This window comes from Helianthus annuus, chromosome 4 (genome assembly GCF_002127325.2).
Source record: "Helianthus annuus cultivar XRQ/B chromosome 4, HanXRQr2.0-SUNRISE, whole genome shotgun sequence".
Classification (NCBI taxonomy): domain Eukaryota; kingdom Viridiplantae; phylum Streptophyta; class Magnoliopsida; order Asterales; family Asteraceae; genus Helianthus; species Helianthus annuus.
The window spans coordinates 99,736,585-99,808,673 of NC_035436.2; positions in this window are offsets into that span (position 1 = coordinate 99,736,585).

The following is a 72,089-nucleotide window of genomic DNA, read 5'->3' on the forward strand; positions in this document are numbered from 1 at the left end:
CTGAGAAACTTGAATCAAATCTCCATTGCTTGGACCTCTTGTAAGTTTATTTCGTTCTTTTATGCATTTTTAAGCACGAAAGTCAAACAATGTTTAACTTTCTGCTTTGACTAGTCAATGGTCAACACGAAGTTCGTTTGAACTTCGCAACGTGAGCGTAATCACGATGGTCATAGTCCTTTGTGACTATACCTACTGATTACCACGTTATTTAGGCATAGTGACGAGTCATAGTTTCGGTCAAAATACGCGTTTATGTGTATTTTGCAACCAAACTATTCTTGGGTATCAAAACCCTTTGTTTTGATATCAAACTTGTTTTCTAACCTCGTTAAACATGTTTAACTCGTCACTTTTAGTTTAGTGCTTATATAGGGTCGTAAGATAAGCGGTCTAAACAACCGCTTAGACTTTCGAACCCGACCCGTTTGGTCGATCATTAGGATTCGACCAAACACATTTTGTGACCATAGTTGTATAGGGAATAACCTTCCAAGGTTATACCTTATGGTCACTTCTTTTAGTTAGTTGTATGATAGGTAGTTTATGTGCCTTAGGAAAATGATCAAAATGCCCTTTTTACGCATAAATTCATTTTAAGCATATGTAACCTAAATTTTGAAGATTAACGCTAGGGTTTAAAGGACTAGGGTTTTCTTTTGTGGCTGCATGTTCTTGTCATTTGGTTGAGAGCGCTGGTCTTGTCGTGCATGGAGAGGAATAGGGATTCGGGTTTGGAGGATTTAGGGTTTCAGTCGTTCACTGAAAAGTTGCATGGGGATATCTTCGTGTCCACGAGTAGTGCGAAGCCGTCGATCTTTCAAGAGATGCGATCCAGTTTACATTCGTTGGGTAACAGTTTTGATGCAAAGTCGCTGAAAATCGATGGAAATCCTTTATTGCCGAGACGGGGTGTGGTCCAAAACGAGCCGAAAATGACAAACATCATTGATGAACTGGAAAAGGTGACTGTTCCAGTCCAAGAAACAAAGGGTGCGGCTGATCTTAATAAGGAGGAGGATACCGGTAAGGGTGTAACCATGCTGTCTTATGCTGATAAAGTGAAGAATACGAACACAAGGAAAAGGGAAGTAAACTTCAGAAAGATGGAATCGGGAGAGACATGTCACACCCCCAAAATCCACACGCGGAGTACCACCGCTTGGAGACGTGACATGACCAGGATCAAGCCACCAATTATATCAAACATAGCATTTAATAATAATCATAGACATATTTGATGTTCAAAACCAAACATTGTATATGTAGCGGAAGCATTAAATGTAAAACCCAAAACATAAGTATCAATGTGTGAATGTAAAAGTGTTTAATAAGCATTCACATGTTCTTGTCCACAACGACCCGCTTCTCCTCTGGTGCAAGCTCCAAGTATACCTAAGGTCCTGCAAGGCATGCAGCAAATAATCGACAAACTAGTTGAGCGAGTTCACAGAAAGTAAGTTCGTATTAATAATGCGTATGTTCATCTAGTGGGGGCTTCCCATACAAGTATATACTATTGGTGAGGGATTCTCACATTTATCCTTAACAATGGGGGATTCCCATTATGGTACCTACTAGACTAGTGCAACCATGTGTTCTTCTTAAACCGAGAACAGGAATACGTACTGGGTCACGTAGGATTTACGAGACGTGCCCTTCCCCGAGGACAGTGGTACGCGTGGGGGCTACGTAGGCTTTACGCAGCGTGTCCTTCCGACCCGGAAGACAGTAGATGGTATTGGGTTACGTAGGCTTTACGTAACGTGTCCTCCCGACCCGGGAGACAAATGGAAATTACTGGGTTACGTAGGCTTTACGTAACGTGTCCTGACTATCCTGAGGACGATGGTCTATAGTCTAGTGATTGCGTAAGTACGAGTAATCATCCATATCAAATATCCTTCCAACCCAATTCCCACTCGGGAATCCCATGCCTTGGCTGTGTGAACTCACCTTGGTTTGCTCGGCAGATACACAAAGAGAAAGGGTTCTTGAATTAACAGTGGTCAACCACGTCCTAACAGGGTTACCATGCAAGTCAGGTTTTGTGTTCAAGTATTGCACGTATACATCATGACAAACACGTATGCACGCAAACAGTCAACACATTAAATACACTACTTGTGCGATTCGGATGGTTGGGCCAAAGAGCTTGTGCGAGCCCAACCATCTTGTGCGATTACATGACTAAGCCCAATCTATACCCGGCCCATCATACACATAAACAGTTTAACCATTCAAGGCCCAAATAATTAGCATACGGATAACATTGTGCGATCCAGTTCGTGTTGTGCGATCTAAAGTAGCCCAGCCCAACATTTCATCCGGCCCAAACAATCAAATAACACATGTATGGCCCAAATAAAGAAACAGTCAACTTGTGCGGCTAGGGTTACATTGTGCGATCATGTTCCTTTGTGCGACTGGTAACCTTTTGTGCGAGTGAACTAGGTTGTGCGACTAGCCTTTGGGCTTGTCCGGCCCAAACAGCATAGCAGCTCAACTTGTGCGAATGGACAATTGGACTGCCCGGCCCAACAGGTAGGCCCAGATTAACTTGTGCGACCAGGCCAGTCTTGTGCGACCGAGAGCTTGTGTGTTTCTTTTGTGCGATTGGACTTCTTGTTCAACCAAGAAGTCTTGTGCGATTCATTAACCAATTTCCATGATTTAAGCAAATCAGTTACACTCATTCAAAGTTTCCATACTTATCATATCCATTAACACAATTCCAACCAATTAGTTAACACCAAATCGATCAATAAGGTAATTACATCATGAATTTGTATGAACTCTAAAATCATAACATAAACTATTATCTAATGATTCATATGAACATGCGGCCGAGAAACATCAATTAACCCGATTCACTTAGCACATTTACCAGCTACAAACTGATTAAATCACATATACATATGGCCGATTACAATCATACAATCACATGGACATTAACCTGATTCGGTGAACAATCAATCAAATCGCAAACAAGGCATAACAACATAATAACATCGGATCGGTTCTTAGCTTAATATCACATACACAAGCCTAATCGGTATAGTCTAGCATGGAATCATATCATCGATCAATAAGAAGGTAAATAACAACACACTAACCGTAGTGTAAAGGGTGATCCGATTCAAGAATGATATCCGAGAGGAAGAGAAGTGATGGCCGTCGAGTTCCAAAGCAAACGAGAGAGAGAAAGGTCTAGGGTTCTTGGTGTGTGTTTTTGTGTTTTGTAACAAATGAGAAAAACCAAGTCCCTAAGGTGTTTACACGGTATAGAGGGGTGGGCCGGCCCTTACATGGGCTGCCCTAATGGTCCGCGTACAAGGTGTAAAGCCCAAATGGCTTTGTGCGACAGTGTTGTGCGGTTCGGGTTATGTAGAGTTGTGCGTTCGGGCCAATAACATACATACATATAATATACACAATGCACATAACACATCATTCATTCAATTATATAATCAAGTTCACATAAGTACGTAACATCATAATATTCATTAACTCAAAGTGTCATGGGTACGTAACGTTACATCAAAGCAAGTCTAAAGTTCGAGTTGTCACATTATCCCCAACTAATTGGAAATTTCGTCCCGAAATTTGGTATGCACTCACTGAGGAAGCTAGGTAAACTGTATTGTTCACTGATTTTCCTGGGGTGTCACATCCTCCCCCCGTTGATCTGGAATTTCGTCCCGAAATTCCGAAGTAGTAGCTACAGCCTCAGTAGTGGTTGCATTGGTTTCGAATAACTGGGGGTACTTTTCTGTCATCCTATCTTCGCGTTCCCAGGTGTACTCTGGGCCACGTTTGGAGTTCCAACGTACTCGAACAAGAGGGATTCTCTTGTTTTGAGGACCTTTACATCCCGGGCCGTGATTTCGACTGGTTCTTCGACGAACTGCAACCGCTCGTCGATAGTGAGTTCTTTGAAAGGAATGATGAGGTTTTCATCTGATAGGCACTTCTTTAGGTTTGACACATGAAAGACATTGTGAACTGCCCCGAGTTCAGCTGGTAGGTTCAACTTGTAGGCTACTTTGCCAATCTTTTCTATGATTTCGAATGGTCCGACGTATCGCGGATTCAGTTTGCCCCGTTTGCCAAAACGAACCACACCCTTCCAGGGTGAGACTTTTAGTAAAACCCGGTCCCCGACCTGAAATTCCAATGGCTTTCTACGCTTGTCCGCGTAGGCTTTCTGACGGTCGCGTGCTGCCGCCATGCGTTGTCGTATCTGTGCTATCTTTTCTGTGGCGTCCACTACAATCTCTGGACCCGTGATCTGACTATCCCCCACCTCTGCCCAACAGAGAGGTGACCGGCATTTACGCCCGTACAATGCCTCGAATGGGGCGGCTTGAATGCTGGTGTGATAACTATTATTATACGAGAACTCCACTAAAGGGAGATGCTTTTCCCAGCCGTTGCCGAAATCGATAACGCATGCCCGAAGCATGTCTTCTAGTGTTTGAATCGTTCGCTCAGACTGCCCATCCGTCTGAGGATGATATGCTGTGCTCATGTCTAATCGTGAGCTGAAAGATTTGTGCATTGCTTGCCAAAGTTCAGACGTGAATCGTGCATCGCGATCCAAAATGAAGGATGTGGGCACCCCGTGCCTCGAAACAACTTCTTTAAGGTAGATGTCTGCGAGAGTGGAGAACTTATCCGTTTCCTTTATAGCTAGGAAGTGTGCAGACTTGGTGAGTCGATCCACGATCACCCATATGGTATCATTCCCACGCTGGGATCTAGGTAAGCCTGTAACGAAATCCATGGAAATTTCTTCCCATTTCCATTGAGGTATCTTAGGCTGCTGAAGTAGACCCGCTGGTTTCTGGTATTCGACCTTGACTCTCGCACAGGTCAAACATTTTCCAACATATGTAGCGATGTGGGCCTTCATACTAGGCCACCAATAAGTAGTTTTGATGTCGTGGTACATTTTGTCCGACCCTGGATGTACCGAATAGCGAGACTTGTGAGCTTCATCCATTACAAGTTCGCGTAGACCGCCATAAAGTGGGACCCAAATACGCCCCGTTACATAGTAGGCGCCGTCTGCCTTCTGTTCCATTTGCTGTCGTGAGCCGCGTAAGGCTTCAGCCTTGACGTTTTCGGGCTTCAATGCCTCTACCTGAGCGTTTCGTATTTGTGCAGGAAGGCTAGACTGAATCGTAAGCTGTAGCGCTCGCACGCGCCGTGGTAGAGTGTCTTTCCGGCTGAGGGCATCGGCCACAACGTTGGCCTTTCCTGGATGGTACTTGATAGCGCATTCGTAATCGTTCAGTAATTCAACCCATCGCCGTTGACGCATGTTCAAATCCTTCTGCTTAAGGATATGCTCGAGACTCCTGTGATCGGTGTAAATCGTGCACCTGGTACCGTACAGGTAGTGTCGCCATATCTTAAGCGCGAAAACAACAGCTCCCAGCTCTAAATCGTGCGTCGTGTAGTTCCGTTCATGAACCTTGAGTTGACGAGAGGCGTAAGCAATAACCTTGTCGCGCTGCATTAACACACATCCAAGTCCCCGAATGGATGCATCACAATAAACCACGAAGTCATCTGTGCCCTCTAGCAGAGAGAGGATAGGTGCACTGCAAAGCCTATCCTTTAGGTGCTGAAAAGCAGTCTCCTGGGGGTCTCCCCAACGGTAGGTGACACCCTTCTGTGTCAGTAGCGTAAGCGGCTGCGCAATCTTCGAGAAATCCTTGATAAACCGTCTGTAGTAACCTGCCAAACCCAAGAATTGGCGTATTTCCGTTGGCGTTCGTGGTGCAGGCCAGTTCCTGATCGAGTCTACCTTGGATGGATCGACATGGATCCCATCCTTGTTCACTACGTGGCCTAGAAAATGGACTTCACGAAGCCAGAAGTCGCATTTCGAAAACTTAGCGTATAGCTGTTCCTTCCGAAGGAGTTCCAAAATAAGACGGAGATGCTGCTCGTGTTCCTCCTGACTCTTGGAGTAAATCAGAATGTCGTCGATAAAACAATGACGAACTTGTCAAGATAAGGTTTGCACACCCTCTTCATAAGATCCATAAATACGGCAGGCGCGTTCGTTAACCCGAATGGCATGACAAGAAACTCGTAGTGACCATAACGAGTTCTGAAGGTTGTCTTGGAGACGTCCTCATCCCGGACTCTCAGCTGATGGTACCCCGACCTCAAATCTATCTTCGAATAGTAACACGACCCTTGCAACTAGTCGAATAAGTCGTCTATGCGTGGAAGAGGATAACGGTTCTTCACCGTCACCTTGTTGAGTTCACGGTAGTCGATGCACATCCTGAACGTACCGTCTTTCTTTTTCACGAAAAGTACTGGAGCTCCCCAAGGCGAAGAGCTTGGACGAATGAAGCCCTTTTCCAAGAGCTCTTGTAGCTGCTTTGACAATTCTTCCAATTCTGATGGGGCTAGACGATATGGTGCGCGAGCTATGGGTGCTGCTCCGGGAGCGAGCTCGATTTGAAATTCGACTTGACGATGAGGCGGTAAGCCAGGTAAGTCTTCAGGAAACACCTGAGGGTAATCGCGTACAATTGGAATATCCTCCAATTTCTTTTCTTTTGCTGATGCGTCTGTAACTAGTGCCAGAATGGCAATGTGCCCCTTTCGTAAGAATTTCTGAGCCTTCAAGAAAGAGATGATGCTAACCACAGCACCACTCTTGTCGCCTTGAACTTCGAGAGGTTCTTGACCAGAACGTGGAATGCGAACAATCTTCTCGCTGCATAAGATCTCTGCCTGATGTTGGGACAACCAATCCATCCCAATCACGACGTCGAAGCTACCCAAAACTATGGGAATGAGATCGATAGAGAAAGCTTGACCAGCTAGGATAAGATTACAACCCTGAACTACATGCGTGGCTTCTAGACTTTTACCGTTAGCTAACTCTACTACATGTTTGGTGGGTAAAAGTGTTGGTGTACGTTTTAGCAGTTGACACATTTTCACAGTCATATAGCTTGTATCCGCACCCGAATCAAACAAAACAGTAACGTAAATATTGTCGAGGAGAAACTTACCCATAACTACGTTGGGATCGTTCACTGCGTCACCTCGACCTAGCACAAAAGCGCGTCCCCTAGCCTCGTTGCCATTATTGTTGTTGTTCCCACCGTTGTTGTTCCCGTTGCCCTGGTTGTTGTTGCGGTTCTGGTTCTGGTTCAATTGAGGGCAATCACGCTTGAAGTGACCTTCAGCCCCACAATGGAAACATCCCCGGTTTCCACGCTGTGACTGCTGCTGCTGGTTCTGTGGAGCTGGTTGTTGTGGTTGCTGGTTCTGATTTGCAAGACGAGGGCTCCTACAGTCTTTAGCCTCGTGCCCCATCTTGAGGCATCTTTGGCAATGACCCTTGCTGCATGGGCCGCTATGGTGCCTGTTGCAATTGTGACACTTGGGGTGAAAACCCTGATATCTTCCCCGTCTATGACCACCAGAGGATTGTTGACCTGGACTCTGGTAGTGATCTGTCTTCTGTTGCTGAGCTTGAGACTGAACAGATGCTGAACCTTTACTGGAATCTCCATCCCACTTTCTTTTGCTGTCGCTAGTAGTAGCAGGAGTAGCTGAAGGAGTGACTGTAGCAGTAGCGCTGACATGCTTAGGCAGTTTATTCTGATCCACTGCCTGGTCGGTGATACGATGAGCGAGACGCTGAATATCCTGGATGTTGTCGAGATTAGCCGAGGTAACATGGCTCTGGATCTCTGGCGCCAATCCCTTGAGATACATCTCAATGCGCTTGTATGGAGGGTCTACCATAGTTGGGCACAGTACGGCCAGCTCATTCGACCGCTTAGTATACGCTTCAATCTCTAACCCAACCATTTTCAGATTATACAGTTCGTCTTCCAACTTGTGAATATCTTCACGCGTGCAATATTCCCTCTTGATAAGTTCCTTAAAATCGTTCCAGGGTGTGGCGTTAGCAGCTGCCAACCCCAGAATTTGCACCTGCGCGTTCCACCAGGTTAGCGCGATTCCTTCCAAGGTGCCAGTTGCATACTTGACCTTGCGAGCCTCAGGGCACTCGCACATCTCGAATACTGACTCTAGCTTCTCAAACCAATGGAGGAGTCCCACTGCCCCCTCGGTGCCACTGAAAGAATTTGGACGACAGTCCATGAAGTTCTTGAATGTGCAGACAGGCTGCTGCGCGTGTTGACCTATTGTGTGCGAATAGGGCAAAGTTTAAATACAAGGGCTAGTTTAGGAATGTAGGATCTAAAGATCCTAGCGTAAGTTATAACTACAGGATATACTACCTGCTTGAGCAGCTGCAAGTGCCGCAGCAACTTGAGCTTGGACGAGAGCCTCTAGCTGGGCTTGTGTCATGTTAATTCTTCCAGACATGATCTTCATAGTAAAAAGTAACGTGAGTGAGAGTGGTTCGCGAGTAGAGCGATGACAGAAAAGTGTAAGCACGTAGGGATTCTCATGCTATAGTGTCATGTGTATCTAAACGTAATGCGAGCAAAGTTCTAAGCAGTTCTAGCAAACAGGCAATAAACATAAACCTTAATACCTAGAATGTCGAGTCTTGCACGTGGAGCGAAGCGTCGTTGTGGATCGTTGAGAGCACTGTTCTGGTTATAGTCTGGTTTTAATAAAAACGTTTTCCCATATTAAAACCAAGTTCTCTATAACCAATGGCTCTGATACCAATCTGTCACACCCCCAAAATCCACACGCGGAGTACCACCGCTTGGAGACGTGACATGACCAGGATCAAGCCACCAATTATATCAAACATAGCATTTAATAATAATCATAGACATATTTGATGTTCAAAACCAAATATTGTATATGTAGCGGAAGCATTAAATGTAAAACCCAAAACATAAGTATCAATGTGTGAATGTAAAAGTGTTTAATAAGCATTCACATGTTCTTTTCCACAACGACCCGCTTCTCCTCTGGTGCAAGCTCCAAGTATACCTAAGGTCCTGCAAGGCATGCAGCAAATAATCAACAAACTAGTTGAGCGAGTTCACAGAAAGTAAGTTCGTATTAATAATGCGTATGTTCATCTAGTGGGGGCTTCCCATACAAGTATATACTATTGGTGAGGGATTCTCACATTTATCCTTAACAATGGGGGATTCCCATTATGGTACCTACTAGACTAGTGCAACCATGTGTTCTTCTTAAACCGAGAACAGGAATACGTACTGGGTCACGTAGGATTTACGAGACGTGCCCTTCCCCGAGGACAGTGGTACGCGTGGGGGCTACGTAGGCTTTACGCAGCGTGTCCTTCCGACCCGGAAGACAGTAGATGGTATTGGGTTACGTAGGCTTTACGTAACGTGTCCTCCCGACCCGGGAGACAAATGGAAATTACTGGGTTACGTAGGCTTTACGTAACGTGTCCTGACTATCCTGAGGACGATGGTCTATAGTCTAGTGATTGCGTAAGTACGAGTAATCATCCATATCAAATATCCTTCCAACCCAATTCCCACCCGGGAATCCCATGCCTTGGCTGTGTGAACTCACCTTGGTTTGCTCGGCAGATACACAAAGAGAAAGGGTTCTTGAATTAACAGTGGTCAACCACGTCCTAACAGGGTTACCATGCAAGTCAGGTTTTGTGTTCAAGTATTGCACGTATACATCATGACAAACACGTATGCACGCAAACAGTCAACACATTAAATACACTACTTGTGCGATTCGGATGGTTGGGCCAAAGAGCTTGTGCGAGCCCAACCATCTTGTGCGATTACATGACTAAGCCCAATCTATACCCGGCCCATCATACACATAAACAGTTTAACCATTCAAGGCCCAAATAATTAGCATACGGATAACATTGTGCGATCCAGTTCGTGTTGTGCGATCTAAAGTAGCCCAGCCCAACATTTCATCCGGCCCAAACAATCAAATAACACATGTACGGCCCAAATAAAGAAACAGTCAACTTGTGCGGCTAGGGTTACATTGTGCGATCATGTTCCTTTGTGCGACTGGTAACCTTTTGTGCGAGTGAACTGGGTTGTGCGACTAGCCTTTGGGCTTGTCCGGCCCAAACAGCATAGCAGCTCAACTTGTGCGAATGGACAATTGGACTGCCCGGCCCAACAGGTAGGCCCAGATTAACTTGTGCGACCAGGCCAGTCTTGTACGACCGAGAGCTTGTGTGTTTCTTTTGTGCGATTAGACTTCTTGTTCAACCAAGAAGTCTTGTGCGATTCATTAACCAATTTCCATGATTTAAGCAAATCAGTTACACTCATTCAAAGTTTCCATACTTATCATATCCATTAACACAATTCCAACCAATTAGTTAACACCAAATCGATCAATAAGGCAATTACATCATGAATTTGTATGAACTCTAAAATCATAACATAAACTATTATCTAATGATTCATATGAACATGCAGCCGAGAAACATCAATTAACCCGATTCACTTAGCACATTTACCAGCTACAAACTGATTAAATCACATATACATATGGCCGATTACAATCATACAATCACATGGACATTAACCTGATTCGGTGAACAATCAATCAAATCGCAAACAAGGCATAACAACATAATAACATCGGATCGGTTCTTAGCTTAATATCACATACACAAGCCTAATCGGTATAGTCTAGCATGGAATCATATCATCGATCAATAAGAAGGTAAATAACAACACACTAACCGTAGTGTAAAGGGTGATCCGATTCAAGAATGATATCCGAGAGGAAGAGAAGTGATGGCCGTCGAGTTCCAAAGCAAACGAGAGAGAGAAAGGTCTAGGGTTCTTGGTGTGTGTTCTTGTGTTTTGTAACAAATGAGAAAAACCAAGTCCCTAAGGTGTTTACACGGTATAGAGGGGTGGGCCGGCCCTTACATGGGCTGCCCTAATGGTCCGCGTACAAGGTGTAAAGCCCAAATGGCTTTGTGCGACAGTGTTGTGCGGTTCGGGTTATGTAGTGTTGTGCGTTCGGGCCAATAACATACATACATATAATATACACAATGCACATAACACATCATTCATTCAATTATATAATCAAGTTCACATAAGTACGTAACATCATAATATTCATTAACTCAAAGTGTCATGGGTACGTAACGTTACATCAAAGCAAGTCTAAAGTTCGAGTTGTCACAAGACAAATCCGGATGCTGATGTTGTAATTCCTCGTGAGGTAATTCGTAAAGTCCAAGAGAAATTTGTGAATGTTCTATATGGATATTTTCTGGGGAACCGGTTACCATTTCCTGTTGTCGAATACTATGCTAAGAATGTTTGGGCGAAGTTTGGGTTTGCTAAACTTATGATGAATTCAGATGGGTTCTTCTTCTTTAAATTTGATTCAAAGGAGGGTATGACTAAAGTGCTGGAGGGAGGGCCATGGCTGATCAGGAAGGTTCCGTTGTTCTTAAATGTTTGGTCCCCGTCAATTAGTCTCAAGAAGGAAGGTATTAAGTCTGTTCCCGTGTGGGTTAAACTTCATAATGTTCCTGTTTCGGTCTACACCGATGATGGATTAAGCTTACTAGCATCCAAGTTAGGTGAACCAAAACGCCTTGATGGCTACACAGCTGACATGTGCTCGGAAAACTGGGGCAGGACTAGTTTTGCTCGGGCTTTGATTGAAATAAATGCGGATAAGGAACTTAAAAATCAGATTATCGTTGCTATTCCAAAGCTTGAGGAGGAGGGGTATCTTAATGAGGTTGTGAAGGTGGAGTATGAGTGGAAGCCGCAAAGGTGTTCCTTGTGTTGCGTTTTTGGTCATAATGAACAAACGTGTGCTAAAAATGAAGCTAATAAAAAAGAAAAACAAGTGATTGTGGATGATGAGGGGTTTGTTACGGATAAGAGGAAGACGGCTCGGATAGGGGTGATGCAAAAGAAACAAAAGGCAAAGCTTGTGTATAAACCAAAACCTACTAAGTCGGATCCAAGTACGTCTGGAACGAAAGAGGCAACTATCGACAAGACAGCTCACGAAAAGGTTAAAACTCAGAACTCGTTTGAGGCTTTATCAAAGATAGATGGTCAGGAGTGGAATGATGAAAAGGGGGCGAGGAAAGATAGGAACAAGGGTAATGGGAACCACAATGGGTTTGATGAGGAGGTGGTGGAGACGGTACCAACGGAAACATCGAAGTTTATGTCGAATGATAATCAGTATGAGAAAGCTGAGGGGGCAAGCACTCCCGGTATCAATGGTCTTAATGGATAGTATTCTAACTTGGAATATAAGGGGATTGAACCGCCCCTTGAAACAGAATGAGGTTCGTGTTATGCTCTCGGAAAATAAAGTTTCGGTTTGTGCTATCTTAGAATCCCATGTGGAGGTTGCTAATTTGGCTAGAGTTTGTAAAAATGTTTTTAGGCAATGGAGTTGGACGTCCAACGGGGGGTTATGTCAACGGGGTACCATAATTATTCTAGGATGGAATAGCGATTTGGTAGACGTTATGATATTGTCTCAATCTGATCAGGTTATCCACGCTCAAGTCTGGTCCAAAGCTGATAACAAGAGTGTTTTTTGTTCGTTTGTGTATGCGAAGAACAAGTATCAAGAGCGGAGGAGTTTGTGGGAGGATTTATGTAGGCACAAGTTGCTGTGTACGAACAACCCGTGGTTTGTCATGGGCGACTTTAATTCAGCCCTCCATGGTGATGATTCTCTATTTGGTACGTCTAGTCTTTCTATTGGAATGAGGGAGTTTTATGAATGTGTCCAAACCACGGAACTGGTTGATGTAAAGGGGCATGGTCTTCATTACACTAGGAACCAGAAACCAAAAGAAGGGGTGGGTTTACTTAGGAAAATTGATCGGGTTATGTGTAATCTTAAATGCTTGGAGGTAATTCCTGATGCTTATGTCATATATCACCCGCATCGCGTATCTGATCATACTCCATGTATTTTGAAGTTTCCTAATACTTCTAAATCCTATCGGCTAAAGCCTTTCAAGTTTGCAAATTTTATCACCTCTAAACCTGAGTTCAAAGATTGTGTGGAGGGTGAATGGGCGAAAAGAATAGAGGGCTACACTATGATCTCGGTTACTACTAAGTTGAAAAACCTAAAACCAGGTCTTCGAAAGATCCTCTTCCAGCAAGGAAATTTATATACCAAAGTTGTGGAGCTGCGAAAGAAGCTGGATGAAGTTCAAAAAATGGTGGATGCAAACCCTATGGATGCGGAGATTCGTAAAAAGGAGGTAGAGACGCTTCGGGAATTCCAGGTTGCAGCACATGATGAGGAATGCTTTTTGAAACAAAAATCGAAGGTGGAATGGCTTTGTTCTGGGGACTCCAATACGGCGTTCTTTCATAATAGTGTGAAGTGTAAGAATAATAGAAGCAAAATCCAGTGCATTCGTGATGTGAATGGTAATCGTTTTGAGGGGGATGGCGTGGCGGCTGCCCTTGTCAACCATTATTCCGCGTTTTTGGGCAAGGAAGACACGCTCTCTAGTGTTGACTTGACCGAAGTGTTTGACAATGTCATTAATCCTGAAGCAGCTGAAAATATGGTTAGACAGGTTACGAATGAGGAAGTTAAGAATGCCATGTTCAGCATATGTGAGAACAAAGCGCCTGGTCCGGATGGCTATACGTCGGCGTTTTTTAAGCATGCTTGGGAAATTGTGGGTAATGAGGTCACGGGTGCAATCTTGGAATTTTTTGATACGGGTAAAATGCTGAAACAGTTAAACCATACAATTTTAGCTCTTGTTCCAAAAGTGGACACCCCTGATTCGGTTCTGGATTATCGTCCTATTTCTTGCTGCAATGTTCTCTACAAATGCATTAGCAAGATTATTACGGATAGGCTGAAAGGGAGCTTGGATTATCTGGTTAGTATTAATCAGTTGGCGTTTGTGCCAGGCAGGCGGATTTCTGATAATATTTTATTAACCCAGGAGCTTATGCACAACTACCACTTGAATAAAGGTCCCCCCAGATGCGCGTTCAAAATTGATATTCAAAAGGCTTACGACACGGTCAGTTGGGCTTTTCTTGAGAAAATTCTTTATCAGTTTGGCTTTCAGAGGAAAATGGTGAAGTGGATAATGGCTTGTGTTTCTACGGCTACGTATTCGTTGAGTATTAATGGGAATCTTCACGGTTTTTTCAAAGGGAGAAGGGGTCTTCGACAAGGGGACCCGATGTCCCCTTATCTGTTCACGCTTGTTATGGAGGTGCTTACACTTCTTCTGCAAAAATCAGCACGGTCTGCACCAGGTTTCAAGTATCATGCTCATTGTATGAAACAAAAAATAATAAATGTCTCATTCGCTAATGACCTCTTTATTTTTGTTCATGGGAGTGCCGTTTCGGTTAGCAAGATCAAAGTGGCGTTGGAGCAATTTTCGAGTATATCGGGTTTGGTTCCGAGTCCTGCTAAAAGCACGGTATTTTTTTGTAATGTTCCGCATCAGGTCAAGCAGGATATCCTCAATATCATGCCGTTTCAGCAGGGTTCTCTTCCTGTTCGTTATCTAGGTGTGCCGTTGATCACATCCAGGTTAACCGCAGGGGATTGCAAGGCTTTAGTGGACCGAATGGATAATAAAATTAACAACTGGATGACAAAAACGCTGTCCTTTGCGGGCAGATTGCAGCTTATTAGTTCGGTACTATCCGCAATGCATATATACTGGGCTTCTATTTTCGTTATTCCAGCCCGAGTCATTAGTGATTTAGAAAAGCGGATGAGGCGATTTCTGTGGAATGCTGGCAATGTTGGTACGGTTAAAGCAAAGGTGGCGTGGAATGACATCTGTCTTCCTAAGTCGGAGGGTGGTTTAGGTATACGGCGTGTTGGGGATGTAAACAGAGCTCTCATTACTAATCATATATGGAGTATCCTAACCAAAAGAAAGTCCCTGTGGGTGCAATGGATTTATGCTCATAAATTGAAGCTTCAAAGTTTCTGGGAGGTCCAAAGTAGGGGTAGCATGAGCTGGGGATGGAGGAAAATCCTCTCTATTCGAAATATTGTCCGGCCTTTCTTTTGGAAGATTATCCGAAGTGGGTTGCAAACGAATGCGTGGAGTGATAACTGGTGTCACCTTAGCCCCCTTAGAGCTTTTATAACCCCGAGACACATTGCTAATGCGGGATTCAATCTTCAATCTTCTGTTGCGGATTTGGTAGATGAGCATGGGCAATGGAAATGGCCTCAAGCTTGGTATGATACTTATCCTGTCTTAATTGGGTTGACTCTTTATCAGCCGTTTTTGCAGCTTCATGACCGTTTGGTTTGGAAGGATTTGGAGGGTAATATTCGGCACTACAGTTCTTTAGAAGTGTGGCATACCATTCGCTTGCGGAATGAACCTATTAATTGGAGTGGCATGGTTTGGTTTAGCCAATGTATTCCAAGACATTCCTTCTTATTATGGCTGGTTATAAAAAATAAGTTGAAGACCCAAGATCGGTTGAAAGTTTGGGAAGCGGGTAGTGAAACGAACTTAAGGTTGATGTGTTGTCCTTTATGTCAGCATGATCGCGATTCGCGAGATCACTTGTTCTTCTTGTGTAACTTTGCTTCACAAGTATGGAATAACATTAAAACAATGGTGGACATGGATATTGGTAGTCTTTCTTGGAGCTCGGTTACGGATTGGATGAATCAGTACTCAAATTCTAGGAAGTTGGAGCATGTGGTAGGAAAATTGGTTCTTGCTGCGTCGGCCTACTTTATATGGCAAGAGCGAAATAATCGGCTATTCGCCCGTCCTCAGAGTTCGGCTACTCAGGTGTACGAGAAGATTAAAAGCTCAGTTAGACTTCGGTTGATGGGGTTCAAGTTTCAAGGTCAACCTGATCACAAGAAAGTTATGGAAACGTGGCAGATCCCGTCAAGGGCGCTGGATGAAGACCCGGGATAGCTTAGATCCTATGTAGTTTGTTTAGTGTTTTTTTTAGTTGGTGAGGGCTGTTTTTTTTGGTTGTGTTTTTGTAACGAGTCGTTTTGTTGGTTGGTTGTGTTCGTCGGGTTTTACTAGTCCTGGTTTGTCAGGGCTAGCTGAGTGTGCTATATCAGGTACACCTGTGTACTTATTGGTTTATTTATAAAATTTTACCGGGGTAACCCTTTACCCAAAAAAAACCTAAATTTTGACATCTAAACTGATTAGGCAACATTATTAGACATGTTAAGGCATATATTACCTTTCATAGGACTAGTTAGGCGGTCCAAACGCATTTTACGCGAACGACGCGTTAAAGTAGCGTAAGCTACCTAAACGAGTCGTAATGGGTCGTAAGCACTTAGGATCAGTTTCGATATAGAATGTAGGCTTTGTTAAACCATATTACATGAGTTCCTATACTCATTTGATTTACAAAACCTCATTTTATCCAATCTACCGATTTAGGTCCGGTTTATTAACGTAGTTACCAATATTAGGTGTCGATTGATTCAGTGATCTTTCTAGCATTGCTTGGTTGTTATCCAAAGACTATTGAGCAATCTTAAGTGAGTACATAGACCCCTCATTTACCGTTTTCAAACATTTTGGGGTAAAACACATGTGCCTACTTGTTACTTTCGTGCTTTTTCATGTTTTTATATCATATGCTTGCTATGTTCATATAGTACGTGTATAGTACATGATTTCATCCATGTTTTTGCTATGTATGTTTTATTAACATGCTAGTACTTTGATTTCATAAACACATTTGTTTCCTATGTTCATTTCAGCGTATGTACACATTGATTTACATCATATTCATGCTATGTATGTTCATTTTTGCATACTTAGTGCATTGTTTTCACATAACATGCTTACATTTGGTATGACATTTGGTTTGTTTAACGGGACAAAATTACGTTCATTAACATTGGCCATGCCGCTCGGTAGTAAGTAGTGGTACCATAGGAATTGACAACTCCCATTTCTGGCTTCCTAGGTTTGTTTGGAAGTAGGAAATGACTGAATCTAATATACATAATTTAGATAAACCTTTAATTTGTTTAAGGGTTGTCGCCACAGTCGCAAGGCTTGAATGTATGCGTTTTAACAATACCACATAGATGTTTCTATCAGTAAAGCATGCATTTATTTTACAAAGCATAACTTTTGAATTAAACTTTGATTTATTCAAATACATTGTTTTGTGCATTTTACCTATGGTTTTGCGTGACATTTTTCGCTTGCCATACATAACATTTGATTATACATTACATGATTCACATTTGACATTAGACATTGTTTATACATAAACATTTTGACGTTGGTTTAAACAAGGCATTTTGGTGGTTTGTTTGGGTAAGTGATTTAAATAATGAGGCGTGTGTAGTTTGATTAAAGCATGGTGGATACCCCGCTGGTACTTCCTATATATAAGTGCTTTTATGATATTACATATCGTAGCGTTATTTAAACCATTTCAATTTAGACATATTACATTTTACACAAATAACATATCTTCACAAGACATTGTTTTATAAAGAGTTTATTTTATACAAACTCATTTTACTTGGTTATTTATTTAACCATACACCTTTCTTTTATATCATCCGATTTCTTATCGAATTTTCGTATGATTTATAAAAGAAAACATTTTACAAGATTCATGACTAACTTTTATTAAACATTTCTTTAAACTTAAGTCATGAATCCTAAAACTAACAAAACCTATCTTACAGGCATTTTTATGCTGACGTACCTATTTTCACATGTGTTTTCAGGAGCTGGTGCATAGGAATGATCAAGATACACTTAGGCGGACTTGTGCCTTAGTGACATAAAATGTAGCTAGAATAGTTTAACTATGTTATGTACTCTTGTTTCCTTTGTTTTAAGACAATGTAACTCCTTTTGGTAATAAATAAAACAAAACTTTAATTACCATGGTTGTGAAACAATAATTCTGTTGCTCGACTCCCCGACGTTTTCGCCGTGGTTTGTTGTTTTACGCAGTCGGGGTGTGACAGAAGAGTTGGTATCAGAGCCAATGGTTATAGGGAATTAGGTTATTAGTAATGCTTTGACCTAGACTATAACTTTTCTAGGACCCTAACACAAGTTATCTTGTGTCTAGATCTTAAAACATTACCGTCACCTATCCTTAGGTGATAACCAAAACAAGAACACAATTTTCCAAAACGATTTTTGAAAATCAATCATCTGTTTTTAAATGATTTGTTATAAGATTTTCAACCCTCCAATTTTTCAAAATGATTTTGAAAATTCAATCATCCGTTTTTGAATGATTCATTTGGCTTTGTGCCTTCTAAGTTTTCAAAATCTTGTCAAAGTTTTGGGTCTAAATAATGTGAACACGTGCAATCTGGAAGGGTGGATGCCTGTATCTTGAGTTTTCTGTCTAGGCTAGAGTGTTTGTACAAATCCACATAATCGGACTAGTCACTCTTACCTGGGAACTCTTGGGGTGAGTGTCCACTTATAGGCTAAAGCATGTCTTCGCGATACGTTATTTTTGACCCATTTACTTTGATTAGTCACTGTGTGTCGTTTATTTGCTTTGTATGAACAAATGACCACGATCCATGCTTTTTGTTGATATTTGTATCATCTCATTTTCCATCTAATCATCTCATTCATTTTCTCTCATGTTTCCTCTTTTAGAATGCCTCCTCGACGCGAAAATCAGTTGCCAAATGCCGAACTGGCAGCGATCATTTCGCAGCAAATGGCTATTGTACTCCCAGACATTGTTGCTCAAGTTAACCAAGCCAACAACAACAATAATGCTCCATGAAACTTCAAAAGTTTCAATTCGGCTAAACCACTCAAGTTTAGTGGTTCCGAGGGAGCAACTAGGCTCCTACAGTGGTTTGAGAGCATCGAGAGTACTTTTTGTCGTGTTCAGTGTCCTGATAATCGCAAAGTCGAGTTTGCTTCTAGCGTGTTTCAAAAGAGGTCTCTTACTTGGTGGAATTGAGTCATGAGGGATCGTGGTGCTAATGTCGCTTTGGATCAGACTTGGGAAGAGCTTAGGGCTCTTATGATGAGGGAATTCTGTCCTCGTCATGAACAGAGGGTGTTAGAAAGGGAGTTTGATGATTTGAAGCAGGACAGTGGTGAACGTCGGGCTTATACCGAAAGATACGAAGAGTTGAGTTTGTTATGCCCTACAATGGTTACCCCACTCGAGAAAACTATCGAGAGGTATGCTGATGGTTTACCTGACTCCGTATAAGACATCGTCACTGGTAGCAACCCTACCACAGTTCGTCAGGCAATCGAGTTAGCTGCAACTTTGACTGAGTCGCAAATCAGAAAGGGTAAGCTTCACAGGAAAGGTGACAAGGATAAGAAACAGTCGTCTGAAAAGAGTGAGGGTAAGAAGGGTAAGAAAGCTGGGTCTTCAAGGAGGTCTAAGAAGCTCAAGGCTTCTCAGAATTTCGCTGTTACTGCTCAAGTCTACCAGGCAGCTCCTAACCAACCCGCACAACCACCAGTAAAGAAACAGTATGCGGGGAATGCACCGTTGTGCAACAGATGCAATAGTCACCATCAACCGCAAGTTCAGTGTCATTTCTATGCTAACTGTGGAAAATCGAGTCATCTTGCCAATGTTTGTCGTTTTGCTCCAAATCAAGCTGCACAGTACCCAGCTCAGCAAACTGCTCAACCGCCTGCGCCACAACAGGCTCAAGCTACATGACCTCACTATCCTCCTGGTTCGTGCTACAATTGTGGGGATCTAACCCACTACAGAAATTAGTGTCCAAGATTGGGGAATGCAAATGAGGCCCAGGCTCGTGGTCGAGTCTTTAACATGAATGCCAATGAAGCACGTGCAGACAACGAGGTGGTCAATGGTAAGTTATTTGTTAACAATCAGCCTGCATCTGTTCTTTTTAATTCGGGTGCCGATAAGAGTTTTGTGTCATTATATTTTGAACCTTTGCTTCGCATGACTAGAACGAAACTAGGAAAGCCCTTGACAGTAGAGGTAGCTAGTGGTGAACCCGTTGTTCTCGATTCTGTTCTTCAAAACTGCCAGTTGAACCTTAATAACCATCTTTTTCCTATCGACCTCACACCGATGCAACTTGGAAGTCTCGACATTATAGTGGGAATGGATTGGTTAGCCAAGTATCACGCAGAGGTAGTATGTTTTGAGAAGATCGTTCGTGTGCCGCTTTCGACTGGTATGGTCTTAGAGGTTCGTGGTGAGAAACCTGTTAGCAGTCTTAAACTCATGTCTTGTACTCAAGCTCAGAAGTATTTGCGAAAGAACTATGTGGCCTTTTTGGCACACGTTGTAGCAGATAAAGGCAAAGGTAAGTCTATTCAAGATATCCCTGTTGTTCGGGATTATCCTGAAGTGTTTCCTGAAGAATTACCTGGTTTACCCCAGCACGCCAAGTCGAGTTTCGTATTGATCTTGTACCTGGTGCAAATCTCATTGCCAGATCTCCGTATCGTCTTGCACCGTCTAAGATGCAAGAGTTATCTAAGCAGCTTCAGGAACTCTCTGATAAAGGTTTTATCCGTCCTAGCTTTTCACCTTGGGGTGCTCCCGTTCTTTTTGTCAAGAAGAAGGATGGATCCTTCAGGATGTGCATCGATTATCGTGAGCTTAACAAGCTTACCATCAAGAATCGATATCCCCTACCTCGCATTGATGATCTCTTTGATCAGTTACAGGGTGCTACTTGTTTCACAAAGATTGATCTACGTTCTGGGTATCATCAGCTTCAACTGCTGGAGGAAGATATTCCCAAAACAGCTTTCCGCACAAGATATGGGCATTATGAGTTCACTATTATGCCATTCGGTTTAACTAATGCTCCTGCTATTTTCATGGACTTGATGAATAGGGTCTGCAAGCCTTATTTAGATAAGTTCATCATCGTTTTCATTGACGACATCTTGTTTATTCTAAGACGCGAGCCGATCATGAACAACATCTCCGTCTTACTATGGAACTCCTGAAGAAAGAACAACTTTTCGCCAAATTCTCCAGGTGTGAATTTTGGCTTAAGGAAGTCCAATTTTTGGGTCATATCGTCAACGAACAAGGTATTCATGTAGATCCCTCCAAGATCAGTGCGATTAAGGATTGGGATACGCCTACTACTCCGACTGAAGTTTGTTCTTTTCTTGGTCTCACGGGTTATTACCGCCGCTTCATCGAAAACTTCTCCAAGATTGCAGTTCCTCTAACTGCTCTAACTTAGAAGAATAAACCCTTCGAATGGGGATCCAAACAAGAAGAAGCTTTTCAGACCTTGAAACAGAAACTGTGTGACGCGCCTATTCTATCTTTACCTGAGGGCAACGATGATTTTGCCATGTATTATGATGCATCCAATTTGGGTCTTGGCTTTGTTCTTATGCAAAGGAACAAAGTCATAGCTTACGCATCAAGGCAATTGAAGATACACGAGAAGAACTACACTACTCATGATCTTTAGTTAGGTGTAGTTGTATTCGCTCTCAAAATCTGGAGACACTATTTGTATGGTACAAAATGTGTGGTTTTCACTGACCACAAAAGTCTTCAGCATATCTTTAATCAGAAAGAACTCAGCATGAGGCAACGACGTTGGGTTGAACTTCTAAACGACTATGACTGTGAAATTCGCTACCATCCTGGTAAGGGGAATGTCGTGGCTGACGCATTGAGTCGTAAGGAACGTGTCAAGCTTCACTGTGTCAAAGTCAATCTGATATCCAAACCCGCATTTCTCTCTCTCAGCATACTTGTGTTTCACAAGACTTGATGGGTAAGGAATTACCCTATCACATTAAACCTGATCTTGAACTGATGGACAATGGATCATATTATTTCATGGACCGTTTGTGGGTCACAAGTAAAGATAATCTTCGCACCTTGCTTATGGATGAAGCTCGTAAGTCTCGTTATTCTATTCATCCTAGCTCAGATAAAATGTATAAGGATCTTCGTACTCAGTATTGGTGGCCTGGTATGAAGAAAGACATTGCCTTATACGTATCAAAATGCCTTACTTGTCTTAAGGTTAAGGCTGAACATCAACATCCCTCTAAATTATTGGAGCAACCAGAGATTCCAGTTTGGAAATGGGAAAACATTTCTATGGATCTTATTACCAAACTTCCTCGCACTAAGAAAGGTCATGATGCCATCTGGGTAGTTGTTGATCGTCTTACCAAATCAGCGCATTTCTTGCCAATCCGTGAGGATCTATCTGCCAATAAGCTTGCTAAAATTTATGTGGATGAGATTGTATCCCGTCATGGTGTCCCTTTGAACATTATATCTGACAGGGATGCTCGATTCTCATCTCGTTTTTGGAGAACCATGCAATCTGCTATGGGAACCCAACTTAATTTGAGCACAGCTTATCATCTGCAATCAGATGGTCAATCTGAAAAAACAATCCAGACTTTGGAGGATATGCTTAGAGCTTGTGTGATCGATTTTGGTGGTAGTTGGGATTCGTATCTTCCATTGATTGAATTCTCCTACAACAATATTATCACTCCAGCATCAACATGGCTTTTTTCGAGGCTTTATATTGTCGAAAATGTCGTTCACCAGTCTGCTGGAATGAGATCGGTGAGGCTCAGCTTACTAGACCTGACCTCATTCTAGAGACAACAGATAAGGTTAAGAAAGTTCGCGATAACCTTCAGATAGCTAGAAGCCGTCAAAAGAGTTACGCGGATCGACGATACAAGCCCTTGGAATTTCAAGTCGGTGATCGCGTTCTACTCAAGGTTTCACCTTGGAAAGGTGTGATCAGATATGGAAAGACAGGAAAACTTGCACCTAGATATGTTGGACCATTCAAGATCGTCGAAAGAATCGGTAAGGTAGCATATAGCCTTGAGTTACCTCCTGAACTTGGAAATGTTCATCCAACCTTTCACTTGTCCAATCTCAAGAAGTGTTTAGCTGATGAGAACCTCCACATACCACTTGATGAAATTCGTGTTGATGACACGATGCACTTTGTCGAGAAGCCTGTGGAAACCATGGATTATGAAGTCAAATGGCTCAAACGCAAGCGCATTCCACTTGTCAAAGTTCGCTGGGAATCTAAACGTGGACCAGAATTTACATGGGAACGTGAAGATCATATGAAGGCGATATATCCACATCTATTCTCACAAATTTCCTCTAAATAAATTTCGGGACGAAATTTCCGCAAGTAGGAGACACTGTGACATCTATGCTTGTAATCATTGTATAAACCTTAAACAGTTCTGTTATCAATAAAACAAAGTGATTTGACCCCACAATTTGTTTATTTATGTTTGACATTTTGCACGTTTTGATTTTTGTTCAATTTCAAACTCTATATCGTTTTCTGGAGAGTTATACGCAAACCGATGCGTAAACGTAATCAGTTTAACGCGACAAACACTCCGAAACATCTACATATGTTTAACATACTTTAAATAACCTTTACATAACATAGAAATAAGTTTTGAAAGGTTTGGTATGGCAAAAACAAGTTTATTCGCTTACAGGGACTATTTTCGACATACCGCGAAAGTATGCCGATTCGTACCGTAACGAACATTCCGGAACATGATCATAAGCTAAACACACCACAAATATCGTTTACGTAGCTTAGAAATAGGCTTTGAGGGGTTCTGAACATCTCAGGACATCCAAAAATTTTTGTAATCATTAAAATATTTTATTTTAGTGATTAGCATGCTAAAATTCCATTCGTCGTGTAATTTGGATCGTTTTTCGCGTCCTTTCGTGTTTCGTCGTAATTAACCGAATAACGCAACCGTACGACCAAATGAACCGACATCCGAGATATTTTTAAGCATATTTCATGTTCCCTATGCTTTAACTTCATTATGGAGCCTTGAAATGGGGTTAACGGGGCTTAAACGTGTCAAAAACGAAGTTTATTGCATGCAGGGACCATTTCTGACATTCTGCCATTTTGGTCTCTGGCGGGGCGCGACAGGCCTCTCGCGGGGCGCCAGAGACTGATCTGGGTAGATTCTTTGATTGAGAAACTGGATCGAATTTCAGGGGTTATTTATGCAAAATTCTCAATACCATGAGCTGGTTTTGGACACCCATAGTATTCCAAATCCGTGGGTACACATGGAGGGCCAAGATTGAAGCTCATTTATCGAGGAATGATCCTAACGGTTTTGAGAAATCTATAAATACCCAACCCTATTTCATTCCAAACTCACACTTGATTCAATTTCTGCTCTAAGTTGGAGTTTTCACACTTCATACCTGAGCAACTTGAATCAAATCTCCATTGCTTGGACCTCTTGTAAGTTTCTTTCGTTCTTTTATGCGTTTTTAAGCACGAAAGTCAAACAGTGTTTGACTTTCTGCTTTGACCAGTAAATGGTCAACACAAAGTTCGTTCGAACTTCGCAACATTAGCATAATCACGATGGTCATAGTCCTTTGTGACTATACCTACTGATTACCACGTTATTTAGGCATAGTGACGAGGCATAGTGCAACCAAACTATTATTGGGTATCATAACCCTTTGTTTTGATATCAAACTTGTTTTCTAACTTCATTAAACATGTTTTAGCATGTTTAACTCGTCACTTTTAGTTTAGTGCTTATATAGGGTCATAAGATAAGCGGTCTAAACAACCGCTTAGACTTTCGAACCCGACCCGTTCGGTCGATCATTAGGTTCCGACCAAACACATTTTGTGACCATAGTTGTATAGGGAATAACCTTCCGAGGTTATACCTTATGGTCACTTCGTTTAGTTAGTTGTTTGATAGGTAGTTTATATGCCTTAGGAAAATGACCAAAATGCCCTTTTTACGCATAAATTCATTTTAAGCATATGTAACCTAAATTTTGACATCTAAACTGATTAGGCAACATTATTAGACATGTTAAGGCATATATTACTTGTCATAGGACTAGTTAGGTGGTCCGAATGCGTTTTACGCGAACGACACGTTAAAGTACCGTAAGCTACCTAAACGAGTCGTAATGGGTCGTAAGCACTTAGGATAGGTTCCGATTTAGAATGTAAGCTTTGTTAAACCATATTACATGAGTTCCTACACTCATTTGGTTTACGAAACCTCATTTTATCCGATCTTCTGATTTAGGTCCAGTTTCTAACATAGTTACCAATATTAGGTGCCGATTGATTCCGTGATCTTTCTAGCATTGCTTGGTTGTTATCCAAAGACTATTGAGCAATCTCAAGTGAGTACATAGACCCCTCTTTTACCGTTTTCAAACATTTTGGGGTGAAACACATGTGCCTACTTGTTACTTTCGTGCTTTTTCATGTTTTTATATCATATGCTTGCTATGTTCATATAGTACATGATTTCATCCATGTTTTTGCTATGTATGTTTTATTAACATGCTAGTACATTGATTTCATAAACACATTTGTTTCATATGATCATTTCAGCATATGTACACATTGATTTACATCATATTCATGCTATGTATGTTCATTTTTGCATACTCAGTACATTGTTTTCACATAACATGCTTACATTTGGTATGACATTTGGTTTGTTTAAAGGGGCAAAAGTACGTTCTTTAACATTGGCCACGCTGCTCGGTAGTAAGTAGTGGTACCATAGGAATTGACAACTCCCATTTCTGGCTTCTTAGGTTTGTTTGGAAGTAGGAAATTACTGAATCCGATATACATAATTTAGATAAACCTTTAATTTGTTTAAGGGTTTGTCGCCACAGTCGCAAGGCTTGAATGTATGCGTTTTAACAATACCGCATAGATGTTTGTATCAGTAAAGCATGCATTTATTTTACAAAGCATAACTTTTGAATTAAACTTTAATTTATTCAAATACATTGCTTTGTGCATTTTACCTATGGTTTTGCGTGACATTTTTTCCTTGCCATACATAACATTTGATTATACATTACATGATTCACTTTTGACATTAGACATTGTTTATACATAAACATTTTGACGTTGGTTTAAACAAGACATTTTGGTGGTTTGTTTGGGTAAGTGATTTAAATAACGAGGGGTGTGTAGTATGATTAAAGCATGGTGGACACGTCACTGGTAATTCCTATATATAAATGCTTTTATGATATTACATATCGTAGCGTTATTTAAACCATTTCAATTTAGACATATTACATTTTACACAAATAACATATCTTCACAAGACATTGTTTTATAAACAGTTTATTTTATACAAACTCATTTTACTTGGTTGTTTATTTAACCATACACCTTTCTTTTATATCATCTTATTTCTTATCGAATTTTCGTATGATTTATAAAAGAAAACATTTTACAAGATTCATGACTAACTTTTATTAAACATTTCTTTAAACTTAAGTCATGAATCCTAAAATGTAGGATTGTTATTGACGATCAAATGAGTCAGTCTGAGCTAAACACCACTGTTTATGCAGCGGAAATATACAAACAGCTTGAATCATCGCAGAATGGAGTAGAAACAGATTGCAGATTACTTTAAACACGTTTTCTCATTAATCTTTCTCAGAAAAATTCGGCAGCAGTTACGGTCGACATTCAGTTACAAAATGAGAAAACACTTGGACTATATATAGAGGCCTGATTTCGCTCCAAATGACATCGTGTCATTTCGGGCGAAATCAGAACTTTGTGATTTCGCTCCAAATGACACAATGTCATTAGGAGCGAAATCAGCTCTTAACAACATAAAACTTACAAAACAACCCCTATACTTTACAAAACATACAAATATGACCCCTAGACCCTATACAAGCTTGACTAAGACTAAGACGCAGGCTTTAGACATTCGTGCACCAACAAACTCCCCCTTGGATACAGCCGCAGTCTTCAGTCTTGTCTTCTGGTCTTCAGAGTGACTTGAACGTTTCTTCTCTAGGCTTTGGCTTCTTCCTAAGCAAGTTCCTCAGCCTGTCATTATCTTTCTTTCTTTTCTTTTCTTCTTCAGCTTGAATATTCATCCATTTACTTCTGTTTTCTTCAAGCTTTCTACGTTCACGTTCAGCTTTCCTCTTTTCTTTTCTTCAAGCGACCACCAAGTTGACTTCCATTTACTTTCAGAATTTATGCCTTTCTGAAAGCAAAGAGTAGCAACTCTTTGAAACTGCATCGCCTGTTCTTTATCTTCAGCCTGATAGTGAATCTTGTTAATGAATAAGCATTCAATATCTTTTGCTGAGCAGATCACTAACCACATTGGGTCATAAACATGTATTTCTCTTATCTCACTACCAGCACGATAAGTAATGACAGCCTCAGTCGAGATGTAAGTGTATACCCAGCCCAAAAAGCCTTTATAGAAATCCTGCTCCATCTTTGGCACTGGTATATTTTTCATCGTCTTCAGCCTTTTAACATTAAGGATAGTTTCTTCAATCCCTGTTACCGGATCTACCCTTCGCATTCTCTTTGGATAATGCGGCTTCCAGTGTCTAAACTCTTTCAATGATTCAAACTTTATGTATCCCCACATCGGAACATCAATCTTGCGAACAGGATACCCTAAAGGTCTTACTTTCGACAGCTCCTCAACATCCCACCAAGGTAATGACATTATATCATATAGACGTTCAAAGTATTGCACCCCATACTCCCTTCTGATCGCATATGCATTGACATGAGAATCAATGATATTGAATGAGAATCAACCGAAAGAGAAAAAGAAAGAAGCTTGGGAGTCCGAGAGTGCATTCGGGACATTCAACAAACCTGCGAAGCTTATGGCAATCGAGGAGTACAGCCGTTGGTCAAGAAAATTTGAAGACTGGTTGATGGCATTTGCATATGCAAGTTGGAAAAGCCTGAAAAATGGGTATACACTTGGAGACAAAACTGGAGAAACTTTATCATCAGCTGAAGAAATTGAATATTTTGTAGCCGAACAGAAGTGTGTAGCTTTGTTGTTCCAATCAGTTCGGGAGGATATTATTTCTTTAATAGACTATTCAAATGCGAAAGATTTGTGGAAAAAGCTTGAAAAGAAGTGTTTAGGAAGTTCGGAAATTGTGAAAAACAAACGAAAGCTTCTTAGAAAAGAATTTGATCTTTTCGGATGTCTAAAGAATGAATCGGGTTGTAAAATAATAGAAAGGTTCGGTCATCTGAAGCTGGAATTAGCAAGACATGAAATCAAGTTTTCTGATGAAGAACTAGTTGACAAACTGTTCGATTCATTACCAGATGAGGCTGATTGGAGATATTATGCGCTTATGTTAAAGAACACTATTGCTCCTGAAAAATTGACTCCAGATTTGGTGATTGAGAGACTTGAAAGTCACGAGCTGGAACTGAAGAAAACTTACAAAGTCAATCACTCTTCTTCTCAGCATAATTTGGATCTCTATTATCCAAAAAGCATGATGCCAAAAGCAACTTCTCCAAACACTGCATTTTCAGCTGAGAATGTATCTTCAGCAAGCAAAGAAAGTCAAAGCAGTCCAAGCAGCGGAAGTCACAGTGGTTATCACAGTGGATCTTCATCTTCTGCAAATCGTTCTGATGCGAAGTTTTCTTGCAACATCGCGATAGATCTGAAGAACGCACAGAATTTTGATGAGGAGTCGGCTAAGCAGCAGATGGTCTTTTTGGCATCTGTGCTAGAGTCTTATGAAGGGTTGGTGGCTGGTAAGATCGGGAACACAAATCTGACGAAAGAAGATTACGATCAGATAAACCCCGAAGAAATGGAGCTTATCGACATTCGTTGGGCGATGGCGAATGCTGTTCAACGTGCTTAGCGTTTCATGGTAATCACCAGGAGGAAGACGATCGGTGGTCCGTCTACAAAGCTAGGATTCGATAAGTCAAAGGTGACATGCTTTAAGTGTAAGCAGAAGGGTCACTTCAAGCGGGAATGCAGGAATGCATATGCTGATGAGTCAGAGAATCCGTTTCGAGATGATTATTACAAAAAGGCAATCTACCATCAGAAGAAATCCGAGCCGCCTAGATTGAAGTAGTCTGAAGATAACAGAAACAAATCAAGGGCTCTGGCTGTGATTTACGATGATGAGGGGTACGATTGGAGTAAGGAAGTTTTACCGGAAGAAGACGCTGTCGGTTATGCTTTCATGGCAAAGAATGAACCCATTCCGTGGAAAGATAATCGAACAGAAGAACAGAAGTATAACTATAGGAAAGTGATTGCCCAAAACAAAATCAATAGAATTTCTGGTATATTTCTGGAAGCTAGAAGAGCGAAAAGATGGGATCCGGACAGAGAATGCTACCTTGATCCGTATGGCAACATTGCAATTAATGACAAAACACTTGATATAGAGGCCATCATCAAGGAGTATGAAGACGAGGATGAGTATTGGTAACACAAATGGTGGGGAACGCCAACCAAGAAAATGATTGAAGAAGAGAAAGAGAAAGAGAGAAAGGAAAAAGAGAAGCAAGAGAAGATAGAAAAAGAAGAAATCGAGAAATCAAAGAAGGTTGATACGGGCATCATCGATACTACGCAAGAGTTGACAGAAGAGAACCTGGGAAAAATGGCTGACAAAGTGCTAGCTGCGAAAGCACTTGAGGTAGACTCTAATTCTGTGACTGAGTCTAAGGGCCAAGTCAGTCCAAGTGCGCCAACAAATGCGTCAGGTAAAAAGATCGATGGAAATGCTGACTGCAAAAATTGCACCAAAGAATGCAATTTTTGTAGCACTGACACGTACCTCAACAGTGAGAAAATAAAAAATCTGACTGCGAAGGTTAGAAGTGTTGAGGATCAGATACTTGGTCATGACAAAACTGTGAAAGCTTCAACTGAACGAATCAGAGAATTAACTGGTCAAATTGAAAAAGATAAAATTGATCATGAAAAAGTTAAAAATGAAAATGAAAAGTTAATTCTTGAAAACCGTAAGATTTCTGAAAAATTTGAAAAACTCAAAAGCACTGTTAAAGAAAGTGATGATCGAAATGGTAAAACGTTTAAAGAAAACGAACATCTGAGAGCTGCGGTAAGAGTAAATGAAGAATCAATTAAAAAACAACTGGATGAAGTCGCTAAATTGAAACTTAAAGTTCAAGAAGCTGAAATAGAGAACGAGCGAATTCAGTTGAAACTTAACAGTTATAGCTCCGCAAGCTTTGTGTTGTAGAACATTGTTCCTAAACCTATAGGGAAAAACAAAGCTGGCGAAGATGTGTTTTCTGACAGTACCGGTGTAGGGTTTCACAAAGTTCCACCGCCAATTTTGCATAATTACACTAAAAAGGAATCTGGGTTGGTTGAACTTGAGGAGGGAAGTGAAGTGCAACTTCCTGAGAACATTGATGTCATGTTCACGTCTTCCAATGACGATAGTGTCCAGAATGATGTGGTAAAAAGTGTGGTTGACAAAGTGCTAAAACCGGATTGTGACACTTCTGAGGAGGATGGGTGTTTTCTGGACAAATACATTCCGAAACAACAGTCCAAAAACAACTTAAATGAAGAATCATACCTTGTCATGTACAAGATGATGGGTTCGGATAAGTTGTTTTTGGATTCGGAGTTTCCGATAGAGAATGTAAACATGAGCAAATTGACAAATGTTTTCAAACTTGTTGAAGTCGAGTTGTCAGCAGTGAATAATCTGAGTCGAAAGAAAGATAGGGTTTATAACAAGAAATCTGTTAATCCACCATGTTTTTACAATAACAACAGAAACAACTGGTCGGGTGGTTATCAGGGGGGTAAACCGTATCAGAAAAGAAATGTTCCAAACAAGAGGTTTGTCGAGAAGAAAAAGTTTGTGAGCAGTTCAAGTTCACTTGCTGATGAAGAAAAAGAAATTTTTTCAAAATCAAACAAAGAATTTTTTGAGAAGAGAGCTTCATAGGCTCAGTTTGAAGGCACGAGTCAGGTAGCTGATACTCGTACTTGTTTTAGATGCGATAAGGTTGGTCACATTGCACGAAAGTGTACTTATGTGAAGCCTAAGACTGAAGCTGTGAAAGTTCAACAAAAGAAGGTTGATATGAAGGGTAAAGCACCGATGTTTGTTGAGAAGAAGGTTGTTGAGAAGAAAAATGTTAAAATTGACAACTTAAAAGTGAAAAATGAACCCGTAAAGAAGTCGGTAATTAAAAATGACACATTTTAGAAAAGGGTTGCAGTAGCTCAACAGGTGTGGAAACCTAAACTTGAATCAAAAGTTGAGAAGAAAGTTTCAACTTCTAAGGTGAAAACGGCTGAAGAATCAATTACGGTTGATTATGATGCAAATTTTCCACCTCTCAAGGCTGAAAATTTCAAAATTCAAATTGCGAGAGTCAAGGTTACACCTAAGGCTGATGAAGCCTGGGTGGACACCATGTTTGACTAAACAGTTTGAATTGCCGGAGCTTCCTGGTTAGCGAAGCATGAATCGGCATCTTTCTTGAAGTTGTTTAAGTGATGATTTGTTATGTGCAGGATCTTCCAAAACTTGTATCCAGGTGGATCATGGATAGTGGAGCATCGAGACATATGACAGGGAAGACTGCGTTACTATATGATGTGAATAACATTAACGGTGGTTACGTGGGTTTTGCGGGTAATTAAGGAGGAAGGATCATAGGTGAAGGAACGTTATCGAACGGCATCGTAACATTTGAGAGAGTTAACTACATCGCTGAGCTGGAGAACAACCTGCTGAGTATCTCCCAGATCTGTGACAGGGTGTATACTACTCATTTCACCGATAAAGAATGTTTGATCTTGAAAACAGGATTTGTGATACCTGAGGAATGGATCATCATGAGGGCACCAAGGGTCAATGATCTGTACGTGTTGGACATGAGCGTCGCTACTACAACCACGGGTCAGGCTCATTGTTTTGTGTCCAGAGCAACGGAAAAAGAGTCAAGATTATGGCACCGAAAGATGGGGCATATTCACCTAAGGAAGATGAATCACTTGGTGCATAACGATTTGGTGACAGGAGTGCATGTCAAAGGTTTTCATCTGGAAGGGGAGTGCATAAGTTGTGTCAAAGGCAAACAGAAGAAAAAGTCACACCCTACAAAGCAAGTCAAATCAGTTTCAAGACCTTTGGAAAGACTTCACATGGATTTGTTTGGTCCAGTGAATGTCAAGAGTATAACAGGAGATTCCTATTGTTTGGTCGTGACTGATGATTATTCCAGATTTTCTTGGGTTATGTTTTTGAAATCGAAAGATGAAACGTTTGACAGCCTGATGGCGTTGTTTAAAAGAATTGAGAATCTGTACCAGAGGCCTATCTATAGAATTCGCAGTGATAATGGTACTGAGTTTAAAAACAGTAAGATGGAAGAATTTTGTGATGAAAGAGGTATACTGCCTGAGTTTAGTGCTCCGTACACTCCACAGCAGAATGGAGTAGCAGAACGCAAAAACCGGACGCTAATCGAGACAGCCAGAACGATGCTTGTAGACTCTAAGTTACCAATTAATTTCTGGGCTGAAGCTGTTTCTGCTGCATGCTATACTCTCAACAGGGTTCTTACTGTAAAGAAGTTCAACAAGACGTGTTTTGAGCTAATCAATAACCGCAAGCCGAATTTGAAGTATCTAGAACCGTTTGGGTCACCCTATACGGTGATAGAGCCTAGTGGAAAGTTTGGTCCGAAGAGCATTGAGGGAATCTTTGTTGGTTATTCAAGTCCTACACGGCGTGTCTTCGTTCCAAGCGAAAAGCGGATTATTGAAGCAGCGAATGTTGAATGTCAAGGTTATACTATGCCGCCACAGAATCCTGGTGATTCATGGAGATATAATTATGACAAACTTTGGGATTCGTTTGACATGAGAGAAGAATTAGAGGAAGAAGAAGATTTCTTTGATGAGCTGGATATTTTCCGAGAGTATGAGTCACAGCTCAGGTTCCCAGCGGAGTATTCTGGAAGACCTCGGGAAACTTCAAATGACGATGAAGCAGGTCCTAGTAATGCTGGTGAACATGATGATGAAGTTGCTCCTGGTAATCAGTTGGAGGTGAATGATGATCAAGAAGCTGTAACATGCCAATATTTGACCATGGTGATTTAGATCTTGAGGGGGAGCAGATCCAGTTATCAAGTCAAACAAACCAAGTTGGTTAACAAGATGCAGAGCAGAATGTTACTAATCTGGAGGGAAATGTAGAAGTTCCAAGCGAAGTGATGCCGCGAACTCTTTCTTATCATCCAGAGGAGTTGATCATAGGAGAATTGCAATCGGGCGTTTGCACGAGACGTCAAATTGACCAGGGCTTAACATGTTTTTATTCTACAGTAGCACCTTTACAAACTGAATTTTCATTAAGTTGTTTTATCTCGCAGGTCGAACCGAGAACTTACAAAGAGGCGCTTACTGAAGACTCTTGGGTCATAGCAATGCAAGAAGAGTTAAGTCAGTTTGAAAAGTTGGGAGTGTGGAAGTTAGTTGATTTGCCGGATGGACAAAGGAAAATCAATACAAAATGGGTTTTCAAATGTAAGAGGGACGATAGAGGAGTGGTTGTAAGGAACAAAGCTCGACTCGTTGTTCAGGGCTTTAGTCAACAGGAGGGGATTGATTTTACAGAAGTCTATGCTCATGTCGCACGACTAGAGGCTATCAGAAATTTCCTAGCATTTGCGTCTTGGAAGTATTTCAAAGTATATCAGTTGGATGTAAAGTCAGCGTTTCTTTATGGGAAGGTCAAAGAGGAGGTTTATGTTGGTCAGCCGCCGGGCTTTTCTGACCCAATCCACAAGAACAAAGTTTATCTGCTGGACAAAGTGTTGTATGGTCTACATCAGGTGCCGAGAGCCTAGTACGAGACTTTGTCTCAACACCTACTCGCTAACCAGTTCATACGTGGAAAAGTGGATTCCACTCTCTTCATTAAAGTCGTTGATGGTCATCTTCTAATAGTACAAATTTATGTGGACGATATAATTTTTGGGTCAACGAATGAGAAATTGTGCAAAGATTTCGAACAGGTGATGAAGCAGAAATTCGAAATGTCATCAATGGGGGAGATGAAGTTCTTTCTGGGTCTACAAGTTGAACAACTTCCTGAGGGAATTTTCATTCATCAAACGAAGTACGTGCATGATATTCTAGAGAAATTTGGAATGTCAAGTTCTACTCCAGCTGCTACCCCACTTACGACTAATCATGGGATTCACCCAGATCTCACCGGAGACAGGGCTGATGAAACGTTCTACCGTTCCATGATCGGTTCTTTGATGTATCTGACTGCTTCACGTCCTAACATCATGTACCAAACGTGCCTCGCAGCAAGATTCCAGTCTAACCCGAGAGCATCGCACATGATTATTGTCAAAAGGATATTACGTAACTTGAAAGGCACACCCACATTGGGGTTGTGGTATCCTAGGAAAGGCGATTTTACGCTCGAAGGGTATTCCGATTCGGATTTCGGATGCTGCAAAGTCAACGCGAAATCAACAACTGCAGGATGCCAGTTCTTTGGTCCGAGATTAATTACCTGGCAGTGTAAGAAACAAACGTCTGTGGCGTTATCTCCATGTGAAGCGGAGTACGTTTCTGCTAGCAGTTGCTGCTCTCAGATCCTGTGGATACAGCAACAGATGCGCGACTACGGTTTGCAGTTTCTTAACACACCTCTGTTTGTTGATAATGAGGCCGCAATAAATATTACTAAAAATCCAGTACATCACGCTAAAACTAAACATATAGAAATTCGTCATCACTTTATTCGCGATTGCTTCGAGAAAAAGTTAATACGAATTGAGAAAATCCACACTGACGAACAAAAAGCTGATTTGCATACCAAAGCTTTTGATAAAAACCGGTTTCAATATTTGTTAAAACTTAATGGTATGAAATTGCTTTCGGTGTCGGATGGAATTGTGAGCGTTGTTGAGAGTACTGTTGCGGATGAAGACGAGAAACAATCTGCGATGGTTTGTCGTTTTTTTACCTGTTTTGGTATTTAGGGGGAGATAGATAGTTGTACATAGTTTATTTTTCAGAAAATACAAAAACAGTAAAAAATGCAAAAATCCAAAAACATGATAAAATTGAAAAAGAGCTTGTGTATATAGGGAAAATGATTGTACATCAACTAGACAATTACAGTATGCTAATGATTTGGAAAGTCAAAATGAGTTAAACAGTCTCACTAACGATGTGTCGATAGGTTTTCGTACATTTAGTAAATTTATTCGGGATATAAACCTAAAATTTCAAACTGGTGAAATTCGTGGGGAACACTACTTGGATATATAGGTAACCCCTGAAATCTCGTTTGAAAGGTCCCATATTCTGAGATACTAGGTCTTTATACTCAGTGATATCTGGGGTATTATTCCGGGACTTCTGCTGTATGGAAGTACTGACCTAGTCCCCAAATAATACTTTCTGCAAAATGCTTGAAACATAGCATCGCCCTCAGCAAGCTGATGAAACAATAAAATTGATAGTCGCTGCTGTTGTAATGCTAAAAGATCCTCTAAAGGGGACACACCAAAAGTCGAGCCGCCATCTCTCTGCTGAACGGAAGTATTGACCTGAGCTCTGACGACCCTCGCATTTAACCCCTTACAGATATCATCTATGGTATACTCACCTGTAAGACTGAATATCTGGGATTTTGGATACGGGAGTATATTCAAGAGGTGGGACACATGAATTGATCTAAGTTCTTAAGACACTTAAACTGTATCCTGAATAGATTGAAGTTTGTGTGAGAATTTAAGATGGATCAGTATATCGACAATCGAGGTGAATTGTTTAAGTCTGAGTATGAAATGTAGCTTAACGGTACTTGTAATCAGTCTGAAAAGCTGATATGATTCCCTAACACGCTCGCCAAAAATAAATCTGTAAATAGTTTACTTTCTGCAATTTAAGTTTTTTTGTTATTACATTTCTTAGTTTAGAACACATTAAAAAAACCAAAAAGATTTTATTTCTGCTTTATTTTAGACAAACCAGAGTGGAAAGTTGATTGTCGGATTCTAGAAAGATGAAGCAGATGTAGGAGATTCCGAGCTGAAGAATGAGGAGAGCTTACATTGTTGGAAAGTTGATTGTTTTCTAAGTCACAAACAAGTTCATTAAGTTGATACTTGTTATTTTTAGAAAAAGTTGAAAATGTTTTTACTAAATCAGTTTGTTTCGTCAAATGATCAACCGTGGGTCATTAAGTTGAACTTGGTAGATTAATCAAGTGATCAGGGTCATTAATTTGAACTTGAAGACTTGAGTGGATTTCTAAAACTGATTGAATTTGTGTTTGTTGTTAGAAAAGATAGATCGTAATGTTATTAGTTGAGTAACAAGTTTGGAGACTTCATTATTCCCAACGGAGGCAAATTGTCAAAGCTTGAACCAGACATCTCAGATCCCAGCATACTGAGAGGGGGAGTCTGTGAAAGGGGGAGTCTGGAATAACCGCTAAAGGGAAGATGGAAGTTAAAGCCAGGTGTTAATTCTGAAACCTGTGAAGAATGATTATGAGGAGAAGACAGAGTTGGAGAAAAGACCAAGACCGAAGACTCGGGATCTGAAGACTGATAAAGACTACGTCAACATCCAAGGGGGAGTCTGTTGATGCATAGGATGTCTGTTGACTACGTCTGCATGAAGTCTTAGGTCAAGTTAGGTCAACACAGGGACAAAAATATCAAAATATGTATTGTTAGATGTAGGTTCGCTTATATGTCAAAGTAGTATATAGGTCCGCTCATAGGTACTTAGTTGGTTCGCTCATAGGTACATAGTTGGTTCGCTTATATGTCAAAATATGGGTCGGGTTTGGGACGGGTTTAGGTAATCCCAAACCCAAACCCGGTTAGATAAGCTTGTCCCAAACCCGTCCCAAAACCCGTCGGGTTTCTAGCGGGTAAATACCCATCGGGTATCGGGTATACCCGCGGGTTTCGGGTAAACCCGTTAATTTAAAAAGATTACTTGTCGGGTATACTCATCTCAAAACACATTGGGTATCTATCGGGTAACTACTAATCGGTTACATTTTGTATTGTCATTATAAAAATATATATCAAATAACTACAATGTATACAGAATAGAATACCTATATGTGTAAAAAATGTATGTATCATATATATACATATTTAATAATATAAAAGAAATTATATCGGGTATACAATCGGGTAAACGGGTACAGTTTATCGGGTAATTGGGTCGGGTAAACGGGTATATCACTAAATCCCAAACCCGTCCCAAACCCGCGAAAAAAATGAAAACTATTCCCAAACCCGTCATAAACCCGATTAACCGACCCCAAACCCGTCCCAAATGTGTCGGGTTTCGGGTTTACCCAGCGGGTTCGGGTTTGATTGCCTTCCCTAGCAGTGATGTAGGTCCGCTCATATGGTTGTCCATATGAGCGAACCATAGTTGCCTATAAATAGGAGGTTCATTTGAGCGGATCTAGGGGTCGTGTATGTTGTAACACCCCCCAAAATTCCACCTGCGGAAACCCCGCGAGGCGTGTTACGCATCAGAGTTCGAGCCACCAATCACATTGAACCAATAATGAAGACTTAAATAAAACATGTTATTAATTACCAATAGAAATGTCAAACATGATAATAATTCCCAAAAGTTGTGTAGCGGAAGCATATAATAAATTATTTAGCAGTTGTTTCGTAATAACACTTAAACCAATGTATCAACATAAGATAATACGAAAGCCTCGATCCATGACCACTCCAGCACTCCCAGATAGCAAGTCCATGTTCCAGAGTTAACGACCTACAAGCATGCAACAAGTGTGTCAGACTACGCTGGTGAGTTCAAGGTTTTGTTAACGTGTTGAGTTACCAGATGTATGTTAATGCGATTCAATGTTGCGTTACGCTGTTGCTCATGTTAGATACCCTAGGGAGTGTGCCCATGTGTATCCGGGGAGTGGTTACCCCTTAACGACTGTTTGCTATGTTGCCATCGTTAGATACCCTAGGGAGTGTGCCCATATGTATCCGAGGAGTGTGCCTCTAACAACCATAGCCATACCCAGACAATTAGTTCACGCCCGTCCTTACGGCCCGGTGTGAGGTTTCCCACCTAATAGCGCTATCAACTAATTACCCCCATTGCCCTCCAGGCAATAACCAAAACCGATTAAGTTGTTTACCCAATGTTTCCCTTCCAAATGTTTACCAGTTGTCCCAAACCACCGGGACGCATGCTTGAGAAAATGCAATGAACTCACCTTGGTTTGCTCGGCAGATATACCAAAGTTACTTGAATTAAAAGTGATCAAACACGTCCTAACAGGATTACCATACAAGTCAGGTCTAGGTTCAGATAGGGCACGTATGTTTACACATATACTAGCAAGTTAAGTATACATAACGATCACGGCATACACATAGAAGTATGTTAAACAATATCAGTCAAGTACACACATAAAGTCCAATTTTGTGCGAGTCAAGTGATTGGGCCTTGAGATTTTGCGAGCCCAATCTTCTTGTGCGACTCAGTAGGTGAAGCCCAATAAAGGCCCGGCCCAACATGTTGTGCGATCAGCACAAACTTGTGCAATTCACAACATGTTGTGCGATCCAAACCATACCCCGGCCCATTAAAACATGCAGCCCAATACAATCATATAGTTTAACCACTTGTGCGGCCCAACATCATAATACAGTTGCAATATTGGTGCGGCCCAACATGTTGTGCGATTAGCACTGCCTTGTGCGATCCACAACATGTTGTGCGATCATGCATAAAGGGTTTGTACATGGTGCCTTGAACAGTTGTACTTTGGGGAATCCTAGCTTGTGCGACTAGGGCTTGTGCGACCAGAACTTGTGCGAGGTGCCCTTGTGCGATCAGGTCTTATGTGATCAGACCTTATGCGATTAGAATTGTGATGCCATAAATTTAGGAAATCAGTTACAATCAATTCAATAAATTCTAAAAATATTCCAACATGTTTCTAAATCCCACTAACAATTATCATGATCAGTTATTATTAAAATAGATCAAAACAGTTTATCATTCCTTGATTCATATGAACCCTAATTATCACTTGACCATAATCAATAACTCCCTTATTATTCCTATCGAGTCAATCAGTATAATCATCGAATACCCATTATTATTTGAAGTCATTTATCATGTTTAATATCGCATAACACAATCCATCGATCAACAATAACATAGAATCAATCGAATCATACACTTTCATGTTAATTTTTCCATGAACATAATCCACCCTTAGATTCTCATGAATAACTTATCAAAGACTCTATTAGCATACCATTCTAAAACCATCATCGATCAACACAACATATTGTTAACATACGATTTCTAACACTAAATATCATGCAAAGATATATTCAAACACACCACATATATATCGATCAATAATCACTCGAATAGTGTTAAGGTACTAACCCGATTCAAGATGAACACAAAGGGATCTTCAAAAGATGAGGGGTTGCCGTCGGGTTCCAAAGAAAGAGAAGGAGAAGAAGTTTAGGGTTTGGTGTGTGTTCTTGTGTTTGCAAATTATGAGAGTCAAAACCCCAACTAATGGGTGTGTGCATACGTGTAAGAGGATAAGGGGGTGGGCCGAACCCTTACTTGGGCTGCCCTTTGATCTCGAGTACAAGGTAGACAAGATTGGGCCAAAGAGAGTATGTATGACAAGGGACTAGTTGTGCGGCCCAAAGACTTGTGCGGGTGATTCAATTAATACACATAACAAAATCATGCATTCATTCAATTAGAATAATTCACTTAAACACGTAACGTTACACAAAAGTAGGTTCGAATTACGAGTTGTCACAGTATCCCCAACTAAAAGGAAATTTCGTCCCGAAATTTGGTATGCACTCACTGAGAAAGCTAGATAAGTTAAAGCTAGGTAAGTTATATCGTTTGCTGGTTTTCCTGGGGTGTCACATCCTCCCCAACTTGAATGGGAATTTCGTCCCGAAATTCACTAGTTGCATCAACATTAAGTTTGTTAGGTTCTACCTGATCTGTGGGGAACAAATGTGGATACTTCTGTTTCATCTGGTCCTCGCGTTCCCACGTGAACTCTGGACCACGTCTCGAGTTCCAACGAACTCTCACAATCGGTATGCGGCTGTGTTTACGAACTTTAATTTCCCGATCCATAATTTCAATTGGTTCTTCGACAAACTGCAATTTGTCGTCTATCTTCAGCTCTTGAAATGGTACTACTAGTGTTTCGTCAACCAAACACTTCTTTAGCTGCGATACGTGAAATACATCATGGACATTACCCAACTCAGCAGGTAATTCCAACCTGTAGGCCACCTTTCCAATTCGTTCCAGAATTTTGAATGGTCCTACATAGCGAGGATTTAGTTTGCCGCGTTTCCCAAAACGCACCACACCCTTCCAGGGTGAAACCTTTAACATAACGCGGTCATTAACTTCAAATTCCAGCGGTTTACTACGCTTGTCAGCGTAGCTTTTCTGACGATCGCGAGCTGCGGCCATACGGTTTCGGATCTGCACAATGCTTTCTGATGCCTCGAGAACAAACTCAGGTCCTGTGATCTGACTATCCCCCACCTCATGCCAACAGAGAGGTGAACGACATTTCCGCCCGTACAGTGCTTCGAACGGAGCTGCCTTAATACTTGAATGGTAGCTGTTGTTGTAGGAGAATTCTATCAACGGTAGGTGCTTCTCCCATCCTTTTCCAAAGTCGAGTACGCATGCCCGAAGCATATCTTCGAGTGTTTGGATGGTGCGCTCGCTTTGACCATCCGTCTGCGGGTGATAAGCGGTACTCATGTCGAGTTGGGAACCAAACGATTTATGCATTGATTGCCATAACTCTGAAGTGAAACACGGATCTTGGTCTGAAATGATAGAAGTTGGCACCCCATGCCTAGAAACCACTTCCTTAAGATACACTGCTGCCAACTGAGAGAATTTGTCTGTTTCCTTGATTGCTAGGAAATGTGCCGACTTCGTGAGGCGATCAACAATCACCCAAATGGTATCGCTCCCAGCCTGGGTTCGAGGTAGCCCTGTCACGAAATCCATGGCGATCTGTTCCCACTTCCATGTGAGTATCTCTGGTTGCTGCAGTAGACCTGAGGGCTTTTGATGTTCCGCCTTGACTTTAGCACAAGTCAAACATTTGCTGACGTAGGTTGCTATATGAGCCTTCATGCTGGGCCACCAGTAGGTAGTTTTCAAGTCGTGGTACATCTTATCTGATCCAGGATGTACAGAGTAGCGTGATTTATGTGCCTCTTCCATTACAAGTTCTTGTAAGTTGCCAAAGAATGGGACCCAAATGCGTCCAGTTACGTAGTAAGCACCGTCTCCCTTTTGTTCTAGTCGTTGTCTCGAGCCACGTAAAGCTTCAGCTCGAACGTTCTCTGGTTTCAACGCTTCTAACTGAGCGTCTCGTATCTGGGAAGGAAGGTTGGACTGGATCGTGAGTTGCAATGCTCGCACACGCCTAGGTGCATTATCCTTTCTGCTGAGGGCGTCAGCTACAACGTTCGCCTTGCCCGGATGATACTTGATGGCACATTCATAATCGTTCAATAATTCCACCCATCGTCGTTGTCGCATATTCAACTCTTTCTGGTCGAAGATATGCTGGAGACTCCTATGGTCGGTGTAGATGGTGCATTTGGTACCGTACAGATAGTGCCTCCAAATCTTCAACGCAAATACCACCGCTCCTAACTCCAAGTCGTGTGTCGTGTAGTTCTTCTCGTGCACCTTCAGCTGACGAGAAGCATAAGCTATCACCTTCTCGCGTTGCATCAACACGCAACCGAGACCCTGAATCGAAGCATCACAATAAACCACAAAATCTTCGGTACCCTCTGGTAACGACAAGATCGGTGCACTGCAAAGTTTCTGCTTTAACAACTGGAAGGCCTCTTCCTGCTTCGTCCCCCAAGAGTACGCCGTGTTCTTCTGTGTCAGCGAGGTGAGAGGTTGCGCGATTTTCGAGAAATCTTTAATGAACCTTCGATAGTATCCTGCGAGACCAAGAAATTGTCGCACCTCAGACGGAGTCTTTGGTGCCGCCCAATTCTTAACTGCATCCACCTTCGCAGGATCCACATGTATCCCTTTCTTGTTAACCACGTGCCCAAGGAAATGCACTTCTCGAATCCAAAAGTCGCACTTAGAAAATTTCGCATACAGCTGTTCCCTTCTCAAAAGTTCCAAGATGAGACGTAGGTGACGCTCGTGATCTTCTTTGTTCTTGGAATAGACTAAGATGTCGTCAATAAACACTATAACAAACTCGTCAAGATATGGCTTACATACGCGGTTCATGAGATCCAAGAAAACCGCTGGTGCATTAGTCAATCCAAACGGCATGACCAAAAACTCATAGTGTCCGTAGCGCGTTCGAAAAGCCGTCTTGGGAACATCCTCTTCCCTAACCCTTACCTGGTGATAGCCCGACCTTAAGTCGATCTTTGAATAGAAGCTTGACCCTTGCAACTGGTCAAACAAGTCGTCGATGCGTGGTAACGGATAGCGGTTCTTAATGGTCACCTTATTGAGCTCTCGATAGTCGATACACATACGGAATGACCCGTCTTTCTTCTTTACGAACAGAACTGGGGCTCCCCAAGGCGACGAACTGGGTCGAATGAAACCCCTATCCAACAACTCCTGTAGTTGATTGGACAACTCCTGTAACTCTCCAGGCGCTAGCCGGTAAGGAGCTCGAGCAATTGGAGCCGCTCCTGGCGCAAGTTCAATCTGAAATTCTACTTGACGGTGAGGAGGTAACCCTGGCAGCTCCTCTGGGAATACATCAGCGAATTCTCGCACCACTGGTAAATCCTCGATCTTACTTTCTTCAGACTGAGCGTTGGTAACTATCGCTAACAGTGCAGGATACCCCTTTCGTAGATACTGCTGTGCACGCATGGCCGTGATAATCCCAACCATCGTCCCACTACGATGCCCTTGAACTAACAGTGACTCCCCATCAGGGAGAGGAATACGCACAACTTTCTCCTTACACAAAATTTCCGCTTGGTGCTTGGACAACCAATCCATCCCTACCACTATGTCAAAACTACCGAGTGTGACGGGAAGGAGGTCAATGTCAAACACCTGACCCATGAGATCTAGTTTGCATCCAAAAAGGACATTCGAGGCTTCTATCGTTTTACCATCTGCTACTTCTACTACTTGTTTAACTTCTAAAGGTGTTGGGGTTATCCCTAGTCGTTGAGTAAACTCTAGGGACACATAACTCCAATCGGCACCCGAATCAAGTAATACAGAAGCAATACGATTGTTAACAGGAAACGTACCAGTTACAACGTTGCCGTCATTCCTGGCATCCCCTGCTCCAAGCTGGAACACTCTGCCTCGAGCACCATTTCCCCCATTATTGCCGTTGTTGTTGTTGTTCCCAGCATTGTTATTATTCGGGCGGTTGTTGTCGTTGGCGTTCTGGTTTAACTGAGGCCAATCCCGCTTAAAGTGACCCTCGTCACCACACTGATAGCACCCCTTCCTGAAACCCTGGTTCTGCTGGGGTGGTTGTCCCTGTTGTCTCTGATTCTGTTGGTTTTGTTGTTGCTGGTGTTTGGGCTGTGGGGCCCTACAATCCCTGGCCTCGTGGCCCGCCTTACAACACCTGTTACACATCCGGCTACACGGCCCGAAATGATGATAGCCACACTTGTTACATCGTGGCTGAACCCTGGCTGTGGCCACTTCCCTGGCCTTGATTGACAGAAGACGACTGGCTGATGCTGCGGTTGTTGTTGTTGTCTGGCCTTTTCTGAGTATGACCAGCACTGGATGCTTTGTCGTAGTCGCTCCACTTCCGTTTGTTATCATTAGCAGATGTAGTAGCAGTGGGTGCCGCAGCAGGAGTGGTCGAAATACGCGGGGGTAACGAGTTACTCTCTACCTCTTGATCCACAATCTTGTGGGTCAAACGGACAATCTGTGTCAAATCATTGAGATGTGCTGCAGTAACCAGACTCTTCACACGAGGAGGCAACCCTTTGATGAATAACTCAATCCTTCGAGACATAGGCCGGGACAAGTTCGGGCACATGTCGGCCAATTCATACGATCGCTTCACATACGCTTCGACCTCAGATCCAACCATCTTCAGGTCGTAGTACTCGTTTTCCAACTTCTGGACTTCATCCCGAGGACAGTACTCCTCCCTGATTAGTTCTTTAAAGTCTTCCCAAGTTGTAGCATTCGCTGCCTCGATGCCTAACAACTGTACTTGGGCGTTCCACCATGTTAGGGCACCATCTGCCAAGGTACCCGCAACATATTTCACCCTGTCCCCAGCGGGGCAGTTACAGATAGCAAACACAGACTCTGCTTTCTCGAACCATCTCAGAAGTCCCACAGCCCCTTCAGTCCCGGTGAAGGTCTGTGGCTTACAGTCCATAAACATTTTGAATGTGCACACAGGCCGGTTGTTGTGGGGTTGCGCTTGCTGACCAGCTTGATAGGCTGCTAGAGCCTCGGCCACACGGGTATTGATTAAGTCAGTCAACTCAGCCTGAGTCATGTTGATGTTGCCACGTTCGTGTCCTCGTCCACTCATGATTCTATAGTTGGAAATGAACCGATTCAGAAATTCGAAACGAGATAGAAGTCAAGTATCATACTGATATTTACGTACTACCAGGTTCACACATAGTAAGGCAGAACCCTTCTCACGCTCGATAAGCCTCACTGGGACTTGCATGCACCCCACATTATTATTAAGTGTGCACCCATAATAATAAGGCAATTTGCATGCTTATCTCAGTGCCTCTTAGCTTGCGCTCGAAGTTTCCCCCGTTCAAACAACACAACAGATGGTATCACAGGTCTATAGTTCACATGAGTCGAAGGGTAGTGTCACACTATCAAGTCACTATGGTGTTTAATGTTTCAGTTCCTATACGTTGTGAGTGTGTGACCGCTAAGCAAGTAATGTATAAAGTGAGAGAGAGACGAACCTTGCAATCTGGAGCTGAGTGTCATGATCGATTTTCGAAGTTGTTCGGTTATAGTCTGGTTTTACAAAACGTTTTAAAACCTAGTTCACTATAACCAGTGGCTCTGATACCAACTGTAACACCCCCCAAAATTCCACCTGCGGAAACCCCGCGAGGCGTGTTACGCATCAGAGTTCGAGCCACCAATCACATTGAACCAATAATGAATACTTAAATAAAACATGTTATTAATTACCAATAGAAATGTCAAACATGATAATAATTCCCAAAAGTTATGTAGCGGAAGCATATAATAAATTATTTAGCAGTTGTTTCGTAATAACACTTAAACCAATGTATCAACATAAGATAATACGAAAGCCTCGATCCATGACCACTCCAGCACTCCCAGATAGCAAGTCCATGTTCCAGAGTTAACGACCTACAAGCATGCAACAAGTGTGTCAGACTACGCTGGTGAGTTCAAGGTTTTGTTAACGTGTTGAGTTACCAGATGTATGTTAATGCGATTCAATGTTGCGTTACGTTGTTGCTCATGTTAGATACCCTAGGGAGTGTGCCCATGTGTATCCGGGGAGTGGTTACCCCTTAACGACTGTTTGCTATGTTGCCATCGTTAGATACCCTAGGGAGTGTGCCCATATGTATCCGAGGAGTGTGCCTCTAACAACCATAGCCATACCCAGACAATTAGTTCACGCCCGTCCTTACGGCCCGGTGGGAGGTTTCCCACCTAATAGCGCTATCAACTAATTACCCCCATTGCCCTCCAGGCAATAACCAAAACCGATTAAGTTGTTTACCCAATGTTTCCCTTCCAAATGTTTACCAGTTGTCCCAAACCACCGGGACGCATGCTTGAGAAAATGCAATGAACTCACCTTGGTTTGCTCGGCAGATATACCAAAGTTACTTGAATTAAAAGTGATCAAACACGTCCTAACAGGATTACCATACAAGTCAGGTCTAGGTTCAGATAGGGCACGTATGTTTACACACATACTAGCAAGTTAAGTATACATAACGATCACGGCATACACATAGAAGCATGTTAAACAATATCAGTCAAGTACACACATAAAGTCCAATTTTGTGCGAGTCAAGTGATTGGGCCTTGAGATTATGCGAGCCCAATCTTCTTGTGCGACTCAGTAGGTGAAGCTCAATAAAGGCCCGGCCCAACATGTTGTGCGATCAGCACAAACTTGTGCGATTCACAACATGTTGTGCGATCCAAACCATACCCCGGCCCATTAAAACATGCAGCCCAATACAATCATATAGTTTAACCACTTGTGCGGCCCAACATCATAATACAGTTGCAATATTGGTGCGGCCCAACATGTTGTGCGATTAGCACTGCCTTGTGCGATCCACAACATGTTGTGCGATCATGCATAAAGGGTTTGTACATGGTGCCTTGAACAGTTGTACTTTGGGGAATCCTAGCTTGTGGGACTAGTTGTGCGGCCCAAAGACTTGTGCGGGTGATTCAATTAATACACATAACAAAATCATGCATTCATTCAATTAGAATAATTCACTTAAACACGTAACGTTACACAAAAGTAGGTTCGAATTACGAGTTGTCACATATGTGCTCTGGAGCGAAACTCTGTCAAAATCATTTCAGAAAGCTATAAAAGCAGTGGAATTGAAAGGACAAGCTGTTGTAACGTCATATATACTGATTCCGCCTTTATATGTGATGATGAACTGTCTCGGCTGACTTTTCGGGTCAAAACAACGGTCCAACATGGGCTAAGCTATTGTGTTGACCAAGGTTGACGCGGGCCGCGTAAACCTGGCCTGTGTCTTACGCGGGCCGCCTGGAAGTCCGATTTCACAACTATAAATAGAATGCATCAGTTTTCGATTTCCGCCGTTCACAATTCAATTCTCAAATCACAATTTCTGTAGGAAGTTATTATACCCGGGTATTATACCCCCTAAATAGCGAGGTTCTGCTCCGTTTTAAGTATTATAACCCCTGGATACGTATTAGATACTCTGCCCGATTGATCTAGGGTTCCGTTACGGCTGTCGTGGTTCTGCCCGACGTAGTCGTTGGAATACCGTCTCGGGGAGGGTATTACTAATGTTAAAATGGGTTATTATACTAACACACGTGCATTTGTGTAATTTATAGATTATTCCCAGGAAATCCTTACTAAAAACCCTAAAACAGCAATGTGAGTAATCCTCTTTTTGTTAACTGTTTTTACATGTAGGATCGTGTCTTGACCCGAACGAGTCGTTTAGAGGAAATTCTATCAAATACAGATGCGGAAAATAAGTATTTGACTTAGGAACAGCTAGCAAATCACTTTAAACTTCTCTTTGCATTGATTTCTAACAATGTACATTCAAATCTCGATCCGGCAGCACTTCGGTACGAGTTTTCAGAATTGTTACAAATGATTCGCTTGAAGGGCTATTTATAGGTGTTGAGGTTTCGTTTGAAGATGCATGTCGTTCAAGCGGAACCTTCAACTGACATTGAAGCGAAACCTAATGACATTCAAGCGAAACTATTTCTAAGACCATACAAGCGAAACCTATTACACATACCTATACAATCTCCTGTTTTCTCGTAAAACATGCCCTGATCTAACACTCTAAGACTAAGACTCGATCCAAGACGAAGTCAACAGATGGAGTGCACCAACAGACTCCCCCTCAGATGTTGACGGAGTCGTTCAACGAGTCACGACAATGTTGTGTCTTCACATCTTCAGTCTTGATCAATCTCTGGGCTTTTCTCTTTCTCTCTGATCACCAACAAACTCCTTCACTTTGATGTTGACATCTTTAGAGTTTTTCATCTCCAACATTCACTCCCCCTCAAATAATGACTTTTCCTGAACAAAACTCTACCACATACATAAGATTTATGACAAACATTTAAGCATATAAACACCACTTAAAACTTATCACTAATCAATTAATCACTCAGATACTGATGTCACACCCCAACCAATGGCGGAAACATCGGGATGAGACGAAGTGTGAAGATTGGTAGAGACATCATAACGCTATTTGTGACAATATTTAAATAGTCCCAATTTCATTTCATAACTTCAAATAGTCAACATTACATAAACTCAAATAAAAACAAGTTCCAAAAGTAATACATAACAACATAAGCAAAATTGATACAACATATTAAACCTAAACGTCTATATGTGTATCTAGGCATCAACGCTACTTCTTTTCATAGCATCGTCATCATCAACCTGTAACATGTTTAAAATACAATTCAATGCAAAAGCAAAGGCGAGTATACAAGTTTGATACATACATAGCAAAAGATAAGTTTTAAACAATTCCTCATAGCAAGCATGTGATCCAAGATAAACATTTAAATATGGCATGTGTCTAACATATCAAACCAAGGAAACGCAATATGCTCATGACATTACCGATGATAAAGGGTGGGTCGTTAATCCTATAGCGCTACATATGTCACGGTTTGGCTCGTACGAAGTTAATGATAAATTCAACACATAAGTTTCACCCAAGTTTAAAGTATCAAGCCATCACGTATACAAGCATGTTATAGGAATGTTCATGTGTTTAAGCAAAATGTTCATGTGTAAGTTTGTTGATAGATAAAACATGTTACACCCCAAAAGTGATAAAAGTAAAAGGGGGAATACGAGTATACTCACGGTGGTTGCAAGCTTTTCCTTCTTGAATTCCCGCGAGTGAGTTGATGGATGGATTAGTTTGGAGCACCTTGTCCTTCTACATGAGGCAAACAAGGTGTGTGAGTTTGGCGTTTACGGAAGATTATAGATTCGGAGTTTAAAATGTATGGAAATAACATACGTAAAAATAATCATCTTGTACACATAACCCTTGTTCTTGACACTATTAGAACTCAAGAGAGTTGGTATGATTTCATGGATTCAAAGGTCCATTAGAGTCGTAACAAGAGCATGGTCATAGATGATGTAACATATTCTTGACAAGTAACTATTAGGTTATCATCAAGTTTAGTTACTTAGGTATATATGTATGTATATAGAATAGCCTAGATATTATATTGGTTACAAGTCTTATGATTCAAGCATGAGGTAGGAGATCAATGTCTCCATTTAGGCACCTCTTTGTGTCATAGAGTACATGCATGAGGTAGGAAGAACAAGCTCCCATTTAGGCACCTCTATTGTTCACCACTATACTTGTTGTTATAAACAACAAGGAGGGTCATGAACATAAAAGTATTAAGGAAATAACAACAACTAATCTATAGAAAACATCAAGTAATGAGTGGATTCTTATGAAGGATAGCCCAAGCTTGTCCAACCATCACACATTCATCAAGCTTCATACTTGAACACTACTTGTGGGTAAAACCCTAACTGAAACAGAAAGTTTATGAGGTTTTAACCTCTGAATTAGATGTCTCAACCATGTTTTTAAGCTTAACCAACCATAAGAGAGGTTGTAAGCATTAGGAGATTGGTTTGAGTTATGTTAAACACAAGTTGGATGAAGTTTACATAAGATGTAACAAAACAGAAAGTTTTTGGTCAATTTCGGAGCAATTCCAGGTCTGATTTCTCCAAGGAGAAGTCAAGGAATCAAACTCCATGATTAACCAAGCAAATAGGAAGAAGAATCAAGTGTTTTCATCAAGAAATGAGCAAGTTATACCAAGTTTAGTGTAGAGGTATGAATCTGTCCGAAAACGCAGATTCTTGCTGGAACTTGAGAGTGTTTTTGAGAGATTTGAGTGTGATGAAAGTGTCCAAGTGCTTGGAGGACCTTGGGTACTTATAGGGAAGTGATTAGGGTTGATTAGAGGGGTTTACAAGTGCCAAAACTCGGTTTAAACCTTGAAATCCCGCTCAAAATTGAAGCTGGTCGCGACTGTCCATATTTTCAGCAGACCTGAGACTCATGCGGCCCGCCTGGGATATCCAGGTAAGGTAATGCGGGCCGCGAGCCCTTTGTGGTTCGGAAACAAGTTTGTTTTTGTTACATTTTAGCCCCTATAGTTGTGTAAATGATGATTTAAGGTGTTTTAAGGACCATTCTTGCCACAAAAGCATATTTTAAGGTAAAACCAAGTACGAGGTGTATAAACCAAGTATAACCAAGTGTATAAGCATCAAATCAAGTGTCGTTCTTGTTCAAAACACGTTTGAAGCATAAGTTTAGATTAATTACAAGTTTCACCCATAGTTTCCAAGATTAACGATTAAACATCGATTGATTCACGAAGTCGAGCATACGAGCATACATAAAGTGTGAATAACATAAACGTAACAAAATACAAGCTTCATTAATGATCCAAGTCTCGGTTAGACAATGATTACAAAGAAAGGAAATGATTACAAGAATACAAGGTTTCCAAAAATAGAATTACGAACAAAACTTCCTATCAATGGAAAGTACAAAATAGCCGGGCGTTACAACTGATGAACCACTTGAGAATTGTAACATTTTTCATCAAAACAACACAATTTCCCAAGCCATCTGTTCATCATGTTTAGCACTCAGAATTTTGAAAATCTGCTTTTCACTATCAGCTGTCGAAAATCTTTTTGACTTTTTCAAAATTTAAGCTAAAACACACCAAAAATCTTTTTGGATTTTCTGAAAGAAAGTAAATACAGAAATGTACTATTTACAGACAATATTTTTGTGAGTTTGTGCAAGAGGATCACATCAGTTTTAAGACAAATCACTAACACCGTTAGGCTTTAAACATTTTCAGTTTTAAACAATTTACCTAGATTGTCAGTATATTGGTCCACTTTAAATTTTCACACAAATTTCAATCGATTCGAGATACGATATTAATGTTTTAGACACTTGAACTTAACAGTGTACCACTCCACTCGAATATACTCCTGTATCCAGATCCCAAATATTCAGTCTTACAGGTGAATATACCACAGATGATATCTGTAAAGGGGTTATGTGCGAGGGCCGTGAGAGCTCAGGTCGATACTTCCGTATACGCAGAGAGATGACGGCTTCGACTTTAGGTGGGTCCCCTTTAGAGGATCTTTTGTTACAACAGCAGCGACTATCAATTTTATTGTTTCATCAGCTTGCTGAGGGCGATGCTGTATTTCAAGCATTTTGCATAAAAGCATTATCCGGGGACTAGGTCAGTACTTCCATACAGTAGAAGTCCCGGGATAATACCCCAGATATCACTGAGTATAAAGACCTAGTATTTCAGAATACAGGACCTTTCAAACAAGATTTCGGGGGTTACCCATATATTCAAGAATAGTTACCCACGAATCAAGCAAGTTTGAATTAGGTTTATATCTCGTTTCAATTTACTAAGTGTACGAAAACCTACTGACACATCCGCAGTAAGATCGTTTATCACTTTTAAACTTTCCAATTCTTTAGCATGTTGTGATAGTCCACTGATGTACTATCATTTCCTCTTTTTCACAACAAAACTCATTTTTGATTTTATCATGTTTTTGGCTTTTTGAAATTTTCTAATGTTTTTGGATTTTCTGAAATTTTCTACTCCCCCTAAAATGCAAACACATTAAAGAAATTTGAAAACAAACTGTACAGAAACATGACAACCAATATCAAATCGCATCAATTCGCCATTCACTTGACATAAACAATCAGAACTCCCCCTATCAACAGACTATTTTCTCATTTAGATTTCAAAACACTTAAGTTTGTTTTAATCAAAATGGTTTTTCCGTAAAATAAGTTTGATTGATTTTATCACTTGTAGATTTATCAATAACAAGTTCGGGGTTGTGGTTCATCATATTGTCTTCCAACCAGTTGTAGGAAAATACAAGTACAAATTAATGTCCTTGATTTACCATATGCAATCAAATCATCTAACCACTTGAAGTTATAACCAACAAACATAAACAAACCTCTTTACCGTTTGTATGATTGACATTACCGTATAACACTTAAGAAAGATGCCGATTCATGCTCCACGCTTACCAACCTGGGAGCTCCGGCAAGTCCTCAGACTTACTGTTCATAATATGTACCATCCCAGTCACAAACCAGGGATGGTTCAACCTTTTCTTTCTTTGTTTTCTTCTCATAAAATTCTTTAACCCCTTTGACTTTTCGATCAATCATCTTGCCAAAGATATGTTTTACCTTGGGGTTAAAGACCTTCTCAGCATCAAATTCCTGTTTATCATTATAAAATTGGTTAGAAATTTCAATTTTACCAATTTTCTTTTTATAATTTTCAGCCCGAAGTGATGGAAAATCCTCATCATTCACAGTCGGAACTGATTTTTCATCTTTTTCATCAGCTTCACATTTTGAAACAACCTGTGGCTCAACTAACTTTGTGGAATCAGTTTCATCGCCCGAAGATAGCTCCTCTGATTTTGACCTATCAGAATCATCGCTAGATCTTTCACCAGCATTCTTAACAACCCATTTCTGGCTGTCAGACTTAACTCTCTTCTTGTAGAACTTGTTCGAACACTCACCAATTTCAAATTTAGATTTTTTAAACAATTTTTCTCTATCAATTGGTGGTTCAAACTCAACCACTTTCTCTTTTAGTTTACGAGATACTCCCTGTTTTGATTTAATTGCCTTAGAACAATCTCGGCAATATGTCCAACAGTGTTGCACCGGAAACAGGTTCTCGTATCTCTCTTCTGTTCGTCTTGCTTCTTCGCAAGGAACTCACTATTTGATTCCCTCCAGAAACTTGTCTTTTCTTCTTCATCAGTTGATGTACCTGAAACAAATGACATTTTGGATTTAAAATCACGAACATATTTTTCATTTTTCTGTTTTTTTGTAGGAATAAAACCTAAGCCTTTCTTTTTGAAATTACCGTTATGGTTTGATTTCTTTTGGAAATCAGAACCATAATAGTAATTCTTTTTCTTGTTTAATCATTGTTGTACTCATGAGGTGTACATTTTAGGTTTTTCATTAAGACATAAGTCTTTTATTTCAGAAATATTAATTTCTATGAGTTTGAAAACCTTTTTTATCAGTTCAGTTTTGACACCTCTTATTGGAAATTCTTCATCAGAATATAATTTGTCAGAATCATTTAAAGTGTAAGCAACTTTAAACAATCCATCATCCAAATTATATTTTGATAACAGAAACTTTCTATCATAAACTATTTTGTCCTGTTTTTCTGTTTGACATGTTGTGCTTGACTCAGACTTTGACCCTGAAGCGGACTCCGACTTTGACTCCTCAATGTCATCATTTTCTAACACATGATCCACGATTTTCTTCATCAATTGAGACTGTTGATCAGTGTCAGACGATGTAAACACAACATCAATACTATCAGGTAGATTGACTGACGACTCCGACTCCCACTGTAAATTTGTTGCCTTTTTGACTCTTTCATCGTTTGGGTATCTTGGCAAATATCCATTTTCCAGCGGGGGTGGACACTTGTTATAACTGACACCTTGTTTCTTACCACAATCTTTCTTGTCAGTCTTTTTCTTTGTGTCATTCTTCTTCTTTTCCAAAGTCTTTTCATCAGCAATTTTTCCAGCTTCCTTTTCTTCAGTTACCTCATCATCTTCCCATGCCTTCATACTTTCAACCGTCGGATAAATCTTGTCAATGACATAAGAAGTACATGAGTAACTTTTTAACAAACGGTTGACTCTTTTAGTTTCAATCATTTGCTACTCAAGCTTTTGTTCCAAAGCAGCAAACTTCTCGTTGTAATTGTTCACAACTTTCTGCTTTACCATGAAAGCTCCCTGAAGTGTCCTCATTGCTGTTGCTTGTTCTTCACTCGTTTGGTTGTATTGGTTCATTGCTTTGTTCAGCACATCGTAAGATTCCTTCAAACTGTTCAAGTTGTAAATCAGTGTGCTGTTCTGCTTCTTTATAGCTTCACAGTTTTCACACTTCACTGGAATCTTTTTCGCATCAACTTCTTCCTCAACCTTGAATTTAGGAACTTCTTTCACCTTTTGTCTTCTTATCACTGGAACATCTTCATCATCACTGCTCACGGGTGTCTTGATATTTTTCTTTTTCTTCTTGGCTTTTTCATCTTCACTATCACTTTCAGCAAGCAACTTCATATCAGCTTTGAATTTTCTTGCCCAATACTCAGTATCATCATCACTATCATCTTCAACCTTTGCCATGAAAGCTGTGTGAGCTCTAGCTTGATTAGGAATGTAATTATCCCAAGAGAAATTCTCCCAACTAAAACCCTCTGGTAGTTTTTCATCTTCTTGATCAATCAAACAAGCTTTTGCATTATCTGGAATATATTTATCGCAGCTGAATGACTTCTTTTCATCTTGATTGACCACACATGCCTTTTTTTCAGTATTTTCAATCACATCTCTTCCATGTGCAGTTTGAGCTTGATGTTGATGTTGTTGTGATGGTGATTGAGAAACCTGATGGTAGATGGCTTTTCTGTAGTAATCATTGTTGTTATTGAAAGGATTCTGAGCTCCACTTGCTTGGCGATTAGTGCACTCCCTCTTGAAGTGTCCTTTTTCCCTGCATCGAAAACAAGTAACTTTAGATTTGTCGAAACCTAAAGTAGAAACATTTGCCTCACGAAGATCATCTCTCCCCGTGATCTGTTTGAATTTCTCAGCTCTCCTTAACACACTAGCCATACACCACTTTATGTCCATCATCTCCATCTCTTCAGCATCTATCTGGTCGTAGTCTTCCTTTGTTAGCATTGGATTCCCGATACGACCTGCAACAAAACAACTGTAAGATTCCAAAACCATTCCTAATAAAGACATTTGGTTTTTAGCAACTTCCTCAGAATAATCTTGGTCATTTTCAAGATTTAATACAATATTGCACTGAAGTTTCTTCCCATTTTTCGTTGCTGAAATGTTTGGATCAAAAGATAAAAATGAAGTAAAACTTGTTTTGCTGCTTGATCCTTTAGATGAACTTTCAGATGAATTCTTGACACTGTAGGCAGTTTCAATTTTCGGAGATAAATTTGATGATTTCTCATTCACTCCTGTTTTATAGTATAACCCGATATCCTGTTCACCATCAAAATCTTTCATTCGAATAACTTTTCGTTGTTCCATTTCTTGAGCTTCGATCTTTTCAATGAACTTGCTGAGTGTCAAATTGCTAAAACCCTTCTTGTTTCTGAGCATCATAAGATATGTGCCCCAAGTCTCATATGGCAAAGCATCAGCAAGTTTTTCGATCAATTCTTCATTGCTTTTCTCAATACTCAATCTCTTCATGTTCGCAAGCAAATTGCAGTATCTTTCGATAATCTCTCTTGTACTTTCATTCTTTAACCTGCGAAACAGATCAAATTCTTTCTTTAGAAGCGATTTCTTGCTTTTGACCATTTCTTCGCTACCACGAAACTTTGACCTTAAAGCTTTCCAAATCGAATATGAAGTTCCATTGTGTTGCAAAAGCACCATAATTTTCTCATCTTTGTATTTCTTTCTAGCATCAGCACTTAGATCTTTTATCGGAACAGGCTCTTCATCATCATTCAACGGTCGAGCGTATTTTGTCTCAACACATTCCCAAGCATCTAGGTAATTAGCTTGTACCCAATTCTCAAATCGACCTTCCCAACCTTTAAATTCTTCTATGTTCATGAGTTTGGGTGGTTTTTGCATTGTACCCGTTTCATTCTCAAGCATTGTATTTTATGCAAAAGTGATCGGTGTAACCGGAGTAGCGAATGCGTTGAAAATTCGTCGTCCATTTTCCAATTTTTACAAAATTCTCACAACAGCCTTATAAGCGAAACCACTAAGACAATTGTATAGTGAAGCGAAACTATAAGGTACGAATAAGCGAAACTACAGAAGATCACTGAAGCGGAACTAAGTTTGTTCACTTGAAGCGGAAACTTATAAGCGAAACCACTAAGAATGGCAATTGAAGCGGAATCTCTTGAACTTTGAAGCGGAACCACCTGTAATGATGTAACAATAAGCGAAACTATCTTGTATTTTCAAGCAGAACTATGAAGTGACCGTTCAAGCGAAACCAATTCGGACATTTAATTGACCCATTTTTAATGCGAATTTTGACACCAAACTTTCCAGGGTTTATCTTTATACTATTTCGCACAATCCGTGAGATTTTGAACTGCTTTTGACCTGTGAAAATGTCTGAACTGAAGAAAGAAGGTGTAGAAGTAAGAAATCTTGATGAATTTCAGCTATTCTCTGCAGAACTCCTCCTCCTGAAGCTCTGATACCAATTGTAGGATCGTGTCTTGACCCGAACGAGTCGTTCAGAGGAAATTCTATCAAATACAGATGCGGAAAATAAGTATTTGACTTAGGAACAGCTAGCAAATCACTTTAAACTTCTCTTTGCATTGATTTCTGACAATGTACATTCAAATCTCGATCCGACAGCACTTTGGTACGAGTTTTCAGAATTGTTACAAATGATTCGCTTGAAGGGGTATTTATAGGTGTTGAGGTTTCGCTTGAACATGCATGTCGTTCAAGTGGAACCTTCAACTGACATTGAAGCGAACCTAATGACATTCAAGCGAAACTATTTCTAAGACCATACAAGCGAAACCTATTACACATACCTATACAATCTCCCGTTTTCTCGTAAAACATGCCCTGATCTAACAATCTAAGACTAAGACTCGATCCAAGACAAAGTCAACAGATGTAGTGCACCAACAATACAAAACCTTAAATAACTTTCCATGCGAATAACAGTTATTGAGTATTTGTAAGAATACAATTACAGTCGGTAAATTTGGGGTTTTGTATACAAAATTTGTTACCACCTGGTAAAGGAGTAACATGACTATAAGTCGGAACGACATTACCGTGTGGTAGTAATTGATATAACTTGGAAACAAATGTAATTGCGGATGCGCCCTCAATACTGTTCACTGTGACTTTTTGTTTAAACTTAATTAAACTGGGATTCACTCACCAGTATTTCCCGCTCACAAAAATGTTTTTAAAATACGTTTCAGGTAACAAAATGTGAAAGCCAATTAGAAGCCAGCTGGACAGCACTTAAGGCTGGGAAAAGTGGCAATAAAGTTACCTAAAGATAAAATAGATGTTTTTATTTAATAAAACAGGATTTATTCCTATGAAATGTGTGTACTGAAAACTTGGGTTTTACCCATGTGTTTAATGTTATAAAACGTGGTGGTTTACTCTGAATAAATATTTCCTAACTACGGTCCTGATGAAAATTTCCGCTGCAAAATTGAATAAATAAACGTGATACCACCGAAACTGGCATGCGGCCGCCCGTTCCCGGGGATTAAGGATCGGGGGCTGTGACAGAAGGTGGTATCAGAGCTATGCCACTGATTCAGCCATAGAAGTGTTCTGCTGACATCAAAATTCAAAGTGTTAGGAAATAAATTACGGAAATACGTGCATAATTGTATTTTCTTGTTATGTGTTATCTGACTATCTGTTAGTTTACAGTATGAGCGACCAAGGATCATCTGACGCATATCGTCAATTGTCTGGTTCGCCTAGGCGCGAAGGCACCTCCTCTTCTCAGCCTGCCCTCTCAGGGTACTCTGCTGATACTGAGGAAGGAATCTTTGTGTTTAAGGCTCAATCTGAAGAGCTATTTCCTCAGAAAAAAGAGGGGATGGTTTAGTAGGGGAGCACACGAGCGTAGGAAACATATGAAAAAGTTGCAGGAACAGCGAGTGTTAGCCACAGCTAAAAGAGAAACTGATGCCTATGCCCAGGATATGCTCAATAGGGGTATAGCCAATATCCATATTTTAGCAACCACTGCAGCTGACCCAAACCTGGAGCAAATGCTAGCACCCCAACCGCAACCACCGATTCCTGACCAACCCATGGAGCTAGAAAACCCTGAAAACCAAATAGAAATGCCTGATTACAACCCGGAGGAGATACCTAGGGTACCTGCACCAAATCCCCTAGACCCAAACAATTACGACCCCTGGTGGGACGATGTTAGGGACTATGTGCAACAAAACCCGATACAGGAAAATGTGCCAATGCCCAATCTAGGAGCCTACCTAGGGTTAGATCCTCAAGATCCCTATTACGTTAATGATGTATATGTGACAACTCGAACTTTAGACTCGCTTTGTGTAACACTATGTGCATATGTGAACTAAACTATATGGTTGGATTTAATAAATGTTTTGTTATTGTGTGTTATGTGAGCTTTGTGAAACATGTGTTGTGTTTATGTATGTATAATAGAACCAATCGCACAACACCACTCGATCGCACAAGCCCATATGGGCTATACCTTGCATTCAGATCAATGGGTAGCCGAGTGGGCTCGGCCCACTTCCCTTTCACACGAGCAAACACCTTAGAGGGGAGTTGTTCTTTCATTTGTTACAATTCACACAAACACACAAAACCCTAGCTCTCTCTTTCTTGCTCGAACCCGACGGCACAAGACACAAGAGGATCATCATCCCTCTCTTTGATTTCCAATCGGTTAGTGCTTGATTGTGTTTTAGTGATTGAATGATGTTATTATTATTACATGCTTTGATTAGAACGGGTAGGATTGATTGTTATGTCAAACAATATGAACCGTATATAGACAATCTTGTGGATCGGTTTTGCATGTGAATAACTTAGGAATTGATTTGATGATGCTTGCTAAACTGCTGTGATGTTATTTAGTCCGAATTATAATCATGATGTTCATAAGAATCGGCTGTTATGCTTCTGTCAAATGAATCGGACATGATGTTAATTGTTGTTGATGTGTATAAACCGGCTCTATGTGTAAATCGGATAGGTTGAATGTTCTAAGTTATTGTTCATGTTATGATTTTTATTAGGGTTCTTGAAATTGGTGGTAACAATCCTTGTTTAATCGGATAATTAGTAAGATAGAAACTGTTAGTTGATTGTTGGTAAACTTGGAAATATGTAACTGATTGCTTGAATGGTGGAACTTGTTAAACCAATCGCACAAGACTTCTTGGTGTACAAGAAGTCCAATCACACAAGGTGGTCCAATCGCACAAATGGACCACACGCACAAACGGGCCAAACGTACACAGGTCACGGTTCGCACAAACAGGTCCGATCACACAAGAAAGTATCGGTCGCACAAGGCTCATTGGGCTTTATCGGCTGTAACATTGTTAAGACTGATTGGGCCGGGCAGCCCAAATGTCCAGGCGCACAAGCCCAATTCCAGTCGCACAATCCCGATCACTCGCACAAGCACACACCAACCGCACAAGCTGACTGTTACGTTAATTGGGCTGCACATGTGTTATTTGAATGTTTGGGCCGGATGGAATGTTGGGCTGGACTGCTATAAGATCGCACAACATGAACTGGATCGCACAAGATGTTTATTACTTGTTTTATTTTGGGCCGATTGCTATTGGATCACAACGAACATTCTGTTGGGCCGACCTTTATAGTTGTTTTGTTAATTAGTTGGGCCGAGTAAGGTTTGGGCCTAGACTCACATCGCACAAGATGGTTGGGCTCGCACAAGCTCTTTGGCCCAACCATCCGAATTGCACAAGTGGTGTACTTAATGTGTTTACGTGCATACATGATTGCCATGATATATACGTGTACTATTTTAACCGAACCTGACTTGTGTGGTAACCCTGTTAGGACGTGGTTGACCACCCTTAGTTCAAGAGTCTTTTATTGTGTATCTGCCGAGCAAACCAAGGTGAGTTCACACAGCCAAGGCATGGGATTCCCGGGTTGGGAATTGGGTTGGATATGTTGGAATTGAATGAGTTACTCATACTTACGCATACACCAGACTATAGACCATCGTCCTCAGGTTAGTCAGGAAACGTTACGTAAAGCCTACGTAACCCAGTATAATTGCCATCTGTCTCCCGGGTCGGGAGGACACGTTACGTAAAGCCTACGTAACCCAATACCATCCACTGGCTTCCAGGTCGGAAGGCCACGCTGCGCAAAGCCTACGTAGCCCCCGCGCGTACCAATGTCCTCGGGGAAGGGCACGTCACGTAAAGCCTACGTGACCCTGTACGTTTTCCTGTTCTCGGTAAAGAAGAACACATGGTCGGAAGTTAGTCTAGTAAGTACCGTTAATGAGAAGCCCTCATTAGCCAGGATAAACATGGGAAGCCCCCACTAGTTATACTTATGCACTATGTTATGGACTTACTTTCTGTGAACTCGCTCAACTAGTTGTTGATTATCTGCTGCATGCCTTGCAGGACCTTAGGTATACTTGGAGCTTGCACCAGAGGAGAAGCGGGTCTTTGTGGACAAGAACTCGTGAATGCTTATTAAACACTGTTACATTCACACATTGATACTTATGTTTTGGGTTTTACATTTAATGCTTCCGCTACATATACAGTGTTTGGTTTTGAACATCGATTATGTCTTTGATTACTATTAAATGCTATGTTTGATATAATTGGTGGCTTGATCCTGGTCATGTCACGCCTCCAAGCGGTGGTACTCCGCGTGTGGGATTTTGGGGGTGTGACAGATTGGTATCAGAGCCGTTGGTTATAGAAAACTTGGTTTTAATATGGGAAAACGTTTTTATTAAAACCGGACTATAACCAGAACAGTGCTCTCAACGATCCACAACAACGCTTCGCTCCACGTGCAAGACTCGGCATCCTAGGTAATAAGGTTTATGTTTATTGCCTGTATGCTAGAATTGATTAGAACTTTGCTCGCATTACGCTTAGATACACATGATAATATAGCATGAGAAACCCTACGTGCTTACACTTTTCTGTCATCGCCCTATTCGCGAACCATTCTTACCTATGCTACTTGTTACTATGAAGATCATGTCTGGACGAATCAACATGACACAAGCCCAGCTAGAGGCTCTCGTTCAAGCTCAAGTTGCTGCGGCAGTTGCAGCAGCTCAAGCAGGTCAACACGCGCAGCAGCCTGTCTGCACATTCAAGAACTTCATGGACTGTCGTCCAAATTCTTTCAGTGGCACAGAGGGGGCAGTGGGACTCCTCCATTGGTTTGAAAAGTTAGAATCGGTATTCGAAATGTGCGAGTGCCCTGAGGCTCGCAAGGTCAAGTTTGCCACCGGCACTTTGGAAGGGATAGCACTGACTTGGTGGAACGCCCAAGTCCAGATCTTAGGGTTGGCAGCTGCTAACGCCACCCCATGGAACGATTTTAAGGAACTCATCAAGCGTGAGTATTGCACGCGTGAAGATATTCACAAGCTGGAAGACGAACTGTACAATCTGAAGATGGTTGGGTCAGAGATCGAAGCGTATACTAAACGGTCGAATGAGCTGGCCGTTCTGTGTCCAACTATGGTGGACCCTCCATACAAGCGCATTGAGTTGTATCTCAAGGGATTGGCGCCAGAAATTCAGAGCCACGTGACGTCGGCTAACCTCGAAAACATCCAGGAAATCCAACGTCTCGCTCACCGTATCACCGATCAGGCAGTGGACCAGAATAAACTGCCCAAGCGTGTTAATGCTACTGCTAACGTCACCACCTCAGCTACTCCTGCTACATCTGGTGACAGTAAAAGAAAATGGGATGGAGATTCTAGTAAAAGTTCAGCATCTGTTCAGCCACAAGCTCAGCAGCAGAAGATTGACCACTATCAGAGTCCCAGTCAGCAATCCTCTGGCAGTCACAGACAGAGGAGATATCAGGGTAGTCAACCTAGGTGCCACAACTGCAACAGGCATCACCACGGCCCGTGTAACAAGGGTCGCTGTCAAAGGTGTCTTAAGATGGGGCACGAGGCCAAAGACTGTAGGAGTCCACGGCCTGCGAATCAGAATCAGCAACCTCAGCAACCCGCTCCACAGAATCAGCAGCAGCAGCAGCAGCCACAGCGTGGAAACCGGGGATGTTTCCAGTGTGGGGCTGAAGGTCATTTCAAACGCGATTGCCCTCAGTTGAACCAGAATCGCAACAACAACAACCAGGGCAACGGGAATAACAACAATGGGGGAAACAACAACAACGGCAATGAAGCTCGTGGTCGTGCATTCGTATTAGGTCGAGGCGACGCAGTGAACGATCCCAACGTTGTTATGGGTAAGTTTCTCCTCGACAATATTTACGTTACTGTTTTGTTTGATTCGGGTGCGGATACAAGCTATATGTCTGTGAAAATGTGTCAACTGCTAAAACGTGCACCAACACTTTTACCCACCAAACATGTAGTAGAGTTAGCTAACGGTAAAAGTCTAGAAGCCACGCACGTAGTTCAGGGTTGTAATCTTATCTTAGTTGGCCAAGCTTTCTCTATCGATCTCATTCCCATAGTTTTGGGTAGCTTCGACGTCGTGATTGGGATGGATTGGCTATCCCAACACCAGGCAGAAATCTTATGCAGCGAGAAGGTTATTCGCATTCCACGCTCAGGTCAGGAACCTCTAGAAGTTCAAGGCGACAAGAGTGGTGCTGTGGTCGGCATCATCTCATTCTTGAAGGCTCAGAAATGCTTACGTAAGGGGCACACTGCCATTCTGGCACTCGTTACATACGCATCAGCAAAAGAAAAGAAATTGGAGGATATTCCAATTGTACGTGATTACCCTCAGGTGTTTCCTGAAGACTTACCTGGCTTACCGCCTCATCGTCAGGTCGAATTTCAGATCGAGCTCGCTCCAGGAGCAGCACCCATAGCTCGCGCACCATATCGTCTAGCTCCATCAGAATTGGAAGAACTGTCAAAGCAGCTACAAGAGCTCTTGGAAAAGGGCTTCATTCGTCCAAGCTCTTCGCCTTGGGGAGCTCCAGTACTTTTCGTGAAGAAGAAGGACGGTACGTTCAGGATGTGCATCGACTACCGTGAACTCAACAAGGTGACGGTGAAGAACCGTTATCCTCTTCCGCGCATTGACGACTTATTCGACCAGTTGCAAGGGTCGTGCTACTATTCGAAGATAGACTTGAGGTCGGGGTACCATCAGTTGAGAGTCCGGGATGAGGACGTCTCCAAGACAGCCTTCAGAACTCGTTATGGTCACTACGAGTTTCTTGTCATGCCGTTTGGGTTAACGAACGCGCCTGCTGTATTTATGGACCTTATGAACAGGGTATGCAAACCCTATCTTGACAAGTTCGTCATAGTATTCATCGACGACATCCTAATTTACTCCAAGAGTCAGGAGGAACACGAGCAGCATCTTCGTCTGATATTGGAACTTCTTCGGAAAGAACAGTTGTACGCCAAGCTTTCTAAATGCGACTTCTGGCTTCGTGAAGTCCACTTCTTAGGCCATGTGGTAAACAAGGATGGGATCCATGTCGATCCGTCCAAGGTAGATTCGATCAGAAACTGGCCTGCACCGCGTACGCCAACGGAAATACGCCAATTCTTGGGTTTGGCAGGTTATTACAGACGGTTTATCAAGGATTTCTCGAAGATTGCTCAGCCGCTTACGTTACTGACACAGAAGGGTGTTACCTATCGCTGGGGAGAGCCCCAGGAGACTGCTTTTCAGCACTTAAAGGATAGGCTTTGCAGCGCACCTATTCTTTCATTGCCAGAGGGCACAGAAGACTTCGTAGTATATTGTGATGCATCCATTCGGGGACTGGGATGTGTGTTAATGCAACGCGACAAGGTTATCGCTTACGCCTCTCGTCAACTCAAGGTTCACGAACGGAACTACACGACGCACGATTTAGAGCTGGGAGCTGTTGTTTTCGCACTTAAGATATGGCGACACTACCTGTACGGTACCAGGTGCACGATTTACACCGATCACAGGAGTCTCGAGCATATCCTTAAGCAGAAGGATTTGAACATGCGTCAACGACGATGGGTCGAATTACTTAACGATTATGAATGCGCCATCAAGTACCATCCAGGCAAAGCCAATGTTGTGGCTGATGCCCTCAGTCGGAAAGACACTTTACCGAAGCGCGTGCGAGCGCTACAACTTACGATTCAGTCTAGCCTTCCAGCACAGATACGAGATGCTCAGGCAGAAGCATTGAAGCCCGAAAACGTCAAGGCTGAAGCCTTACGCGGCTCACGACAACAGATGGAACAGAAGGCAGACGGCGCCTACTATGTAACGGGGCGTATTTGGGTCCCACTTTATGGCGGACTACGCGAACTTGTAATGGATGAAGCACACAAGTCTCGCTATTCGGTACATCCAGGGTCGGATAAAATGTACCACGACATCAGTACTACTTATTGGTGGCCTAGTATGAAGGCCCACATCGCTACGTACGTTGGAAAATGCTTGACCTGTGCGAGGGTCAAGGTTGAATATCAAAAACCAGCTGGCCTACTTCAGCAGCCTAAGATACCACAGTGGAAATGGGAAGAAATTTCCATGGATTTCGTTACAGGCCTACCTAGATCCCAGCGTGGGAACGATACGATATGGGTGATCGTGGATCGACTCACCAAGTCTGCACACTTGCTACCTATAAAGGAAACGGATAAGTTCTCCACTCTCGCAGACGTCTACCTTAAAGAAGTTGTTTCGAGGCACGGGGTGCCCACATCCATCATTTCGGATCGCGATGCACGATTCACGTCAGAGCTTTGGCAAGCGATGCATAAATCTTTTGGCTCAAGGTTAGACATGAGCACAGCATATCACCCTCAGACGGATGGGCAGTCTGAGCGAACGATTCAAACGCTAGAAGACATGCTTCGAGCATGCGTCATCGATTTCGGCAACGGCTGGGAAAAGCACCTCCCTTTGGTGGAGTTTTCTTACAATAACAGTTATCACACCAGCATTCAAGCCGCTCCATTCGAGGCATTGTACGGGCGTAAATGCCGGTCACCTCTCTGTTGGGCAGAGGTGGGGGATAGTCAGATTACGGGTCCAGAGATTGTAGTGGACGCCACAGAAAAGATTGCACAGATACGACAACGCATGGCGGCAGCACGCGACCGTCAGAAAGCCTACGCGGACAAGCGTAGAAAGCCATTGGAATTTGAGGTCGGGGACCGGGTTTTATTGAAAGTTTCACCCTGGAAGGGTGTGGTTCGTTTTGGCAAACGGGGCAAACTAAATCCGCGGTATGTCGGACCATTTGAAATCATAGAAAAGATTGGCAAAGTAGCCTACAAGTTGAACCTACCAGCTGAACTCGGGGCAGTTCACAATGTCTTTCATGTATCGAACCTAAAGAAGTGCCTATCTGATGAAAACCTCATCATTCCTTTTAAGGAACTCACTATCGACGAGCGGTTGCAGTTCGTTGAGGAACCAGTAGAAATCACGGACCGGGATGTGAAGGTCCTCAAACACAAGAGAATACCTCTTGTCCGAGTTCGTTGGAACTCCAAACGTGGCCCAGAGTACACCTGGGAACGCGAAGACAGGATGACAGAAAAGTACCCCCAATTGTTCGCGAACAGTACAACCACTACTGAGACTGAAGCTACTACTTCGGAATTTCGGGACGAAATTCAAGATCAACGGGGGGAGGATGTGACACCCCAGGAAAACCAGTAAACAATACAGTTTACCTAGCTTCCTCAGTGAGTGCATACCAAATTTCGGGACGAAATTTCCAATTAGTTGGGGATAATGTGACAACTCGAACTTTAGACTCGCTTTGTGTAACACTATGTGCATATGTGAACTAAACTATATGGTTGGATTTAATAAATGTTTTGTTATTGTGTGTTATGTGAGCTTTGTGAAACATGTGTTGTGTTTATGTATGTATAATAGAATCAATCGCACAACACCACTCGATCGCACAAGCCCATATGGGCTATACCTTGCATTCGGATCAATGGGTAGCCGAGTGGGCTCGGCCCACTTCCCTTTCACACGAACAAACACCTTAGAGGGGAGTTGTTCTTTCATTTGTTACAATTCACACAAACACACAAAACCCTAGCTCTCTCTTTCTTGCTCGAACCCGACGGCACAAGACACAAGAGGATCATCATCCCTCTCTTTGATTTCCAATCGGTTAGTGCTTGATTGTGTTTTAGTGATTGAATGATGTTATTATTATTACATGCTTTGATTAGAACGGGTAGGATTGATTGTTATGTCAAACAATATGAACCGTATATAGACAATCTTGTGGATCGGTTTTGCATGTGAATAACTTAGGAATTGATTTGATGATGCTTGCTAAACTGCTGTGATGTTATTTAGTCCGAATTATAATCATGATGTTCATAAGAATCGGCTGTTATGCTTCTGTCAAATGAATCGGACATGATGTTAATTGTTGTTGATGTGTATAAATCGGCTCTATGTGTAAATCGGATAGGTTGAATGTTCTAAGTTATTGTTCATGTTATGATTTTTATTAGGGTTCTTGAAATTGGTGGTAACAATCCTTGTTTAATCGGATAATTAGTAAGATAGAAACTGTTAGTTGATTGTTGGTAAACTTGGAAATATGTAACTGATTGCTTGAATGGTGGAATTTGTTAAACCAATCGCACAAGACTTCTTGGTGTACAAGAAGTCCAATCACACAAGGTGGTCCAATCGCACAAATGGACCACACGCACAAACGGGCCAAACATACACAGGTCACGGTTCGCACAAACAGGTCCGATCACACAAGAAAGTACCGGTCGCACAAGGCTCATTGGGCTTTATCGGCTGTAACATTGTTAAGACTGATTGGGCCGGGCAGCCCAAATGTCCAGGCGCACAAGCCCAATTCCAGTCGCACAATCCCGGTCACTCGCACAAGCACACACCAACCGCACAAGCTGACTGTTACGTTAATTGGGCTGCACATGTGTTATTTGAATGTTTGGGCCGGATGGAATGTTGGGCTGGACTGCTATAAGATCGCACAACATGAACTGGATCGCACAAGATGTTTATTACTTGTTTTATTTTGGGCCGATTGCTATTGGATCACAACGAACATTCTGTTGGGCCGACCTTTATAGTTGTTTTGTTAATTAGTTGGGCCGAGTAAGGTTTGGGCCTAGACTCACATCGCACAAGATGGTTAGGCTCGCACAAGCTCTTTGGCCCAACCATCCGAATTGCACAAGTGGTGTACTTAATGTGTTTACGTGCATACATGATTGCCATGATATATACGTGTACTATTTTAACCGAACCTGACTTGTGTGGTAACCCTGTTAGGACGTGGTTGACCACCCTTAGTTCAAGAGTCTTTTATTGTGTATCTGCCGAGCAAACCAAGGTGAGTTCACACAGCCAAGGCATGGGATTCCCGGGTTGGGAATTGGGTTGGATATGTTGGAATTGAATGAGTTACTCATACTTACGCATACACCAGACTATAGACCATCGTCCTCAGGTTAGTCAGGACACGTTACGTAAAGCCTACGTAACCCAGTATAATTGCCATCTGTCTCCCGGGTCGGGAGGACACGTTACGTAAAGCCTACGTAACCCAATACCATCCACTGGCTTCCAGGTCGGAAGGCCACGCTGCGCAAAGCCTACGTAGCCCCCGCGCGTACCAATGTCCTCGGGGAAGGGCACGTCACGTAAAGCCTACGTGACCCTGTACGTTTTCCTGTTCTCGGTAAAGAAGAACACATGGTCGGAAGTTAGTCTAGTAAGTACCGTTAATGAGAAGCCCTCATTAGCCAGGATAAACATGGGAAGCCCCCACTAGTTATACTTATGCACTATGTTATGGACTTACTTTCTGTGAACTCGCTCAACTAGTTGTTGATTATCTGCTGCATGCCTTGCAGGACCTTAGGTATACTTGGAGCTTGCACCAGAGGAGAAGCGGGTCGTTGTGGACAAGAACTCGTGAATGCTTATTAAACACTGTTACATTCACACATTGATACTTATGTTTTGGGTTTTACATTTAATGCTTCCGCTACATATACAGTGTTTGGTTTTGAACATCGATTATGTCTTTGATTACTATTAAATGCTATGTTTGATATAATTGGTGGCTTGATCCTGGTCATGTCACGCCTCCAAGCGGTGGTACTCCGCGTGTGGGATTTTGGGGGTGTGACAGTATACATTAGAGAGATCTTAGAGAATCCCTACCCATACCAGGCCCCGTATCAGGAACCCGCACCTCAGATTCCAAACCCAGTCCTAGAACCTGCACTCCCAATGAGTGCAGACAACGTACAAGAACTTAGGACTTTCGGTGAGGAAATTTTAGAAAGCAGTGAGAGAATGCGACAGGTGGGAGAGCGTCTCGCATGGAATTACGACGAGCGCAATATGGATTTTTGGATGAATCCATATCAGTAAATGTGATGGTGGAAACGGTAGTAATAATAATAATAATATAATAATATATGTGTGTACGTGTTAGAAAAAAACACTACGGATGCATACTACTAGTATTGTAGCTTTACATTTCAGTCGGTATTGTAATTTTAATTTCAGTACTGGTGTGTAATAGATGCATAATATATGAATAGAGTAAAAGTCGCAATGCTCGACGCTTTTGACTAAAAGTGCGTGTCATGTGATTGGCTATATTCAAATATTATTTGTGATATTAATATTTGGTAAATGTTTAAAATTCAGATGGCCGACGAGGGAAATCAAGATAATCTGAATAACGATAACCAGATTAAGAATAACATGGTTAATGAGAATCCAAACAACAATGGAAACCATGGATAATGTTAGTGCATACATCTGTCGACTTCGTCTTGTATCGAGTCTTAGTCTTAGAATGTTAGATTAGGGCACATTGTACGAGATTTCCCGAGAAAGTTGATTTCACATATGTGGACATGTCCATATGTGGGAAACCACATGTTCATATGTGGGAAATCAGAAAGATGTCCATATGTGGGAAACCTAGAAGGCGATTTCGCTTATATGGACATGTCCGTATGTGGGAAACCTAGAAGGGGGTTTCGCTTTTATGGACATGTCCATATGAGCGAAATCTCTATCCCTATATATACCCTAAGAACGAAATCAGTTAAAACGTGTTCTTGTTATCCATACCGAGGTGCTGCCGGTGTGAGATTTGGTTGTAAAAGCTGTAATATCAATCAAAAGTGTGATTTAAGTGAAGATCTAGTTGTTTCTACGTCAGCTACTTGTTTCAGGACCTGTATCTGATCAAAACTCCTCTGATAGACTCGTTCGGGTCAGTATACGATCCTACAAGTGGTATCAGAGCTTCAGGAGGAGGAGTTCTACAGAGATTTGCTGGATTTCATCATAAATTCTTACTTTTACACCTTCTTTCATCATTTCAGAAAGATTTACCGGTCGAAATTCGTTCAAAAATTCACAGACTGTGTGTTATTGGATATAGACAAATCATTGAAAGTTTGACACTGAAATACGGATTAAAAATGGACCAAATTACCTTCCGAATAGGTTTCGCTCTTACGGACAATCACCTGGTTTCGCTCTTGTGATCATAAGAGTTTCGCTCATAGGACATCCCAAGTGACCTATTTCGCTCTTTTGGACCACCTAGTTTCGCTCATAGGACATCCCAAGTGACCTATTTTGCTCTTTTGGACCACCTAGTTTCGCTCATATGGACACCTTTCGCTCATAGGACCATCTGTTTTCGCTCCAAGGGTCATCATAAAACCTATTTCGCTTTTGTGACCATCCATTGACCTAATTTCGCTTTTGTGTCAAATCAAGCCACCGGGTTTCGCTCTTGTGTACATCTTAATTCTGATTTCGCTCATAAGGTCACATTTTCTATTATCAGCCCAATCATGTGTTTTTGATACTAGAAATCGTTATCAGTCTTTGAACACATCACCGACCCATTAGAGTATCGGCCCAATCAGTTTATTTGAACATTTAAAGTTGTCACGAGACTTAGTCATATGTGGATCTCGAGATATTTTGTGTCAGTATACACGTGATAGAAGATTTGTATTGGTGTGCCAAAATCAAAGTATTCGGTCCAATCAGATTAAGTAATTGTTTGGTCCAATCAATTGTCATCATTTCATTTGAGGAGTTCAATAGCATTCATGTGAATTACTATAATCGGTCATATTAAAGTTCATTGATTAAAGTCATTGTCAGTTAGTGCATGAAGCCCATGTGATCATTTTGATGAAGATGTCGATCTAGTGTTATGATTTCAGTTGTCAGCCCATGTGACTTGATCATTGTGAATTGATTTTAATTGTGAATTACATGAGAACACTTCTTTGGTCCAATCAACGAGTCATAAGAGAGGTTAGCGGCCCAATGAGATTTGAATAGTGAACTAAATTTGTCAGCCCAACTTTGAAAAGAGATTGCATGTGAAATTTTGTCTGCTCAACAATAGTTTGGTCCAATCAGCAATCTGTTTGCATGTGGGTTTGAAATACAATACAATTCAAAGGTCCAAGTCTCATGGTTTGATCATTCATAGGTCCAGTTCACTTGAACTTTGAACAAGTTGTTTGGAAGTCCAAGTCGTGTTTTTGTGAACCAAGTCATTTGAAAAGGTCGCTTGAATACAGTTCATATTGCTTGAAACTGAACCATTTCGTATGAATTGAACATCTTCAGGTCGTTTAAATTTGATCCGTGTCATAGCAGTTCACATGGTTTGACAAATTAAATCTCAGTTCGCATCAAACTCTGTCCACACAAAATATTCACCAGTTCGAGTATTAGTTTGATTCAGTCTTTTGATAGCATTTAAACTGATTGTGTTTTGTTTGTTTGTGTGTCTACAGGTGATACAGGTGTTTTACGAGGTGAACCAGTTAGTTTGAAAGCTTGTTTGAAAAATTCTTAGATACCGAAACATGGATTCTGAATTTTACAACGCGTTTACTACAACTCCGACTAATCCATTCGACATTGCGAAGAACATGACAATGGAGAATGAAACCGGAACAATGCAAAAACCCCCGAAACTTATGGGAATTGAGGATTATCACGGATGGAAGAAACGGTTTGAGAATTGGGTTCAGGCGAATCATCTAAAAGCTTGGGAGAGCATCGAAACTGAATATGAGAGGCCAAAGAATTCAATTGGAGTTGGTAAAATCATTTCAGAGTTCACTGAGCAAGAGAGAGAAAGTTACAAAGCCGAAAAAATGATGATCAATCTCTTACAACAAGCTGTTAAAGAGGATATATTTGTGTTGCTTCAACATGATGAAAGTGCTTATTCTATTTGGGAAGCTCTCAAAAAGAAATTTGAAGGAAGTACTGAGATGCTTCAGAGTAAAGTAGCATTGCTGAAAAAGGAGTTTGAACTATTTGCGTGCATGCCTGGTGAAACAACAAAGACTCTTATTGAAAGATATTGTCATCTTGTACGCACCATGTCACAGTTGAAGATTACAAAAACTCCAGCAGAATGGGTTGAAAAGCTTGCTGACGCGTTACCACAAAAAGAATGGGGTATATATCTGATGATATTGAAGAATTACGGACAGTTAACAGGTTATCAATTGCACAGTTTATTGAGAAGCTGGAGGCACAGGATCTTGAGCAGCAGAAAATTGCAAGAATGAACAGTTCAAGTCATCAGCAAGATATCAAACTATACTATAAAGGAAATGTTTAAACTGTTGAAGCGAGTCCAAAAATTCAAACAGCTTTTAGTGCAGGAAACTCATCCGGAACATCTAGTCCAAGCTCAGTCAACACTAGTGGATTTTCAAGCGTGAATCCTCCAAGTGTTCAAAGTACATCTGCTAGAAATGGTCATTTGATTCAGTGTAATGTAGTTCTACATCTTCAAAATGGACAAAATTATTCTGAAGAGGTTGTAAAGAATCATATGGGATTATTGGGCACTGCATTGGAGTCTTATGAAGGGTTGATTGCCGGAAGAATTGGTAATCCGATGCTTACAAAGGAAGATTATGACCAAATCGATGCAGAGGAGCTAGAACTGATGGATATTAAATGAGCCTTAGCTAGTGTTTTGAGGAGAGCAGAAAAGTTTAGATTGATTACAGGAAGAAATGACTTCTTGGATGCAAATCTTTCTAATCTAGGATTTGATAAATCTAAAGTTGTCTGTTTTCGTTGCAGGGAGAAAGGCCACTTTAAAAGAGAGTGCAAGAATCAGGAGCCGAGAGGAGCAAAGGAGTCGTCTGGGAAAGATGATTACTATAGGAAATCCATTTATCAGCAAATCACTCATCAACCGAATCAAAAAAAAGAAGCTCAAACGGCACATGGAAGAATGATCGAGGATGCAAACAGGAAAGCTTATTATGGCATCGTTGATCAAGATGATGAGAAAATGGTTGAATTAGCTGGGACAAGTTTATTCCAGCTGATTCAAATTTTCAAGCGTTTATTGCACATATTGTTCGAAAGCCAGAAATGTTGATGAAATGGATAGATGTGTTATCTGATAAAGAGAAAAGTGAAGATGAAGGATCTGTTTCATCTGAAAACAGTTCATCAGAAACAAGTGATGATGAAGAAATGGAACAGATAA